The sequence below is a fragment of the Choloepus didactylus genome, chromosome 12 (assembly GCF_015220235.1).
Source record: "Choloepus didactylus isolate mChoDid1 chromosome 12, mChoDid1.pri, whole genome shotgun sequence".
Lineage (NCBI taxonomy): Eukaryota > Metazoa > Chordata > Mammalia > Pilosa > Megalonychidae > Choloepus > Choloepus didactylus.
The window spans coordinates 71,784,716-71,856,804 of NC_051318.1; the positions used below are offsets into that span (position 1 = coordinate 71,784,716).

Here is a 72,089-nt window from a genome sequence, read left to right on the forward strand (position 1 = left end):
TTTATGTGTGTGGTAATGAAAATGTCAAAATTAATTTTGGTGATGAATGCACAACTATATAATGGTACTGTAAATGATTGAATATACACTTTGTTTTGTATGACTGCATGATGTGTGAATATATCTCAGAAAAATGCAAAAAAAAAAAAAAAAAGGAAAGGGACCAAGAGATATAGATAATAACTGAATTTAATGAGTACCTTCTTATAGTGGTGTAAGCAGTGTCATGATTTTTAAAGTCTGCTACATGAATTTTGAAATTATTATAGTCATAGACCAAAACAACTTGTAAACAAAATAAAACATGTCCTGTTATATTCAGCTAATTTTTATTTAAATTAAAGAGAAACATATCTAAGTCATAGAACCACTCTTAAAAATGTTTGTAACCAAATGTCAGAATAATTAATCTCTTTTTCCTATTAATTTCATATACTTTTTGGAAAAGCTTTTAGGAAAAACTTATCCTTGGCACATAATAGAAATTATAATTAGAAGCTGAAATTTGCTTTAAAGGAAATTACAAGTTATACAACGAGTTTTTGCTTCTCTAAATTACAGAGAACATGTTTGTGCCAGTTTGGATGTATTATGTCCCCTAAAATGCCATATTCTTTGATGCAGCTGTGTGTGGGCAAATGTATTAATGTTGATTAAGTTGGAATCTTTTGATTGTTTCCATGGAGATGTGACTCAATCAACTGTGGGCAAGACCTTTGATAGTGGATAATTTCCATGGAGATGTTACCCCACCCATTCAATGTGGGTCTTAATTGAATCACTGGAGTCCTATATAAGAGTTCACAGAAAAGAAGGAGGTGCTACAGCCAAGAGAGACACTTTGAAGAGCGCCCAGGATCTGAGAGTGGAGTTGGGACACAACCTGGGATCAGCAGGTGCCAGCCACGTGCCTTCCCAGCTAACAGAGGTTTTCTGGATGCCATTGGCCTTCTTTTAATGAAGATATAATTGTGTTGATGCCTTCATTTGGACATTTTCATGGCTTTCAGACTATAATTTTGTAACCAAAGAAACCCCCTTTATAAAAGCCAATCCGTTTCTGGTGTTTTGCATAACGGCAGCATTAGCAAACCAGAACAACGTTATATACAGTTCTTCCTCTTTTATTATTTTGTTTTACCCTTGTAGATAGAATCTCTGAGGAAGGAAGAAGTCATAACTGAGACATAATACCCTTTTATCTTAAAATAATTACTTTGTATCTTACAATTGAAAAACTATTAGCATGCAAAATAATTTTTCCTTAAATCTTATTACAACATAGGAATCAAGCTCTGTGTTTATCTTAAAAATCAAATATTCCCAATATTTCTGTTTTAAATAAAAAAATCCTTCCGATAGTCTTTTATATACCATACACATCATTTTAGCTTTCTCTTGTCGATAGAGCCAGCGTGATTGTAGCTCATCTTAGAAAGTTAACTTGCCTGTTTTCTACCCACACATTAACAAAACGCATTATGCAAAACTGTTGACTATTGAGGGCTCTAACCTCTTGATTGTTTTCCCAAGCTGACCTACAGCTCACCACTAAACCCCCTGTATTTTAATAGCAGCTTATTTTCTCAATGCAAATTAATATAAAAATAAAACTATGTTTAAAATTTTTTATTTTTCAAAATCCTTTATCTGTTTCACCACTCAAAAAGGAAGCCTGCTGCTTTGACCATGATACCATCAATTAACCTCCAGTGTTACACAGTTTAAGTCTTTAAGATATTATAGTCCATCTTTTTAACTATTATCCCCCAATACACCTTCATTTGGTTTATAGTGCTATATCTCCCCTACTATGGTAATATAGTGCATATAAATGTGGTTTTATTGCTTTGATGCTTGAAATCAATGACTTGTCCTCAATGTAGGGAATTTAAAGGGGCTCAGGCTAAATTAAACCATAGAATTTTATTTGTATGTTTTCGCATCTTCCAATTGGTGGCAAGAATCAACATAATATTTGCCTATCATTATACAATGCACCACATGACGGATAGCTGCATATTATTTCATAAGCCTCTGCAAAATTCATCATACACTCAGCATAAAATAACTAATATTAATTTGTCACTATTATGTGCTTGATATTTATCTTATAATAAACTCCTTTTTCCTCAGACAACACTACCGAGAAGGTAGTCTCAATATATCTTTATTTATAACTGAGGAAATTGGTGTTTAGGGAGGTTAACTACCTTGCTCAAAGTTGTATAGCCGATAAGAGGGAGAATTTGAATATTAGTATTCTAGCCCCAGAGTGCACGAATGTAAGCACTGCTTGTTATGCAGGGTGTTCACCACCAAAGAGGCTAGTGTTACCTTGCTCTCTGCCTGCTAAGCTGTGAGCCACTGTGCAGGGCCTGCATTTATTTGGAGGATGATATCCCTGAACATTACTGAAAGGTTTCCAAATGTGTTTAAATACTACATCTTAATACATTCTAGAGCTTTCATATTTTCTCTTTCACAGCACTTAGCACCCTTTGGTCTCCTCCATTGCAAATTAGTCCCATATTTCAAATCTCTTAAAAAATGTTTCCTATATTCCCAGTATATTAACTGATTCTATCAACTCTCTTTTTAACAGATGACAAATCCAGTAAGTAATGTGAAATGATTGCTGCTGCGGCAGTACAACTAGCTCTCATATGTGCTACCTTCCAATATTGTGTTTTTGCCTTCAGAGTAAATCGGGCATCTGAGTTTTTACTCATTTACTAAAATTTGAAGCAATCACGTTTAATTTCCCTCTATTCCTTAATAGCAGTTACTTTTTTTTAAAAAAGGTGGCTTTTCAGATGATAGTCATAAAATGCAAAAAAATATGCTTTATTCTTCATTAAGAATAATGGCGAGACTTGGAAAGTTTGTAGTACTAAAAAACAATGATCTAATAATTAGTTTGGTTTAAAGACCATCTAAGTATTTGAGCATCAGTTCTCTTAACCAAACTCTTCCTGACATTTGAATATTTATTTTACTATCCTTCATCAGTCAATACTACTGAATATGTAAAGAAAATTGTTATCAAGTAGGAGCATATATGTCTATTTTGATCCAGATCTTGGACTATGTGTAAAAAAAAATTGCCTGCTTTCTTTAATTATTTTCATAAGAAATGTAATTCATCAGTTATATATTTCAATTAAAAATAAATTAGAGGATATTATTACAAGAAAAAGTAACTAGTACAAGGTGTTAACAATAGGGTGGTATATAGGGGGAAAAATGCACCTAATGCAAACTATGGATTATAGTTGACAGTAATATTTTAGTATTCTTTCATCAACTATGACAAAGGTACCACACCAATACTAAGGGGGGGAGATAAGGGATATGGGCTTTTTTTTGTTTTAGAGTAATGAAAATGTTCTAAAATTGATAGTAGGAATGAGTGTACAACTCTGTTTATACTGTGAGCCGTTTATTGTTTACTTTGAATAGAGTGTATGTTGTGTAAGTATATCTCAGTAAAACTGCTTTAAAAAAGTAACTAATACCTTGCTTAAATCTTCTTTTGAGGAAATGTATATTCCTTTATCTAATAGTTATGTCTTATATTAATCAGTGCCCATTGTTACAAATAATTGATTATTTATATTACTAGTAGATGCAAATTTCTCTGTGTAAACACATTTAAAAATTGTGGAACTATTTTGAGTGGCTTTGAGTCAACATTAATAACTTATAATCAGTTCTAAGAAAAACTACCAATTATTAAGCATATGCCATGGAATATATGCTTAAACCCAGTACTAAGTACTTTATATATTCTTGAACTACATGGTGATGTTTGTCACTGACAAAAAAATCTTTTTTATGGTATGAATGTCAGTCTCTTAATTGGGGACTGTCTCTCTATTTCATTTTTTACCACTTTTTTTCCTATTTAATAAAAATATTTAATGCTGCCAAAAATTATAAAAATACAATAGGAATGGCAGTACAATACAAAGTAGTCTTACCTATTTATTTATTTTACATCTTTCTACATTTCATACATCCATTAGAGAATGCTTGACAATACATCCAGTCAAAGGGTCTGCACAGTCTTCTGCTGAGGGTGCTTTCATTCCCTGGTGTAAGGTTTACTTTGTAAACAGACAACTGTAAGGCAAGCTACAGGCTTATCATGCCTCACTTTGGTTTCCAGAGTGGGCTTTGGGTCTTGCTTTGCACATCAATAGTTCAAAATTCATAGCTGCAGAATACTCTCAAATCATGATGTTTAGGTGTCTGTCCGTCTTTGCCTTTTTCTTTTCCGTTCAATCTCATTTGGCCTCTGCTTCATCTGCTGCATCTACTGAGCTGTGTTAGCTCTTCTGTCCTCTCAAATATGTTTCCATAGAACACTCTCACTGTTTTCTTCCACAGTATCTTGCATTTTAGAGGACAATCCTTTACATCTGTCACCTGCCAGTTTTTCTTCTTCTAAGACTATTCTGTTCCCATTGTATTTTTCAATCATTATTTTGGTTGGTGAAAGATCAAAACCAGGAGATAAATATTACTTAGAATGTTCTTTCCACTGTTTGTCTATATTTGAATCTCCCTTTATAAACTTTGCCCCTTCTAATATAGCCATATATGAGATTCTGAGTTGATCTGGGGTCTGAATAAGTCCCATCTGATATTTCTTCATTTTTGGTAAAACTTTTTTAATATTAATATCATCTCCTTTTTCCATCAAAACCAGACAAGTGTCCACCAATGAAAAGGTGCCAGACTGCCCAATTCCTGCACTACTGTGGACCACTGCAGGCCTGTGCTCAGAGTTCAAAGAGCCAGACTCTCTCACTTTAAATGAGAAATTGAGAAAGGAAGCTGGTGATTCAGGGACTCCAAAATCTGTCCAGGTAGTGTGATGAAAGTGAAATATTGTTCTGCTTCTCCACTATTGATGTTTTCTAATTGTAGTCGGTATACTGTATTATATGATTTTACATCTTCTGACAAGAGCTTCACACTGAATCGTGTTTCTTTAAACACCATCTCTTGGTCATCTTTTGTTGGCTAGTACTGTGCACATTTAACAACTTGGTTCAGCTCCACAACTTGGTTCAGCATGATGACTGCTTTGGTCTTTTGCTGCCAAATCATGAGCCAGAAATGACAACACATATTAGGAAGTAGACCCTGGGTTAGGATATAGCTCCTCTGCACCTCTTTAATATTGACCAAGCTGGTGTTGATAAAATCATTTTCAGCAATCTGCAGCTCAACACAGTTATGATCATATGGACTCACATCTTTATATCTGTTTCAGTTTCTGTTTTCTGGAAACCTAGCCACTCTATGAGGATAGTCATGGGACTCATTTTGAATTTCCTCCCAATCTCACTGCTCCAGAAAAGCTACCACTTATTTTTGATGACTTCAACATATGTAGTCCTGTAATATAAAGCTAGTTATCAAGAACAAATATCCCTTTGCTGATTTTCTTTAAAACTTCTGTGCATTTTACATACTCAATACTTCTCCATGTCTCTCCTGCAAACAGACGCAGAGGTGTAGGGGAAAAAGTTTTGTTTCAAAGAATAAAATTCAATTATCAGAGAGAGAAAAGTTCTATTATAATTGAAATGCTTAGATTCATTTGACACAGATGAAATTCAGTAGATAACTCTTTACTTCCTTCAACCATTGTAGACACAGCCAGGCTTGGATGAAGAATTGAAAATGACACACTTCGGGAAAGATTTTAAACAGATACAACATAATGTTTTAGGTGGGTTTATTCCAAGATACTGAAATACTTATGTGTTGTTTTTCTGTTGTCAAGTAGTGTACTACATGTGAATGTTACTTAGACACATAATCACTAACATTAGGCTACTAAGTTATTGTGCAGGTAAGAAAAGTTGAAATCCTTTTACTTTATTAGCAGTTGAAGTTGATGCACTTTGACTTTCAGATAATATTCTTACAGTGATCCAATGAGATTAAGCTTTGTTTGAGCCTCCAGGGAGCTACACAGATGTGATATACAAAAAGTACATGGATGCTTGGGATGCCACTTACAGACTTACAGATTGTTTAGTTGCTGGTACACTCAAAATAACCTACTAACAGTATCCCATTAAAAGGTGGGCAAAGACTACTAATAATTATACCTAAGTGTAACCCCCATAGAACCTCTTTGGTTGCTCAGTTGTGGTCTCTTCCTCTCAGCCAATTTTGCAAATAAACTCACTACCTTTCCTTGCACATGGGACATGACTTCCAGGGGGGTAAGTCTCCCTAGTAATGAGGGACAGTACTCCCAGGAATGAGCCTGGCCTTGGTGCAATGGGATTGAGACTGCTGTCTTGACTAAAAGGGGGGAAAAAGGAAACAAAAAAAAGTTTCAGTGGCTGAGAGATCTCAAATAGAGTTGAGAGGTCATTCTGGAGGTTATTCTTATGCATTATGTAGATATTCCTTTTTTGTTTCTAGTGTATTAGAATAGCTAGAAAGAAATACCTGAATCTGTTGAATGGTAATACAGTAGATTTGATTCTTGATGATAATTATATAATTATATAGCTTTTATCATGTGACCATGTGGTAGTGAAAACCTGCTGACTGACATTCCCTTTAATTAGTGTATGGGCAGATGAGGGATAAAATAATGACAAATATACAAATAATAGGTGGGGATAAGGGGTATGGGGTGGCTTGAGTGTTCTTTTTATTTTTTGTATTTCTTTTTCTTTATTTTGGAGTAATGAAAATTTTTGAAAATTGAATGTGGCAAGGAATACGCAACTATATGATGATACTGTGAGCCACTGATTATATACCTTGGATGGATTTTATGGTGTGTGAGTGTATCTCAATAAAATTGCATTAAAAAGAAATCACACTGAGATATACTGCATACCTACTAGAATGGCCAAAATAAAAGAAAAATAGTGACAATACCAAATGCTAGGGAGTATGCAGAAAAATGGAATCACCTTCATATTGCTGGTAGCAGTGTGAAATAGTGTAGCCATTCTGGAAATAAGCTTTGCAGTTTTCTTTAAAAAACTATAGGTAACTACCATAAGACCTTGAACTGGCACTATTAGGTATTTATACCAGACTTATAAAATCTTGTGTTTAAGAAACTATAGTGCAGATTACCATATCAAGGGAAGGGGGTTTTTGTTTGGGGTGATGGGAAATTTCTGGTCATGGATGGTGGTGAATGCAGCACAATATTGTAAAGGAGATTAACACCACCGAATTGTATGCTTGGGAGCAATTGAGATGGGAAAGTTAATGTTATATATATGTTTCCACAGTTAAAAAAAGGAAAGATTAAAGAGACAATAACAATTAAATGCAATATGTGATACTGGACTGGATATAATAATGAAGGGGACAATGCCCTAATGACATAATTAGGATATATGTATAATTTTGAATGTAAGAATGAAAGCTTTATAACAATGATAACTGTCTTTCTATCAAGAAATGTACATTGAAGTATAAGTCTTCAAAGAAAGTGATGTATTCAACATGATCTCAAATGTTTAGAAAATTGATAAATAGGTAGATAGATGGAGGGATTGATAGCTACATAGTTGGATGGATAAAATGATATGGCAAATGTGACGAAATGTTAAAAGATGGTGGATTGAGGACCCAGGTGGGAGGTATTTTGGAGTCCTCTGTGGGAATTTCACATTAACTTGCATCTGTCCTGTTAGTTTGAAATTATTTCAAAATAAAATTACATGTTAAAAAAAGGTGGGCAAAGAGCCTGCAGAAAGCAAAAAAGAATTGTTGTGGGAAGATGGGTTAAAGGAAAAGGCAAGAAATGTTGGGGAAGGAATTTCTACATTTACAACATCTTTATTATTTTACTCAGCTTAAAAAAGAGGTGAATGAATCCAGTAAAAAAAAAAAAATATATATATATATATATATATATATTTGACAGTATAGTATGAGGTAGAAGCAAGACCATTGCAATTGTAATCACAATTATTGTTATAGGATATTTATTAGACATTGAGAAAATGCTGGAATTTTAAATAATATGCAGTACTCTCAGGGTATCCATGTTGCTGCTCAAGCAAACTTGGGTGCATTTTGTGAAAAGGTATATCTCTCCAGTTTAACCACATCTCCAGAGAATATTTCATAATCCACCTCTAAAATAAAATCACGATTGTTAAATATTGGGTTCTTAGGAATAAAATAAGTTATATTTTGATATCTGTTCATTTGTAAGAAAATAACATCATTCACTGTTGTTTTTAATAGTGAGTCTTGGTGACTGTTCCATAGATTAAAGCTATAATTATGTGGGAGACCCAAGCAAATTGAAAACAAAAGCACCATTTGGATTCAGTCTTGCTGCTGTATGTTAGTGGAAGTTGCACAGAGTTTTACAATTTTAAGTATAAATTTAATCTCTTCTGGTTTGCCAAAGCTGCTGGAATGCAAAACACCAGAAATGGATTGGCTTTTATAATGGGGGATTATTAGTTCTCAGGCCAGGAAAATGTCACAACTAAGGCATCAGTAGGATGATACATTCTCTGAAGAAAGACTGATGACATCTGGTGTTCCTCTGCCACATGGGAAGGCACATGGCGTAGTCGGCTGGGCCTCTCCAAGGGTTAGCTTCTTGTTTCCATTGCTTTCTCCAAACATCTCTGGGCTTGTCTTAGGTTCTCTCTCAGCTCCTGTGTGTCCTTGCTTGTTTCTTCCAGGGTTTTTCTCTCTAAGCGTTTGGAGATCCTCTGAATTCTAGCAAACTCTGGATTTCATCTCTTAGCTTCTCTCCTGGTTCTGGTTTCAACAGCTGTGTCCAATATGTCTCTGGGCATTTTCTCTCTAAGTGTCTCTGAGTTCTCTTCAAAATGTCTCTGCCTTTTATGCTCTTATAGAGGATGCCAGTAAACTAATTAAGACCCACCTCATATGGGCAGGGTCCTATCTCTATGGAATTAATCTAATCAAAAGGTACAACCCACAGTTGGGTGGATCACATCTCCATGGAAACAAACTAATGAAAAGATCCCACCCACAATAGGTCTGCCCCAACAAGAGTAGTTTAAAAGAACATAGTTTTTTATGGGGTACAAAACAGATTCAAATCAGCACACTACATGTCAAGGATAGTACATGATCATCATATGAAGAATGGCACATCAAACAAAAGAACTATACTCTGTTTTTATTTGACTGCATTAAATGAAAAACTTGAAATCTCAGGTTTATATTTAAATGCTCTATGTATTATTCTTGTTCTAAATATTAACTATCATTTATTAAGTATTATTCCTTCCTTGTAAAAAGTTAATTTGTGTTTGATATGTGACTTCTTTTGGTATTTTTTTACTTCCTTTTTGATATTATTAATAAATGAATGTCAATTTCACACATCTCAGCTTTAAAAACTAACACAGTAGTTTTTGTGTGAGATTATTCATAGAATCTGTATCATGAATATTTTAAAGTAGGTTATTAGGTTTTTAAACTTGATAATTATTTGTGTTAATAATAAATGAAATATCAATTATTCTAAGTTATATAAGGCCACATTTCAGATGATGATAATACATTGTAAATGTTCTCTATTTTCTTAAATCTCTGTTTTCTTGTCTCAATTCTTTATTTCCTGAAGCACAAGCATGTTCTTTGGGCATATTGGGATTATATGAATTATGCCTTCATAGGAAGACAGGATGTTATTGTGAAGATGTAACACTTTATGATGTATAAATAGAACTCTGATTAAATCCTGGCTCTTCCCTTTAACAACTGTGTGACCTTGAGCAAGGAACTTGACTTCTCTGATCCTTAACTTCTGCTTGTGTAAAGTGGATAATAACAACTACACTACAGGATTGTTTCCAAGGAAAATGATATGGCATAATTAAAGCATCAAATAGATAGCATGTAAGTACTGAGCACTTAATAAAGATAAGTTCATTACCTCCTCCCTCCTACTTCCAATACAGCAAGTTCTCCTAAGGTAAAGCAGAGTTTGCCAGTGCCAAAGTATCAGTGTAGTGAAACTTTGGGAAGATATTATTCATTCATTTCATATTCATCATTGTGCATATGGTAAAGATTTTCTTGACAGACCTCAGAAGTCAAAGCAATTTGGTTATACATTTAAATTTCATAATTGTATTTGTTGCCCTGGGAAAATTTGATGTTATTTAACTCAGTACATCGGAACACAGCTACAAATTTAAGTATGATAATTTTCCATGAAGTCTTTGGATGTGATGCCTCAAAAAACAAAATACTTAGGCTTGCCTATTATTCTAGAGGATATTAGAGTTGGAGTAACTTTTATACATCTATTTCAAGGTGTTATTTAATTGACAGAGAATTGGGCCTTAACGAGTAAGCAAAATGTCCAAAATCACAGAATTGTTCACCTACTATGTGGCAGGCCCTATACTAGATGGCTTACAAACCCTAGAAATAAGTCAATGAAAATGCTTTTTTTAACATTCTTTTTTATTGTCTATAAGATATGAAATAAGGAAGCTCAGAGAATTCAAAGATTGTGTCCCATTTCATAATTTAATAAGGGAGCAGATCAGATTTTGAGCTCAGATCTATGTTTGCTACTAATGTCAAAAGACACATCATTACTTCCCTTTACTTTACAATTAATGAATTGCTGAATTATTTATGCCTCATTATTTGTTTCTTAGTACAGCTTTCAAATTATTACACCACAGCTACCTCAGTATGGTGTGATAACAGTAGAGTCCCCCTACTACAGTGCCTTGTTTAGAGTATTAAGCAGGCAGTCCTTGAAAAGGATAATATTGCTCTAAACTTTCTATAGAGACTTCAATCTGATTGAAAAGGCAGTGCTAAAAAATAAAACATTAAATTGCTTATGCAAAGTGTGGTGGTTTGGAGCTGTTTGTAGCCCAGAAAAACATATTAAACTTAATCCATGCCCGTGAGTGTGAACCCATTGTAAGTAGGAACTTTGGATGAGATTACTTCAGTTAAGGTGTGGTCCACAACAATCAGAATGACTCAGTCCTATTACTGGTGTCCATTATAAGTGGAATGAAATTCAGACAGAGAGAGAGAAAGCCACGGGAAGCAAGAAGTTAAAATTCATTGGAACCCAGAAGAGAATAGAGAGGCCAGGACAGGCTGCCTTGTGCAATACTTTGACAGAGGAGACAAGGACCAAGGATCACCGGCAGCCAGCCCCAGAATGCTAGTTTTCAGGAAGAAAGTATCACCTTGATGACAACTTGATTCGGACTTTCTCTTAACCCCAGAACTCCCATTGTTTAAGCCAATCCATTGCATGGAATTTGTCAAGCAGCTAAGAAAACTAAAACACAGAGAAGTACCTGTTTGTACTTAGTTCATGTGTATTTAGGTTGGTTATTGGGAAATCATTGGAAATAGACTAAAAATACTTCCCAATTAAGCTATGCCTCGGTGTTCCCACATATTCTCTTCATGTAGTTGTTCTTTACATTCTGATTAAGGGAAAAAGAGAATTAAAAAATTGATATAATCATATCAATATTATTTTTACTTTCAACTTCCCTTTAGTCTTTTATTGATTAATACAATCTTTCTTTACAGATGTATGGTGTTGCTCCCACAGTTGCCAATGAATCATAATAGTATTGGATTAGAGAGTTTCTTTTTCTGTTTTGACTAAGGCATTATTTACATATATTTCTTACTTTAGATTAAGACAATTTTCTATGAGAATGAGCTTAAACAACATTCAAGATCATAGTGGAACAGATTTTGTTTAGAAAACTCACCACTTACCTAAGATCTGTGTTTCAGAGTCATGTGTATTTTGCTTTCCTTCTGTAATGATCATTAGATTATTTGTGGGTTTTCTTAAAAGGAAAATGAGTATTCAAGTAATAGGAGTTTATTTTTTATATCAGAAACAGTATATCAAGACCACATGCCAAGTCAGCATGAGGAAAAAAAGTATCATGAAAAAGAAGCTTTCCATTTAGGACAACAATTCTTAACAGGTTTGAGAGTGCTTGTCATTCCAATAAAAACTACTCACTTTTCTCCTGATCAGTAAATCATGTCATTACTCTCTTCACAAACCTCCAAAGTCTCACCTGGAGAAAAATTAAAAATTCTTACCATGACCTATAAAGATTGCCTGTTGACAACAAGACCTTTCCTCCTAGAATCTTCTTCCTCATTCACTATGCTCCGCCCCACTAAACTTTTCAGCATTCTTTAAACTCTCCAGACACTTCCCAAGTCAGGATCTGTGCCCTTCATTTTCTTTCTTTTTGGAAAACATTTCCCAAATATTTCCACATGTTTCATCCATTTAATTTCTTTGGGTCTCTTCTTACTTTCGTTTTATCAAACAAGTCTTCCCTAACCACCCTATATAAAATCACTACATTTCTCTTTCCTGGGACAGCCTATCATCTAGCCCTCCTTGCTTTTGTTCAACTACAAGTTATATAAGCTCTGAGATATAAACATATATAGTCTATTTATTTATTCCCCACCCCCCCATCCTTGAATATAAGTTCCATGAAGGCAGGGCCTTTTTTGTTCATTGTTTATTTCTAGAATCTTGAATGCTGCTTAGCATGTATTAAGGACTCAATAATTATTTCTTAAATGAATTTATTAAATAAATTAAATGAAGGAAAAATAGCCCAGGATAATCTACTAGTAAACTATGTCAAGGTAGAGAAAAAATCTATAGTCAATGTACATGGTAATTCCTAGGAAAATATGCATGGAGGTGGCAGGAAAAGTGAACAATCTTATGTTCATAAATATCTATACAGAAATAACAGACCATGTGTAATTAAAAACATACCTGAATCTTTAAAATAAAAATATAATTTAGTTTTAATCCTGAATTTTATTATCAGCTCTTCAAAATCTGTGGTTATTGATTCATATATAGGAAAGAAAATAAAACTAAAGAGATCAGTGAAGACTAACAATGAGAAACAGTAGATTCATAGCAGTCCTGGCACACTAAGACAGTTTTAATATCCTGCAATGGGTCGACTTAAACAACCAGAATTCATTGGCTCACAGTTTGTAGGCTAGAAGTCCATAATAAAAATGTCAGCAAGGCCATACTTACACTTGGAGTTGGTAGTGTTCTGGTGATAACACAGGCTGTATCCATGGATTAATGCCCACCCTGATTCTGTTTGACCCCATCCAAAATAGGGTTTTTGAATATCCTATTCACAAATGTGTCTACACCTTAACTAATAATAACATCTTCAAAGTCATATTTACAAATGGGTTCACACCCATGGGACTGAGGATTAAAATATGAACATGTGTTTTGTCGGGATACATGATTTAATCCCCAAAACAAGAGGATAAAAAATAAATATAGGCATGAGGGTGGGGGAAGCATAGACATGGAAAAAGAGCACAAAATATTTGTGTCAATAACAAACAGAAATAATTGTTGACAGCCTACTGTAGGCCAGTTCCTTCCTTCAAAGAGATTAAAGTCCAGTTGTATTGGAGAACAGAGATTTATCTTAAGACATTAAAATAAAGAACTACCCTTAAGTGTAACTTGGAATTCATAGTATATAAAGAGACATGTATAAAGAATCCATTTCAATTAAATGAATTCAAGTTTCCAGGCTGAAATAAATTGTATGCCACAGTACTGAAAGCATATGTCTTACACATAGCAGGAGCCCAATTTACTAAATTTTGATAAGCTTTATGTAAAAATTTTCAATCATATTTGAGGAAGCATGGAGAATATAAGATTTGTTGAGTGACTGGCAAAATTCTAAATAAAAGGATTGTTAAATAGAAGGATGTTCAACATTTAGAAACAAACACAATAGTTACTACTAGGAATGAGCAGGTTTTCATTTAGAATAACTTTCCAAATAAACCACTTTTTCTTTGTAAATATAGTTATTAGACTGATAACTTGTGGATCATTGCCACACACACACATACATGCACCCACTTGCAACATAATTAACCCTTTCATACTTGCTCTTGACTCTGGGCAAGAAAGAGTAAGAGCAAGAGGGAGAGAGAGGGAGAGGGAGAGGGAGGGAGAGATAAAGATAGTATATAAAATTTGGAAGACAGATGAGATTTATTCTGTATATTTTCAAATAACAAATTTAAGGCCATGTCTAATTTCTGATAATTAGAATTGTCCAAAATGAAATAGTTTGCTTGTTATGGAGAAAGTGTCAACAATTCAAAAACAACACCGTTATTTTCTGACATTATAGACAGGTTATTGCATTAGGTTAGAGATTTGTCTGGGTGACTGTTACGGGTTGAACTGTGTCCCCCAAAAAGAAATGTTCAGGTCCTAACTCCTGGTCATATAAATATAGCCTTATTTGGAAACAGGATCTTTGAAGATGTGATTTAGTTAAGATGAGGCCAGACTGGATTAAGGTGGGTCCTAATCCAATATGACAACTGTCTTTTAAGGAAGAGGGAAATTTGAACACTCAGAGAGAAGGCCATGTGAACAGGGAGGCAGAGATTGCAGTGATTTATCTACACTCCGAGGAACGCCAGCCATTGTCAGCAAACTACCAGAAGCTGAGAAGACAGGGAAGGAGTCTCCTTTACAGGTTTCAGAGGAAGGATGGCCATGCTGACACCTTGAATTCAGACTTCTGGCCACCAGAACTGTGAGACCACACATTTATGTTGTTTTAAGCCACCAAGTCTATGGCACTTTAAAACAGCAGCCCCAGGAATCAAAACACATTGACCTACAATTGCTTTTCATCTCTATTATTTTATAATTCGGTTTTTCCAAATTGTTGAGGAACTGGAATACTAAATGCTGAGGAGTCTCTTGATACTGTTTTGATCTTAAAATCTATGAGTTTAATCTTAGTATTCTCACTTGCAACATAATTAATCCCTTCCCTTTAATGCTACCTCTCACCTTTCAGACTCTGAGGAACCTTGGAAGGTGGGAAGGAACATCTCCACTCATATCCCCAGAACCAGATCATAGAAACTTGAATCATGTCAGTGATATAAATATAGAATAATTCTGCTAATAATATATGTGGAGCACATTTTAATTTTTAATATGCCTTCACTTTTAAAAATCATACATAGCAGTGGGAATATCATATTGGAGACTATTTACTTCACAAATTAATTGTTTCTGGATTCATTTTCACCTTTTTCCTTAGCATAATAAACTATAATATATGCTCTCAGAGGGCTTACAATCTTCACACACTTTCTTTGATGAAAACAGATGAGAAAAATTGAAGTTAATTTTTGTGGTGTTTTCACACATCTACATTCTAAAACATAATGCTAAGATTTTGAAGATTGTTCAGATTATACTATGAAGCAACAATCTAAAATTCGAAATTAAAACGTCTTGGGAAGGAAAAGATCAGCAGTTTGACTTCAGTGAAACTGCCTTGAATCAAAATTGACAATTTTAAAGGTATTCAATGTAATTGTTGATCTTTGCCAAGGCCAAGCAATGCTGATCAATAACCAATAATGGTTTGAGGTTTACCCATCTTCTACTCTAGGAAATATATTTATATATGAAATGAGTATGTAAAATAGTTTGTTTCTAATATAGTCTATGTATTCATTCATTTGTTTACCTAATTTCTTTTCATATCTGCTCTATATCAACCATTGCATTAGGATTGGGGGTACAATTATGAACAATATATATGAAATATTAGAACATGTAAAGATCCAGAAACAAAAGAAAGCAAGGGACATTTGATGAAATGAAGGGCAAGGGCAACATCATGAGTTTTATAAGTCAGGCTAGAAATGTAGATATGAAAGGATTTTAATCAACAGTTTAACATAATTTTCACATTAGAAAGACCATCACATAAAATAACTCAAAATAGGAAGCTTGCACAGAACAATGATGAATGTGTCATGAGATAGTGTTTGATTATCTCAACTCTGTTAAGAGGAAATATAGAGAGCTGAGGGAAAAATGCGTGTTTATAGGGGTCAGCATGGGAGGCAGAGACTACTTAAGAGGCCAGAGTGGAAATCCAGGGTGAAGATGATGGTGTTCTGGATCAGAGAATTGAAAGTGATAGTGGAGATAAGTGAATAATTTAGAACAGTGGCACCCAGTAGAAATACGATATAAGTCATTTATGTAATTTTACCTTTTCTAATAACTACATTATAAAAGGAAAAAGAAACAATGAAATTAATTTTAATAATAACATTGTTTAACCTAAATGTAATAATTTCACATGTAATCATATAAAATGATTCTCAAGAAAATATTTTACACACTTTTTTGTAACTAAGTCTTCAAATGTCACATCTCAATTTAAACATTAAATTTTGTCAGAAATACTTCATCACTATTTAGATTTCAGAAAACTTACAGATGAAAAACTATATTCACATTCTCTAGTAGGTAATTACAACATAGTTAGAAGTTTTTCAATAACTGAAATGAATATCAGTTTAAACATTTAAATTTAAATTTAAATTAATGAAGATTATATAAAATTTAAAATTCAGTTCCTCATTTGTACTGTCCACATTTTAGGTGTTCAGTAGTCACATATGTCTAGTGGCTACTTTATTGTATAGTGCAGATATGGAAGATTTATAGGAAGGGGGAGTGGGAACACTTGGTCTTTGACTGGATATGGTACATGAGGGAGATGTGAATGGGGAAATGTGAAGCCTGGTTTTTTAACATTCACAATTTAGTTGACGGTGGAATCTTTCCATGATATAGGGAACAATGGCAGGAGGAGCATTTGGGGTGAGGTTTAGGAAGATAGAGATGGTAATAACTGAAATCATGAACATAGTTATGAAATAGAGGTAGGTGATCTTTTAATTTCAATACAAATTATAGTTTAATATACCCAAACTTTCTAGCACATTTCTGAAAACACGGTAGATATTAAACTAACAGTGTTGTTGTTGCATTGTTCCATTCTAAGACTGACAATATCCATGTGCTACTATACTTGAAAAATGTGAAATTGGTGGTTTTTTCTTTTGTTGGCTTTCCATCTGTCTACTCATTTGTCCTTTCTATTCCTCATTCCGGAATATTTTCTTTCAGTTGTTTTCTATAAAGCTGTACTTCCCAAGAATAGTAGTTTTTGTGTGTCTGTTCCCAAGGATCTTCAGAGAAATTAAATCTTAGTAGTATAGATATAACTATAAAACTTAGACATCATTATCTCCTTTAATAAACAATTTATGGGTATTTATGTACTCTTAAAGGTAGACCTAGCAAGATGAATGAACTGTCACATTGGTGAACTTAAATTGAAAGACAGGTAAAGGAATACAGGTTAAGCTGTTCATGTATCAATTCTGTGTCAGGTTTTAAACTTCATTAATTGTGATTGCTTTTAAATCATGAAAATAAGAAAAGGCAGTTAATATTTATCAGTAATTATGTGTGCAAGTCTCTTAAAAATTTTATGATGGTAAACTCTTGCAACATAAATCCATGTAATGAACATATTATGAACCTATTTCCCAGGTGAAAAAAACTGAGGCTTGGTTTAAGAGATTGCTTTCTAAGTTCATTAGGTATTTTTTGTTGGGTGATTGTTTTGTCTTAATAAGCTTTTTATTTTAGATTGCAGAAAAATTGCAAAGGTAGTACAAAGAGTTCCCATATATCCCATACCCAGTTTCCTCTATTATTCATATTTTAGTATGGTACATTTGTCACAATTAATGAATCAATTTTGATGAGTTATTTATTATTAACTAAAGTGCATACTTTATTCATATTTCCTTAGTTTATACCTAAAATTCTTTTTCTGTTCCAAAATCTCATTAAGGTTTACCATATTGTACTTAGTCATCATGTCTCCTTAGGCTACCCTTGGCTGTAACAGTTTCTTAGGCTTTCCTTGTTTTTGATGACCTTGACAATTTTGAATAGTACTGAACACGTATTTTGTAGAATGTCCCTAAATTTGTGGACATTTTGGGTTTGTTTCATGTATTTCTCATGATTAAACTTGGGTTACGTGTTTGGGGGAAGAAGATCACAGAGGTAAAGTGCCATTTTCATCTGTCATATCAAGGACATCTACTGTCCACATGAGTTGTAACTGTTAATATTGACCTTAATCACTTGGCCAAGATAATGTTTGTCAGGTTTCTCTACTTCCATATTGTAGTCTTTGGAAAGAAATCACTATGCACAGTTCATGCTTATGGAGTTAGGAATTATATTTCACCTCCTTGAGGGTGTAGTATCTAAACAAATTATTTGGCATTCATCTGCATGGGAAATTTGTCTACACTCCCCATTTATTTATTTATTCAATCATTTATATATATTGTAAATAATGTATAATTTCACATATATTTTTATTATACTTTGAGTTATAATCCAAAACTACTTTATTTATTTATTTATTTATTTATTTATTTATTTATTTATTTATTGCTCAAATTGTTAAAGTTTGACCATTGGGAGCTCTCTCAGTTGGTTCCTCTTTCATTTTGACGTATCTCTATCATTGTGTGCCTGTGTGTATGTGTGTGTGTATTTAGCATTTCATTACTTTCTAGCACTACAAGGTGCTCCAGAATTATCTTGTATATTCCCTGCCTAGTCCTAGAACCAGCTGTTTCTTCAAGGAGCTCTGGTTCCTTTATTGGGGAATGGTATTAGAAACTATCTGCAGGCTAGGTGTGCTCAGTGCTAATTAGGTATTGTACCTCTAGGTCCTCTTAGCAGAAACAGCAAGGTATATGTTTTTATACTAATTGTTTATACACATATCTATAAATATTTCTATATGTAACAATCTGTATCTGTGTGAAGCTAAATGTAAGTTTATACTGTCTAGTACAACTAGTAGGTGTCTTCAAGTCTAATCCATCTCCACACAAATCATTCTGGCTTCTTCCCCCTGCTTATCTGCAACTTCCCACTCCAACAGTGAGAAACCTACTCTCGCCATCTGTCATTCATTTAATTAATTTATTCAATTCCAGTGTACATATACAGTGGCTTCAGAGTTGTTAACCCACACCAATGGTGAAGTAGTTTATAAACAGTATGTACAGTTCCTTTCACCTTATTCTTATGGACTTCACTCACTGCCAAAGTTAAGTTGGTTAATTTTCACTCACTCTCCTCAGTGAAGCTGTTGCATGCATGTTTAAAACAATTTCTTTCTAATACAGATTCTTTGTCATATTCTGCATTCCATCCTGAGATCCTCTGAACCAGTATATAGTGATCCTTTTTGTCCCTTATAACAGTTTTTGACTTAAAGTCTTTTAGTTACTACTTGCATGATATTTTCTGTTTTATTTTCCATCCTTTCACTTTCAATGAATGTATGTCTTTTAATTTAGTGTGAGTCTCTTGTACACAGCATATAGTTGGGTCATGCTTTTTTATCCATTCTGCCAATCCCTGCTTTTTGGACTGAGGAGTTTAATCCATTTACATTTAAAGTAACTACTGATAATACAGAATTTCTTTTGTCATTTTGCTGTTTTGTGCTTTAAGTCTCATAACCTTTTGACCCTCAATTCTGTTAATGCCTACTTCCATCTTTACTTGGCTCTTTGTACTGTACCATTCTGAGTCCCTTCTGATTTCTTATTGATTATACTTTTCATGTATTTCCTTGTGATTACTATGGAGTTAAAATTTAACATCTTAAATATGTAACAATTGTATTTGATAAAACCAGTTTGACTTGAATAGCATATACATACACTGTTCCTATACCCCTCTGTCCCCCCACATTTTTTTGGTACTTGTTACAAATTATATCTTTGTACACTGTATGTTCAAAACCAGCAATTTGTCATACTTTTATGCATTTGCATTTTACACCTGTATGAAGAAAGAAGTGGAGTTACATAACAAGCAATATAATACAATAGTACTGGCATTTATAATCACTCATATGGTTACCTTTACTGGTAGTCTTTATTTCCTTATTCTGCATTGATCCATTGTCTATCACCCTTCCTTTTAGTCTGAAGAAATTCCTTTTTCATTGCTTGCAGGTCTAGTGGTGACAAATTCCCTCAGCATTTATTTATCTGGGAATTCTTAATATCTTTCTCATTTTTTGAAGAAAGCATTGCTGGATATAAAATTCTTGGCTGACAGTTGTTTTCTTTCATCACTTTAAATATTTTGTATCTCTGTTTTCTTGCCTCTGGGGCTTCTGATGAGAAATCAGCACTTAATCTTATTGGGAGTCCCTTGTATGGAAATCATTGCTTTTCTATTGCAGCTTTCAGAATTCTCTCCTTGTCCTTGGCATTGAACGATTTGATTACTATGTGTCTGGGCATGGTTCTCTTTGAGTTTATCCTGCTCGTGGTTCATCAGGCTTGTTGATGTGCAGATTCATGTCTTTTTTTAAATGCGGGAAGTTTTCTGCCATTATTTCTTTGAATATTCCTTATGCCCTGTATTAATTAGGGTTCTCTAGGGAAATAGCATCAATGAGAGATATCTATACATATAAGATTTATAAAAGTGTCTCATGCAACTATGGGTATGCACAAGTCCAAATTCCATAGGGCAGGCAGCAAACTAGCAACTCCAATGAAGATGTTTGATGAACTTCTCAGGAAACAAACTGGCAACTTCGATGAACACATTCAATGAACTCCTCAGGAAACGAACTGGCAACTTCAACGAACTCCTCAGGAAACGCTTCACTGAGCAGCCAAAGAAGAAGTGAAGGTCCTCTATCTGTCTCACTTAAAAGTCTTCAGCTGATTGATTGGATTAAATCTAGCCAACTGCATTCTCTCATTGTGGAAGACATGCCCTTCTTTGATGTCATCAGTCACAGCTGCAGCCAATTGACTAATGATTTAATAAATCAGCCTGTTGGTTTATTAACCAGCCACAAACATCCTTGCAGCAATGGTTAGGCCAGTGCTTGCTTGACCAGACAGCTGGGTACCATGGCCAGGCCAAGTTGACACATAAGCCTAACCATCACATGCTCCTCTCTCTCTTTCTTCTCCTCCTGGGGCCCCCATGTGCATATACTGTATGCTTGATGGTGTTCATAGATCTCTTAAGATCTGTTTGTACTTGTTTATTCTTTTATCTTTCTGCTTCTCTGCCTGACTCATTTCCATTGTCTTGTCTCTGAGTTTACTAATTCTTTTTCTGCTACCTCCAATCAGTGGTTGAAATTGCCTGGAGAATTTTTCATCTCAGTTACTGTGTTCTTCAACTCCATTATTTCTCTGGAGAGATTCCCTTATTGTTCGTTCATTATTTTTCACATGTCCTTTAGCTTTTTCTCTGTATTTTCCTTTGTCTCCTTGAGCATATTGAGAATCATTATTTTAAAGTCTCTGATCAGAAAGTCCAAAGTCTGAACTTCTACACTGATGATTTCTGGATTTTTATCTTGTTCCTTTGGATAGACCATTATTTCCTGTTTGTTTGTCTTGTAATCTTTTGTTGCACCCTAAACATTTTAATATTTTAAAATGTTATCTCTGGGATTTTATCCCTGAACAGTCTGTTTCTTGGTTTTGTATAGAGCTAGTGATATGTCAGAGATTTTCTTGAATGCTAGAAGCTAATCAAAACAAACAAACCAAGGCAAAAAGCACTTTTCACTCTCTTTGCAAATTGGCTCTGCCTTGGCTGGTAATCTTCTTCAGAACTTAGCCCTTCTATAAAGATCAGCCTGATCAACCCATTTGATCAACCCAGATCAAATGGGAAGTTCAGGGTCCTCTCTGTTTTCTGAGCCTGAGTAGAATCAGAGCAAGGGAGTCTGCTTCTTCTCCTAGGCTTGTGCTTACTACAGACCTTAGAAATTCCATGTTTACAGTTTACAGGGGTTTAAGTCAATGCCCCCTGTACTCCCTCTGGAATGACATCCTCCCCTTCTTGGGTGCTCTTTTGAGTAGACCTTTACTGCAGGCCATTTCAACTTAATTGTTTCTCACACTGTCCTGCTGTCTGCAAATAGCTTCTCCACCCTCATGTTCCTGATGGCACTTACATACATGTACCCCAATATGCACAAAGGGTCCACTGGAGTGCAAGCTGACTCAATGCTGAATTTGTGGAAGGGATAGAAGAGGGGTCAACAAGAGCACCAGCAGCTTCTGCTATGGCTTTTAAAGCCAGGTTAATGCAGTCATTTAACTGTTTTCCATAGTTTTGAGGAAAGTGGCTATCTTGAATATTCTTCATTGGCCTTTGCCTCAGGGGGGTTGGAATAATGACTTAGCTTAGAGCCAGCCTGCAGTGATCTGAAGTAGGTGATCAAAGGTTGAGATATGGGATCAAACCGTACACCCTAGAGTTTGGAGGGCTATTGCCGTATGTCCCAACCTGGCACTAGCAAGTTAAGCCAGGAGCTGGAGTTCCAGTCCCCACTGCTGCCAGCTATGAAGCTGGGGGTAAAGGGAATGCTAGCTGCTTCAGAGTGGGTGGAATTTACCGGTCTGTATGGCAGATTACCAGCCTCTTCCTCCTGCTGTGTATGCTGCACAGTGTTCCCCTAGGCTGAAGTTTCAAAGTTGTTGATTCAGATAGTTTCTGCTAGTTCAATAGTTGTTTTGGCAGAGCGGTTGATTCCTGGAGCTTCCTACTCCTCCATATTCCCACAATCCCCCAGTTCAATGTTGTTTTAATTTGCAACATCCTAATGACACATGATGTTGAATATCCTTTTCCATGCTTATTTGCCACTTGTACATCTTCTTTGGCAAGGTATCTTATCAGAGCTTTTGCCTATTTTTTGCTTTTTTTAAATTTTATTTTCCCTTTGTTCAAGTTTTTCGAGTTATTTGTGTATTAGGTATAAGATTTTGTTTTGCAAATGTTTCCTCTTAGTCTATGGCTCATCTTTTTTTTTTTTTTTTATTAAATTCAGTTTTATTGAAATACATTCACGCACCATACAATCATCCATGGTATACAATCCACTGTCCACAGTATGATAACATAGTTATGCGTTCATCACCACAATCTATCTCTGAACATTTTCCTTACATCAGAAAGAACCAGAACAAGAATAAAAAATAAAAGTGAAAAAAGAATACCCAAATCATCCCCCCATCCCACCCCATTTGTCCTTTAGTTTTTATCCCCATTTTTCTACTCATCCATACACTAGATAAAGGGGGTGTGATCCACAAGGTCTTCGCAATCACACTGTCACCCCTTGTAATCTACATTATTATATAATTGTCTTCAGGAGTCCAGACTGCTGGATTGGAGTTTGGTAGTTTCAGGTATTTACTTCTAGCTATTCCAATACATTAAAACCTAAGAGGTGTTATCTATATAGTGCATAAGGATGTCCACCAGAGTGACCTCTCGACTCCATTTGAAATCTCTCAGCCACTGAAACTATTTTGTCTCATTTTGCATCCCCCTTTTGGTCAAGAAGATACTCTCAGTCCCACTATGCCGGGTCCACATTCATCCCCGGGAGTCATATTCTGCATTGCCAGGGAGATTTACAACCCTGGGAGTCGGGTCCCACATAGCAGGGAGGGCAGCAAGTTCACCTGTCGAGCTGGCTCAGTTAGAGAGAGAGGGCCACATCTGAGCAACAAAGACGTACTCAGAGGGAGACTCTTAGGCACAATTACTTGCAAGTTTAGACTCTCCTTTGCAGTAACAAGCTTCATAAGGGCAAGTCCCATGATCGAGGGCTCAGCACATCAAACCGCCAGTCCCAATGTTTGTGACAACATCAACACCAGTCCAGGTGAGGATGTCCAACACATCTGCACCTTCCCCCAGATCCTTGGGGCTGGGGAGGGGGAGGCTGTAAATATATTTTTTATTATCTGTATGGCTCATCTTTATATTCTCTTAGTGTCACTTGCAGAGCAAAATATTTTAATTTTAATAAAGTTCAACTTGTAATTTTTTTTCTTATATCGATGTGCTTTTGGTGTTGAATTTAAATACTCATCACCAAACTCAGGGTCACAGATTTTTTTGCTATGTGTTTCTCTAGAAGTTTTATAATTTTTCATTTTACATTTAGATGTGTGATCCATTTTGAGTGAATATTTGCAAAAGTGTAAAGTCTGTGCCCAGTTTCTTGTTTTCTTTTATCTTTTTTATTTATTTCTTTCTTTATTGGCATATGGAGGCCAACTCCATTCAATTAAAAGACTATCAGTATTCTGTCGAATTACCTTTGTGCCATTGTCAAGAATCAGTTGGCTATATTTGTGGGGGTGTTTGTCTGAGCTCTTTATTTGGTTCCATTTTTCCATGTATGTATTTGTTCACCAATAGCACACAGCCATAAATACTATAGTTTTATGTCTTAAAAATGGGGTATTTGAGTCTTCTAATTTTGGTTTCTTCTTCGGTGTTATATTGACTAATCTAGGCATTTTGCTTTCCATTTAAGTTTAGAATCAGTTTGTTGATACCTTTAAAATACTTGCTAAGGTTTATTTGGGGATGTATTGAATGTAAGAAGAATTGACATGTTAGCAATATGTACTTTTCCAATCCATGAACACAGAATATTTTTTCATTTATGTAGTCTTTGATTTCCTCATCAATGTTTAGTTTTATGCATACTGATATTTTACATATTCTTTTTGATGTGTACTTAAATATTTCTCTTTTTTGTGCTAAGTTAAATGGTATTTTTTTATTTCAAATTCCGTTAGTTGATAGCTGGTATATAGAAAAGCAGTTGATTTCTCTAAGTTGTCTTGGAATCCTAAAGCCTTGCCATACTCTATAATTAGTTCTAAAAGGATTTTTTTTAATTTTTGTAAATTCTATTGTATTTTCCTACATAAACATTTATATTATATTAATAAACAAAACTTTATTTATTCTTTTCCAATCTGTATGCCTTCTATTTCTTTCTTCTTCTCTTATTTTAACAGCTATAGCTTCTAGAATGATGTTGAATAGATATTGTATTAGAGAATATATTTGCTTTCTTCCTGATTTTAGGAGGAAAGCATCCAATCTCTCACCATTAAGAATAAAGTTAACTTTAAGGTTTTTATAGATGTTCTTTATCAATGGTAAGTTTCTCTCTATTCCTAGTTTACTGACAGATTTTATTATGAATGATGTTGGATTTTGTTTGATGCTTTTTCTTAATCAATTAAGATCTTATGATCTTTCTGCTTCCAGCTTATTGATATGATGGATAACATTGTTTAATTTTTGAATGTTGAACCAGCCTGGCATATCTGAAAAAAAAAAATCCCAATTGATCATGTTGTTCAATTCTTTTTATTCATTGTTAGACACAAATTGCTAATGTTTGGTAGAGGATTTTTACATCTATGTTCATGAGAGATATAGACCTAAGTTCTCCTTTTTTGTAATGTCTTTAATTTTGGTTTCAAGGTAAAGCTCACCTCATAGATTGAGTTATGAAGTATTCCCGCTGTTCCTATTTTCTGGAAGAGATTGTGGAGAATTGTCATTAATGCTTCTTAAATGCCTGTTCCAATTCACCAGTGAAAAGCTCTGGGCCTGGTGCTTTGAGTTTTTTGAAAGGTTATTAATTATTAAATTCATTTCAGTAATACATGTTGGGCAACCAGGTTGTCTGTTTTATTTATCCTTGTGTGAGCTTAGGTAATTTGTGTCTTTCAATGAATTGATTTCACCTGTCATCAAACTTGTAATAGAATTTTTCATAATATTCTTTTTATCATTTTAATATTTGTGGGAATAGTAGTGATGGACCTTCTTTAATTTCCAATATTGGTTACATATGTTTTCTGTCTTTTATTCTTGGTTATATTGGCAACAGGTATACAATCTTTTTGATCTCTTCAAAAAAACCAACATTTGGTTTCATTTTCTCTATCATTGATTTAATAATTCTCTATTATTGATTTAATAATTTTATGTTTTTACTTCTGCTTGATTAACACTTAAATTGCTCTTTTTTTCTCTAGTTCTCTATAGTGGATGGTTATATTATTGATTTTAGATCTTTCTTCCTTATAATGTAAAGATTTAATGCTACAAATGTTCTTCTAAGCCCTGCTTCTGTTGCATCCCAGATTTTGGTGTTATGTTTTCAGTTTCATTTTTTTAAAATACTTTTTAATTTCTCCTAAGACTTCTTCTTTGAACCAAGTTGTGGTGGTTTGAAGCTCCTATGTACCCCAGAAAATGCCATGTTCTTCTAATCCATCCCCGTGAAGACAGACCTGTTGTGGGTGGGACCTTTGGTTAGGTTGTTTCAATTGGAATGTGACCCACTGAACTCAAGGTGGGTCTTAATCTTTTACTGGACCCCTTTATAAGAGGGCAAAAGGCAGAAACAGAGAGAGAGCAAAGAGAGAAACACCCAGACACATTTGGAGAGAGCCATTGAAACCAGAACCAGGAGAGAAAGACCAGCAGACATTGCCCTGTGCATTCCTATGTGACAGAGGAACCCTGGATGCCAGCAACCTTTCCTCAGAGAAGGTATTTTCTACTTGATGCCTTAATTTGGACACTTTCAAGGCCTTAGAGCTGCACATTTGTAACCTAATAAAACCCCATTGAAAAAGCCAACCCATTTCTGGCATATTGCATTCCAGAAGCTTTAGCAAACTGAAACACAAGGGTTGTTTAGATGTGTATTGTTTGATTTCCAGATATGCAGACATTTCTGAATATCTTTCTATTATTGGCTTCTAATTTAGCATACTTAATTATTTATATGCCTTTATATTTGGTAAGACATGTTTTATGGCTCAGAATGTGGTTTGTCTTGGTGAATGTTCTGTGTGAAGCTGCAAAGTTCACATAGACCTGCTGTTTTTGGTTGAAATAGTCTACAATTATCAGTTAGATCAAGTTGATTGATAGCACAGTTCAGGTCATCTATATCCTCAGTGATTGTTTGGCTGCTTGATCTATCAATTACTGATAGAGGGCTATTGAAGTCCTCCCAAAATAGGGAATTTGTCCATTTCTCCTTTCAGTCTCTCCTTATTTACCTCATAAATTTTGATACTTTCTTTAGGTGTCACATATATAGGATTGTAAAGTCATCTTGAAGAATTCACTCCTCCATGTTAATACCCCTCTCTATCCTTGATAATTATCCTTATTGTGAAGTCTGCTTTGTCTGAAACTAATATAGCTCCTAAAGCTTTCTTTTGATAAGTATCAGCATGTCATATCTGTCTCCATTCCTTTGCTCTTTTTTTCTTAAAATTTTTATTTTGAAATAACTTCAAACTCACTGGACAGGTGCAAAACTAATACAAAACTCATACAATGAACTCCAGCACAGAACTCCTCCCAAATATCTAATTACCGATTATAACATTTTGCAAAAATTTGTCATATCATTCTATCTCTCCATCCATGATCTCCAACTATGATCTCCGTCTATCTATCATCTATCTATAGCTGTCTATTATCAGCCTATCAATCATCTATCTAATCTATCTAATCTTTTTTATATTTATTTTAATGCAATTTTATTGAGATATATTCACATACCAGGTACTCATCCAAAATGTTCAATCAGTGGTTCACAGTGTCAACATACATTCATTACCAAAATGAATTTTTGAACATTTTTCATACTCAAAAAGATAAAAATAAGAATAAAAGTAAAAGTTTTAAAACACCCAAAACATCCCATACTGCTTCTACCCCACAATTATTTATTTATTTTCTGTTTCTGTTTTCATACTCGTCTGTCCATACACTGGATAAAGGGAGTGTCAGTTGCAAGGTTTTCACAATTACAGTCACACCTTAAGAACTATGTAGTTATACAATCATCTTAAGATTCAATGCTACTGGATTACAGTTCAACAGTTTCAGGTATTTCCTTCTGGCTATTCCAGTACACTAAAAACTACAAAGAAATATCTGTATAATCTCTCAAGCACTGAAACTCTACTTTGTTTCATTTTACTTTCCACTTTTGATCCAAGAAGTCTTTCTCAGTCCCATGATGCCAGTGCCAGGTTCATCCCCAAGAGTCATATCCTGTGTGTGCTTATTTTAATTTTTTCCTCTCTCTCTTTCTTTATCCTTACTGATAGTCTTCATTTCTATACTGTTCTCCAGACCACCTTCTCCCTCTCCTGTCTTTTCCATTCTGCCTATAGTGGTCCATGTAGAACAGGAATCTTCTTCACAAACTCTCTCAGTGACTGTTTGTCTGAAAATATTTTAAACTCTCCTTCATTTTTTTAAATTCAGTTTTATTGAGATATATACACATACCATACAATCATCCATGGTGTACAATCAACTGTTCACAGTACTGTCTTATACTTGTGCATTGATCACCCCACTCTATTTTTTAACATTTTCCTTACACCAGAAAGAATGAGAATCAAAATTAAAAATACAGGTAAAAAAAGAACACCCAAATCAATCCCCCCCATCCCACCCTATTTTTCATTTAGGTTTTGTTCCCATTTTTCTGTGCATCCATCTGTACACTTGATAAAGGGAGTGTGATCCACAGGGTTTCCACAATCACACTGTTACCCGTTGTAAGCTACAATGTTATACAATCGTCTTCAAAAGTCAAGGCTACTGGGTTGGAGTTTGATAGTTTCGGGTATTTACTTCTAGCTATTCCAATATATTAAAACCTAAAAAGTGTTATCTGTATAGTGTGTAAGAATATCCACTAGAGTGACCTCTTGACTCCATTTGAAATCTCTCAGCCACTGAAGCTTTATTTTGTTTCATTTTGCATCCCCCTTTTGGTCAAGATGTTCTCAATCCCATGATGCCAGGTCCAGATTCATCCCAGGGAGTCATATCCTGCATTGCCAGGGGAATTTACACCCCTGGGAGTCAAGTCCCACATAGTGGGGAGGGCAGTGAGATTGCCCGCCCAGGTGGCTTAGTTAGAGAGACAGGGCCACATCTGAGCAACAAAGAAGTACTCAGGGGGAGACTCTTAGGCACAATTATAAGCAGGTTTAGCCTCTCCTTGTAGCAACAAGCTTCATAGGGGCCAGCCCCAAGACAGAGGGCTCAGCACATCAAGCTGTCAGTCCCCAATGTTTGTGAGAACATCAGCAGCAATCTGAAGAAGTCCAACACTTCTGCATTCTCCCCCAGCTCTTCAGGGGGTCCCTGAATATATATTTTTATTCTCCACACAAATTACTTTAGGATGTGTTGCTATTTCATTCTAATCTATACAGACCTACCATAGCTCACTTCCTATTCAAAGTTCCATGTAATTGTAGTGTTTGAACAAACTGAATGTAGAAGTTATATTGTTTAGAAAATATAGATCCTACACCAAATAAACATCTCTTCCCTTGGTCTCACATGGAAGTTGAAATTTGAACACAGTCAGTTTCACCCTTTACCCTTTGGCCCAATTTGCTCTAGTCTTAACCAGATCTGCTTTATTCATATCTCTATTCGAAGTCTGGACTCTATTTCAGCTTTTTTTTTTTTAACAGTTGCTTTATGCATAAATATTGATATTCATATCTGCTGAGCTCTAGCTCTGAGTTTCAGGTGCAACACAGATACCCAGTGTTCCAGAGACCAATCAGGTTATACGTTAAGGGATCAACATCTCAGAATTTGGAGATAGCCATTACAATTCAGGAATACATTTGACTGCTGTAAGAGCTTACAATCTAGGGACCATTAAAATAATCATTTCCCTGTTAGGCTGTGTCCTAAGATTTAATTCTGAGTTTATACATTGTAGTTAGTCCATGTTGGTGTGGCATTATCGTGTTTGCCTTGGTTTCTGGCATACTGCACTCAACATGCTGTCTACAGGATCCATTCACCTTTTTGCGTGTCTCACAGCTTCACTTCTTCTCATAGTTGCTCAATATTCCATTGTATGCATACCCCATGGTTCACCATTCTGTTCCTCAGTCACTGTACCCTAAGGCCACCTCCCCCTATTGCAAATCATGAATACTGCCTCCATAAACACCAGTGTGCAAATGTCCATTCATGTCTCTGCTCTCAGATCTTCCAAATACATACCCCATAAAGAGGTTGTAGGACCTTATGGCCCCACATTCTTAGCTTCTTGTGGAGCCATCACAGTGACCTCCAGAAAGGCTACACCATTCTGCCTCCTCATCAACAGTAAATAGGTCCATCCCTCTCTCAATGTTTTCTCCAGCACTTTTACCTCTATTTATATTTTTTCCTACAATCTTATAGAGATATATTCACATAACAGACAATCATCCACAGTGTACAATCAGTTGTTCGTGGCATCATCACATAGTTTTACATTTATCACCACAGTCAGCACTTGAACATATTGATTATTATGAAAAACTGTTATTTTCTTTTTGGTGAATAATAAAAAAGATAATAAAAAGAAAAAAACAAATCATACAATACAATATAATATTAAGGACAAAAAACAATACCACTACCAAGAATCCCATATCCATCCCTTATATCCCCCTCTCATACACATATAACTTTAGTATATTGCCTTTGATACATTTAATGGAAGCTTCTTGGAATGTTACTGTTGACCATAGACTCCAGTTTGCTTTGATTATGTTTTTTCCAAAATACCATCCCTTTTTCAACACTCTGCATGGTTGATATTCATTTGTTCTCCCACATGTGAAACATTTTTATATTTGTACATTTACCAACAGTCATTGGCCACCCCAGTTTTTGCCAAGTTATACAGTCCCAGTCTTCATCATCTTTCTTTACCTCTGGTGTCATACATTACCCTATCCCACCTCTTACAGCTTTACTCACAGACATCTTTGTTCCATGTACTTACAATATTGTGCTACCATTACACTGTATTATGCTATCTATTTCTGGATCTGTACAATCAATCCTGCTGAACATTTTTGTAGTTCTTCAGCATCAAATGCCTGATCTCTTCTCTCTTTCTGTCTCCTGGTAGTCTGTGTTGTCAGCTATTAACTCTCAAAGTTTGCTCATGAGTGTTATTTCTTATTAGTGAGACCATACAGTATTTGTCCTTTTCTTTCTGGCTGACTTCACTCAACATAATGTCCTCAAGGTTCATCCCACATTATTATATGTTCCATGTCTTTGTTCTGTCTTACAGCTGCATAATATTCCATCATGTGTGTGTCAGTTTGAATGTATTGTGTCCCCCAAATGCCATTATCTTTGATGTAATCTTATGAGGGCAGACGTTATCAGTTTTGATTAGATTTCTTTGAGTGTTTCTTTGGAAATGAGCCCCACCCAACTGTAGGTGATAACTCTGATGAGATAATTTCCGTGGAGGCATAGCCCCACCCATTTAGGGTGGGCCTTGATCAGTGGAGCCATGTAAATGAGCTGACATAACAGAAGGAACTCAGTGCAGCTGTGAGTGACATTTTGAAGAGGAGCAAGCTTTCTAGAGAGGAATGTCCTGGGAGAAAGCTATTTTGAAACCAGAACTTTGGAGCAGACGCCAGCCACATGCCTTCCCAGCTAACAGAGGTTTTCCGGACGCCATTGGCCATCCTCCAGTGAAGGTACCCGATTGCTGATGTGTTACCTTGGACACTTTATGGCCCTAAGACTGTAACTGTGTAGCCAAATAAACCCCCGTTTTATAAAAGCCAACCCATCTCTGGTGTTTTGCATTCCACAGCATTAGCGAACTAGAACAATGTGTATATACCACAGTGTGTTTACTCATCTGTTGATGAACATTTGGACTGCTTCCATCTCTTGGCAATCAGGAATAAAGCTGCAATAAACATCAGTTTACAAAGGTCTTTTTATATCTTAGCTTTCAGTTCCTTTGAGTATATGCCTAGTAATGGAATAGCTGGGTCATATGGCAAATCTATACTTAGCTTCCTGAGGAACCTACACACTGTCCTCCAGAGTGGTTGCACCATTCTACATGTCCACCAACAATGAATAAGTGTGCCTCTTTCTCCATATCCTCTCCAGCACTTGTCACTTTCTGTTTTTTGGATAATGGGTATTCTGGTAGGTATGAGATGGTACCTCATTGTGGTTTTGATTTTTATTTCACTAATAGCCAGTGAAGTTGAGCATTTTTTCATGGTTTTGAGTCATTTGTATTTCCTCTTCAGAAAAGTGTTTGTCCATGTCTTTTGCCTATTTTTTAATTGGGTTGTTTGTCCTTCTGTTGCTGCATTGTAGGATTGCTTTTTATATTCGGGATATTAAATCCTTGTCTGATACGTGGTTTCCAAGTATTGTCTCCCATTGTGTAGGCAGCCTATTTTTCTAACAAAGTCCTGTCATGTACAAAAGTGTTTGATTTTGAGGAGATCCCATTGGTGTATTTGTTCTTTCATTGCTCGCATTTTGGGTGTAAAGTCTAGGAAACCACCTCATATCACAAGATTTTTAAGATAGTGCCCTATGTTTTCTTCAAAGAGTCTTATGGTCTTAGCGCTTATGTTTAGGTCTTTGATCCAATTAGAGTTAATTTTTGTATATGGTGTGAGGTAGGAGTCCCCTTTCATTCTTTTGGAAATGGATATCCACTTCTCCAAACGCCATTTATTGAAGAGGCTGCTTTGTCCCAGTTGCTTTGGCTTTACTGCCTTATCAAAAATCAATTTTCTGTAGTTGCGAGAGTCTATTTCTGAACACTCAATTCAGTTCCATTGGTTGGTATCTCTGTTGCTATGCCAGTACCATGCTGATTTGAGCACTGTAGCTTTGTAATATGCTTCATAGTCAGGTAATGTGAGACCTCCCATTTCGTTCCTCTTTCTCAAGATATTTTTGGCTATTCAGTGTACCTTGCCCTTCTAAATAAATTCAGTTATTGATTTTTCTATTTCTGCAAAGTAAGTTTTGGGATTTTAATTGGTATTGCATTGAATCTATAATTCAGTTTAGGTAGAATTAACATCTTAATTGTATTTAGTCTTCCGATCATGAACACGGTATGTTCTTCCATTTTCTTAGGTCCTGTTCGATTTCTTTTCGCAGTTTCTTGTAATTTTCTTTATATGTCTTTTGTGGCCTTTGCTAAGTTTATTCCTAAATATGTGATTCTTTTGGTTGCTATTATAAATGGAATTTTTTTTAATATCTTCCTGTTGTTGCACATTACTTGTGTATAAGAACACTGCAGATTTTTGTGTGTTGATCTTGTAGCCTGCCACTTTGCTGTATTCATTGGTTAGCTCTAATAACTTTGCTGTAGATTTTTCTGGATTTTCTACGTATAGAATCATGTCATCTGCAAACAGTGAAAGTTTTACTTCTTCCTCTCCAATTTGGATGCCTTTTATTTCTTTTTATCACCTGATTACTCTAGCTAGAACTTCCAGCACAATTTTGAATTACAACGGTGACAGTGGGCATCCCTGTCTTGTTCCAGATCTTAGAGGGAAAGCCTTCAGTCTCTCTCCATTGAATATGATGTTAGCTGTGGGTTTTTCACGTATTGCCTTTATCATATTGAGAAAATTCCCTTCTATTCCTGTCCTTTGAAGTGTTTTCATCAAGAAAGGATGTTGAATGTTTTTCAAATGCGTTTTCTGCATCGATCAAGATGATCATGTGTTTCTTTTGCTTTGATTTATTGACGTGGTGTATTACATTAATTGATTTTCTTATGTTGAACTAGCCTTGCATACCTGAAATAAACCCCATTTGGTCATGGTGTATAATTCTTTTAATGTGCTGCTGGATTCAATTTGTGAGTATTTTGTTGAGGATTTTTGCATCTATATTCATTAAAGAGATTGGTCTATTATTGCTGACAGGGTGGCGCAGGAATGAGACACAGACACAAAGTTAAGAATGAAGGGAGCAGGGGACCCACTGCATCTCGTGCTAAGTGGACGCCAATGCACTTTTGCTCCAGCTATTTATTTCAGAAGATCGGGTGTATATGCTAAAGGTCCTCAGGCTCAGGAGAGCCCACCAGATACCTATGTTTACATCAGGTGTATACAATCTAGGTTTACATCAGGTGTATACAATCTAGGTTTAAACGTCATCATCATAGTCACAAGACACACATCTTTACAGGGCGGGTCTGCATGGCATCTATGCAGGCCTGCGGCTCAGCGTTCTAAGCCACCACCCCAGATATTCTTCAGGCAACTTGGAAGACTTAGTTTCCCACATGTCCCCCTTTTTATTTTAGCCACTGGTCAGGTCTCTGCCACTTGGGCTCCGATCTGAGCTGGGCATGGGAAACAAAGTAGCCATGGGGGCAGGAGACCTCCCTTAAAAGGGGTGAGGGTTCAGACCCTTGCAAAGCTGGGGGGATGAGGTTCTGTGCCCTACCTCTGTTGGCCCCCAAGTTTTCTCCTGATGGCCCCTCTGCGACTGTGCCTGTCTTAGGTTGTTCCTTCCCTGAGGAATCTTACCCGTCTCTGGCTAACCAGCCATCCTCCAGGGCCATACAGGGTGATGTAAGGGAGGGGCAACGCCCCTCAAGAGGGTTAGTTTTGTCTCCTTGACAGCCTATGCCCTGTGGCCTCCATGCCCAACAATAGTTTGGACCCAGGCAGCCAAAATAAGGAGGAGGGAAAACTGAACGAACTGTTGCCTTGTTGCAGCAATGGGGGGTTAGGAATATAAGCCCAATAGGTATAATTTCCAGAATGAGCACATGCCGGAGATATATGCACAGCAACAGCAATAAGAGCCAACATTGCTGCCATCAGGTTAGAACCTGTCATAGGCAGCTTGTCTCATTGGACTTGTTTTTCAGCATCCTGACGTAATTTCTTTATCTGACCCCAAGTTGAATGTCGGGCTTCCCTAGTTCGGGGTGTTGGCCTGATCACTTTTGTCTTCAGTGTCATACCCTGGAACTGCATCACTGGTGGCTCGATGTCCCATAGGAATTTTCTTTTCTTTGTTGGGTTCATGGTACGGCTTCAGTCATCGGGCCGGTATCCAAAGTGGTGCTTGTCCGTCACCTGGGGAAACAAAAGCATAACCTCTTCCCCATGTTAATAAAGTACCCATTGTCCATTCATTAGTTAGCATGTCCTTCCACCATATAGGAGGTGCCTTCTGGAAATAATGTTTCAGTGTTGTCCTTTCAGCTGGAAAATGTCGTTCTGCGGCAGTGCCACCCAGTTTTTCATAAAAATTTAGAAAATTTAAAGTAAATAAAGCTTTTGATAATCGTTCATGGGGTGTTCCATCATCTCCTCCTTTTTGTTTTGTTAACATAATTTTTAAAGTATGATGGGCACGCTCAACAATAGCTTGTCCTTGGGGATTATAAGGAATACCAGTGGTATGATGAATGCCCCAAGTCGTAGTAAAAGTAGCAAATTTTGCAGACGTATAGGCTGGGCCATTATCGGTTTTTAAAGCACGGGGCAAGCCCATAGAGGCAAAACAGGCAAAAAGGTGAGTACGAACATGTCGAAATGTTTCACCGGTTTGTGCTGTGGCCCAAAGAAAGCCAGAGTATGTGTAGTCAGCTAAAGCAATTTGCCAAGCTAGATGTTGTTGCAAATCTTTAGCAGTTATAGGGAGCACGATTAAACAAAGGTCAAAACCATTGAGTTGTTTTGCCTTTTTTCTGGCTTGTGCAACTAAAGTAGCTAAGAAATCTAGATAAGGGGAAATGGATTTTACAGAATTGGGCAAGAAGATCCATTCTACAAGCCTATCATTTTGCAAAAGCAAGCCTGTGGGGGATTTGGGAGTGGAAAAGATAAGTAGAGATGAAGGTTGTGTAGGATCAACACGGGATATCTGAGCTTGTTGAAATTTAGCTTCCACTAATTGTAATTCCTTCTCTGCAGCTGAAGTTAAAGATCTAGGGCTGTTTAATTTAGAATCTCCACAAAGGAGAGAAAATAGGTGGACAGCTCATAGTTAGCTATACCTACTTTGGGGCGAAGCCAATTAATATCCTCTAGTAGTTTTTGTAAATCATTTAATGTGGTAACAGTATCTCTGCGGAGTTGTACTTTTTGGGGTTGAATTGTAAGTCTATTGATACTAGAACCCAAATACTGTACAGGTAAAGTACGTTGCACTTTGTCAGTAGCAATATGCAATCCTACATTCTGTAAAGCTTTTTGAACAGCATAGAACAAAGCTTCTACTTCAGTCTCCTGAGGTGCAGAGCACAAAATATCATCCATATAATGGATTATATAAGGTTTAGGAAAATTTAAATAGGCTGTAAATCAAGGTCGACATAATATTGACATATTGTAGGACTATTTAGCATACCTTGTGGTAAAACCTTCCACTGATATCGTTTAGAAGGGGTTTTATTGTTAAGGGACAAAATAGTAAAAGCAAATTTTTCCTTATCTTGATCAGCTAAAGGGATGGAAAAGAAACAGTCTTTAATATCAATGGTCACTAAAGCCCAGTTTTCAGGAATCATGCTAGGATTGGGGAGCCCAGGTTGTAAAGGTCCCATGGGCTGAATGACAGCATTAACACCTCTTAGGTCAGTTAACATTCTCCATTTTCCTGATTTTTTCTTTATTGGGAACACAGGAGAATTCCAAGGACTAAAAGACTCTTCGATATGCTGCAAAGACAATTGTTCTTGAACCAATTCATGTAAAGCCTCTAATTTTTCTTTTGTAAGCGGCCACTGCTCTACCCATACCGGTTTTGTTGTAGTCCATACTAATGGGACAGGTTGGGGAGGCAAATAAACAGTGGCCGCCACTAAAAAGGTTTATATCCTAAACCAAATTGATCACATTTTGGTGAGACTTGGGTGGGTGAAGGGGTATCTTGCAAACGTACGCCAAGCCCATGGCTAGGGACATACCCCATATTTGCCATCATGTTGTGGCTTTGAATACTGTACACTCCACTAGGAGGAGGGATATGTACAGTAGCACCCCATTGTTCAAGTAGGTCTCTGCCCCAAAGATTAAGAGGCAGAGCAGCCACATAAGGTTGTAAGGTGGCCTTCTGTCCCTCAGGGCCCAGGCAAGGCAAAATACAAACACTTTGCATAAGTCCCTGAGGGGAGCCTAGGCCCACAACAGTAATTCGAGCCTCTTGCAAAGGCCAATGTCAGGGCCAATGTTGTTGACTAATAATAGACATCTGCACCTGTATCTATAAGCCCAGTAAAGCTATGCCCATGAATTGTAAGAGTACACATAGGGCGCGGCTCCTGCAGAGCCTCTGTGAGAAAAATTCATGCCTTTTCTGTGCTACCAAAACTTCCATTTTCCCAGTTTTTAGAGGAGGAACCAACAGGTACATAAGGTAATAATAAGAGTAAAGTCCAGGTAGACCAAATAGTAACAGGTAAATCAACTCCTTGCATATGTTTTTGTTTCAATTCCTTACCTGTCCACTCCCAGTCATGCAGTTCAAGGGAGCCAAGGGTAGGGAACCAAGAGCAGTATTTATCAATGATCTGCAGCAATTCTAAAATTTGTGACTCCCCCCCCCAAACCTTGACACCGCTGGCCCGCAGCAGCTGCCTTAAGAGGGAAATATAGGAAACATATTTATTGTGTCCTTCAACATTACCCATTACCCTGCTTATAATGCTTGGGGTCGTTCTACAAGAAACGCATACAAACACAGCCGTTACCTCCACCCGAGTTCCAGCACCGCTGTACCTCCTTCGTTCAAGCAATTCTTCTGTCAGGAACCAGGTCCAGTTCTTAAGGTCCCTGTTCAGGCGCCACTTATTGCTGACAGGGTGGCACAGGAATGAGACACAGACACAAAGTTAAGAATTAAGGGAGCAGGGGGCCCACTGCATCTCGTGCTAAGTGGATGCCAATGCACTCTTGCTCCAGCTATTTATTTCAGAAGATCAGGTGTATATGCTACAGGTCCTCAGGCTCAGGAGAGCCCACCAGATACCTATGTTTACATCATGTGTATACAATCTAGGTTTAAACATCGTCATCATAGTCACAAGACACACATCTTTACAGGGCAGGCCTGCATGGCATCTATGCAGGCCTGCAGCTCAGCATTATAAGCCACCACCCCAGATATGCCTCAGGCAACATGGAAGACTTAGTTTCCCACAGTCTATAATTTTCATTTTTGCAATATCTTTGTCTGATTTTGATATTATGGTGATATTGGATTCATAGAATGAGTTGGGTAGTTTTCCGTCCTCTTCAATATTTTTGAAGAGTTTGAGCAGGATTGGTATTAATGCTTTCCTGAATGCTTGGTAGAATTCACATGTGAAGTCATCTGGTCCTGGGCTTTTCTTTTCTGGGAGCTTTTTGATGACTGGCTCAATCTCTTTCCTTGTGATTGGTTTGTTGAGGTCCTCTGTTTATTCTCAGGTCAATGTTCATTGTTTATGCTTTCCTAGGAAGTTGTCCATTTCATGTAAGTTGTCCAGTTTATTAGCGTATAGTTTCTCATAGTGTCTTCTCATTATCTCCTTTATTTCTGCAGGGTCTTTAGTTATGTCTCCTTTCCCATTTCTGATTCCATTCATTTGCCTCTTCTCTCTCTCTCTCTCTCTCTCTCTCTCTCTCTCTCTCTCTCTCCCTCTCCCTCTCCCTCTCCCTCTCCCCCTCTCTCTCTCTCTCTCTTTCTCTTTCTCTTTCTCTCTCTTTTTGTAGCCTAGCTAGGGTTCCATCAATTTTGTTGATTTTCTCTAAGGACCAGCTTCTGGTTTTGTTGATTCTCTCTATTATTTTCCTGTTCTCAGTTCATTTATGCTCTGATCTTTGTTATTTCTTTCCCTCTGTTTGCTTTGTGGTTTATTTGCTCTGCTTTCTCTAGTTCTTCCAGGTGGACAGTTGAATAATTCCTCAATTTTTGCTCTCTCTTCTTTTTTATATAGGCATTTAAGGCAATAAATTTCCCTCTCAGCACCACCTTTGCTGCATTCCATAAGTTTTGATATGTTGTGTTTTCATTGTCATTTGCCTCAAGGTATTTTCTAATTTCTCTTATGATTTCTTCCTTTACACACTGGTTTTCTAGGAGTGTCTTGTTTAGTCTGCATATATTTGTGAAATTTTCAATCTTCTGCCTGCTATTATTTCCAGCATCATTCTGTTATGATCTGAGGTAGTGTTTTTTATAATATCAATATTTTAAAATTCGTTGAGGCTTGCCTTGTGACTCAGCATGTGGTCAATCCTAGAAAATGTTCCATGAGCACTCAAGAAGAATGTGTATCCTGTTGTTGAGTGTAGTGTTCTATAAAAGTCTGTCAAGTCTAGTTCATTTATCATAAAATTCAACACCTCCATTTCCTTGTCAATCCTCTTTCTAGATGTTCTATCCATTGATGAGAGTGGTGTATTGAAGTCTCCAACTATTATTGTGGTGTTATCTACTTCTACTTTCAGTGTTCTCAGTGTCTGCCTCATGAATTTTGGGGCACTCTGGCTTGGTGCTCGAATGTTCATGATTGCTGTGTTTTCTTGATGAATTGACCCTTTTATTAATATAAAGTGTCCTTCTTTGTCTCTTTTAATTGTTTTGTTTTTGAAGTCTACTTCGTCTGATATTAATATAGCTACTCCCACTTTTTTTCTAGTTGCTATTTGCATGAAATATCTTTTTCTAACCTTTCACTTTCAGCCTATTTTTGTCCTTGTGTCTGGTGAGTTTCTTGTAGACAGCATATAGATGGGTCCTGTTTTTTAATCCATTCTGCCAGTCTGTCTTTTTATTGGGGAGTTTAATCCATTAACACTTAGTGTTATTACTGTAAGGGCAGTACTTTCTTCTATCATTTTGTCTTTTGGATTTTATATGTCATGTCTTATTTTTTCCTCTCTCTCTTTTTACCCTTCCTGATAATCCTCATTTCTACGCTCTTCTCCAAACCTCTTTCTCCTGTCTTTCCTGTCAACCTGTAGCACTCCCCTTAGTATTTCCTGTAGCACCAGTCTCGTATTCATGAACTCTCTCAGTGTCTGTTTTTATGAAAATATTTTAATCTCTTCCTTATTTTTGAAGGACAGTTTTGCTGGATATAGAATTTGTGGTTAGCAGTTCTTCTCTTAAAGTATCTTAAATATATCATACCACTGTCTTCTCACCTCCATGGTTTCTGCAGAGAAATCTGTGCATAGTCTTATTGAGCGTCCCTTGTATGTGATGGATTGCTTTTCTCTTGCTGCTTTCAGAATTCTCTCTTTTTCTTTGACTTTGAACAATCTGGTCAATAAGTGTCTTGGAGTACGTCTGTTGGGGTCTATTCTGTTTGGGGTGTGCTGTACTTCTTGAATCTCTAATTTTCTGTCTTTCATAAGAGTTGGGAAATTTTCAGTGATTATTTCTTCTATTATTCTTTCTGCCCCTTTCCCCCTCTCTTCTCCCACTGGGATACCCGTAACACTTACATTTGTGTGTTTTGTGTCATCACTCTGCTCCCTAAGACCCTGCTCATGTTTTTCCATTGTTTTCACCATCTGTTCTTTTAAGTGTGTGATTTCAGATGTCTGGTCTTCCAATTCACTGATCCTTTCTTCTGCCTGTTCAAATCTACTGTTGTATCCCTCCATTGTCTTTTTCATCTCCTCCATTATGCCCTTCACTCCCATAAGTACTCTTATTTGTTTTTTCAAGTTTATGAATTTTTCAGTGTTCATCCACTGTCTTCCTTATATCCTTCATCTCTTTTGCTATGTCTTCCCTCAGTTCATTGACTTGATTTTTGAATTGATTTAGATTTGTTTGAACGTCTCCAATTAGTTCTTCCTTCAGCTCATTTAATTGATTTAGCAATAAGTGCTTCAACTCCTGTATCTCAGTTGAACTATTAGTTTGTTCCTTTGGCTGATCCATATTTTTGTGTTTCCTAGTATGGCTCATTATCTTAAGCTGTCTAGACATCTGACTTTCTTGATTAGTTTATTCTGGAGCTTTTTTCACTCTTTTACCTAGGATTTTCTTGTTAGTTGGCTTTGTTCTCTAACCTTTGGTGTTTAGTTCAGCTTATTCTAGAACTTTAACTTAGATTCTGTTTAGTTGATCAGAGTTTTTCACCTCTTGTTTTTCTGTTTCTTGCCCTGCTTCTATGTAGCCTTTTTGTGTGGTGATCTCCTCAGATATTGTCAGTCCCAGTCAGGTTTACCTAGACCAGAGAGGCCCAGGTCTCAGGAGGAGGGTATGGAGTTTCCTTGAAAATGAGACCCTCCTGTAAGGCCTTTTGACTCTGTGCTTCTCTTATGCTGTCCAGCAGGTGTTGCTTGCCAACCCACAGTTCCCCACCAGTGTAAGGAGGTGGGGAGCCTTTAGTTCTCCAGGTGACCCTAACCCAGTCTGGGATGTGGCTGACTGAAGCTAGTTAATGAATTCCAAACCCTGGGATCTGAGTTCCCAAAAGGGCTGGGAAGTTGTGGTGTTTAGTGAATTTTCTCCACCACTAGACTTATTGCTTTTTCTCTCAGAGCTGTCTTAGCTCTGCTCTTGCCTCGACCCAAATTGCAAGTCTTTGAGGCTTTCTGTAGTTGGCATTTTAGAGTAATTGTTTTAAAAAAAGAGAAAAAAAGTTAAAAAAAAAAAAAAAAGGAGGGGCCCGGTATGGACTATTTATAGTCTTTGCATATCTAATGCGCTATTGAAATCCTAAAAGGCCAGGAGTTGAGGGCAATTAAGGAGCAATCAAGAAAGCAGAGAAGCTTGCTTTTCAGACAAGGGCTCTCCCTCCCTGGATTTGCATATGGGTGTGATTCTGTTTGAGCCCCGCCCTTCTCTGTATTATGTTCACCTGACTCCAAAAAGTCTCTGTTTTTATTTTATTTTTTTTATTTTTATTTTATTTTATTTTATTTTATTTTATTTTATTTATTTATTTTATTTATTCATTTTTTTTTTTTGCTGTTTTGCTAGCCCTATCTCCTCTCCCCTGGGCTGATCCCAGATTTTCCTGTGTCTGCTCTCAGTTTATCTATGGTTGCAGCTTTCATTCTCCCTCCTGGTTCCCAGCATGGACAGCCCCTCCTCCCTCAGTATTGTGCCTGGCAGGGAGGGTCATGGGCCCCCTGGCTGTGAGAACTTACAGATTTAGAAGATCTCAGCTATTCCACATGTCCATGAGTGTTGTGTGAAGTTTGTCCAATTTCAAATTCCTTTGTGGTATATGGTCCATGCAGTTCCTGGCTTTCTACCAACTGCCCTGGAGGAGTCACTACAACCTAGACCTCACCACTCTGCCATCTTGCCCTGCTTACTCTCCATTTTCAAGCACAGTTTTGCCAGATATAGAATTCTTGGTTGGCAGTTTTTCTCTTTCAGTTTCTTAAATATATCATACTGCTGCCTTCTCACCTTCATGGTTTCTGCTAGAAATCCACACATAGTCCTATTGAGCTTGCCTTGTGTGTGATGGATCACTTTTCTCTTGCTGCTTTCAGAATTCTCTATTTGTCTTTGACATTGAACAATCTGATTAGTAAGTATCTTGGAGTACATCTATTCCAGTCTATTCTGTTTGGGGTACACTGTGCTTCTTGGATCTGTATATTTATGTCTTTCATAAGAGATGGGAAATTTTCAGTGGTGATTTCGTCCATTATTCTTTCTAACTGTTTTCCTTTCTCTTTTCCTTCTGAGACACCCATGACATGTAATCCATGTACTTCATGTTGCCATTCAATTCCCTGAGACCCTGCTTGTATTTTTCCATTATTTTCCCTGTCTTTTGTGTGTAGGATTTCAAATGTCCTATCATCTAGTTCACTAATCCTCTTCTGCCTCTTCAAATCTGTTGTATATCTCCATTGTGTTTTCATCTCTTCTGTTGTGCCTTTCATTCCCATAAGTTCTGCCATTTTTTTCCAAACTTTTGACTTCTTCCTTATGTTTGCCCAATGTCTTCTTTATATCTTTCATTTCTTTTGCCATATCTTCCCTGAACTCATTGGTTTGATTTTTGAATTGATTTAGCATGTTTGAACATCCTTAATTAGTTGTTACAACACCTTTATCTTGCTTGAAATGTTAGTTTCTTCCTTTGACTGGGACTTCATTTTTTTCTTAGTGTGACTCATATTTTTTGTTGGTGTCTAGGCATCTGGTTTCCTTGATTACTTTATTCTAGAGGTCATTTTCACTCTTTTACCTAGGGTTTTCTCTTTTGTTGGCTTTGTTCTCTGTTCTTTTGCATTCAGTTCAACATATTCTAGACCTCTTGCATAGCTTCTGTTTAACTGATGAGAATTTTTCAGCTCTTGTTATTCTTGTTCTTGCCCTGCCTATATAGAACCATTTTTGTTTTGTTTTGTTTTATTTTGAGGAGGGCCTACCTGGATATGATTGATCCCAAACAGATTTTCCGAGACCAGACAGGCCCAGGGTCTCAGGAACAGGATGTAATCAGTATCAACTTTCCCTGAGGATGAGACCCAAAAGATGTTCAGACTTTTCTGTGAGGTCTCTAGACTCTGTGCTTTTCCTATCCTGCCTAGCATGTGGCATTTGTCAGCCTGCAGTTCCCCACTGGCATAAAGAGGTGCCATGCCTTTGTCTTAGCAGACCCTGTCCTTGCCAGGGGCATGGTTAAGGCAAGCTTAAGCTGTTTCTGGTTTGTTTGTTTGTTTTTCCCCAGCTCCTGAGGTCTGGTTTCTGAAGAAAGATCACTGCTTGAACTGGACCCCACCCCCCCTTTTCTTGGGGAAGAGAAGCCCTTTAAGGAATTATCTCCTTCACTTTACTCCTTACTTTTTCTCTTAGACCTATGTTAACTCCAGCCTTGTCTGGGTCAATGCTGACAATTGAAAATGCCTGAGGCTTTCTCTAATGAGATACTTAGAATGGTTAAAAAAGAGAGAGAAAAGAAAAATAATCCCCTTTTCAGAGCCAGTCCTCAGCCCCCCAGTTTTGCCAGTCAAGAGCTGGGGTTCGTACATAGGTCTTTGTGTCTCTTTTCTTGGGGCACAGCCCTTTTCCAGGGCCTGGCCAACTCCAAAAGCCTCTGTTTTTATTTAGTACTTTCTTCCCCATCAGCCCTGCCTCCTCTCTGCCAAGGGAGAACTAAGGGTCCCTTTCCTGCTTGCTCCAGTTGTATCTGTGCTTGTAGCTTGTATTTAGTAGTCCAAATTTGTTAATGAAAACCAAAATTGGAGCCTGTTTGAGCTACCTTCCCTTGCTCCCAGCAGAGACCATTCTTTTTCCCACAGTGGAGTGTTCAAACTCAGCCTGCCGTGCCAGTGGGGAAGGGCACCAGCTCCACAGTTTGGGACACTTTACTTACAGTTCTATACTATGGTCTCCACCCTTTCACCCTTTCCAGATTGAATATGATATGTGTGTGGTCATGGATGTCCTCCATTAAATTGTTCCAGACTATTTACTACTAGTTCTTCCTGGCTGTTTACTAGCTTCTGTAGAGGACTAAGTAAATTCCACACCTCCCTGTGCTGCCATCTTGCCCCTCCCTCTCCATCCCTTTATTTTTAACTTTGCTCTTTTTACTCAGAGTGTTTCTCATGAAAAATATATTGTTGTATCTTTTTTTTTTTTAATCCATTCTGGCAATCTCTATCTTTTAATTGGTGTTTGGGGGGCCTTCATCTTTAAATAATTGTTGTATATCGATATTAGTATCTGCCATGCTTGCAATGTATTTTTCCTCATTTCTTTTTTCTCCTCTTATTCTGCCTATTCCAATTTTAATTGAGCACTTTACATGATTTCATTTCCTCTCCTCTTAGCGTATCAACTATCCTTTTTTTAAAGAATAGTGGTATCCCTAGGGTTTATCATGTACATTGTAAATAAAATGTACTTTAACACTTTTCTACTTTATGTCTCCTTCAGACACTTTTAAGAGTAGTCCTAATTCATTTTTCCCATCTTTGGTGTGCTATGTCACCCCAATACATTGTTACCATTATTACATTGAATGGTTGTCCTTCAGATCAAATAAGAATTTAAAAAAAATTAATGCATTTTACCATATTCATTCCTTTTCTATATTTGTCCTCTTTTTATGTCAACACAAGTTTCTAATAAGGTTTTCCTTTTCACAAGTTTCTAATAAAGTTTTCCTTTTCATATTTCTCTCAGAGCAGATTTCTGACAGTGAACTCCCTTAGTTTTTGTTTGTCTAAGGTTGTTTTCATTTCTTCTTTATTTTGAAGGGTACTTTTTCTGGATATAGAATTCCATGTTGGTGAATTTTTTTCTTTCAACATTTGCAATATTTCATTCCTCTCTCTTCCTACTGACATAGCTTCTAACAATAAGTTCTCTATAGTTCTTATCCTTGTTCCTTTATAGATAAATTATCTTTTTTCTATCTCTGGTGCTTTTTTTTCAGGATTTTTTTTTCTTTTATACAGTTTGAATATAACATGGCTAGATTTTATTTGTGTATTTATTTGTTTGCTTGTTTATTTTTGGTATTTAGCCTGCTTGATGTTCTCTGAGATTTCTGGATCTGTGGTTCTGTATCTGTAATTAATTTTGGAAAGTTTCAACCATTATGTTTTAGTTTTCTAGAGCTTAGAAAATGCAATATACCAGAAATGTTATGGCTTTTAACAATGGGGATTTATTGGCTTACATGTTACAGTTCTTAGGTCATGAAGGTGTCCAACACAAGGCATCAACAGGATGATACCTGGACTCTGAAGACAGGCTGCTGGCATCTGGGACACCTCTGTCACATTGGCATCTGCTGGTCCTTCTTTCCCAGGTTTCATTGCTTTTGGCTTCTGGTTTCAGTGGCTTCCTCTCTGTTTTCTCTAGGTCCTTTCTTAACTTCCCCAGGTTTTTTTTCCAACACTTCTCTGGAGCTCTTTTTCTGTCTTTTATCCTCTTATAAAGGACTCCACTAAGAGGATTAAGACCCACCTTGAATGAGTTGGGTCACATCTCAATTGAAATAACCTAATCCAAAGGGTTCCACCCTTAAGAATTCTACACCCACAGGAATGGATTAAAGGAACATGATCTTTTCTGGGGTACATAAGAACTTCAAACTTCCACACATTATTGCTTCAATTATGTACTCTTTTCTTTTTCTTCTCCTTCTGGCATTTCAATTATACAAATGTTACGTATTTGGGAATTGTCCATTGTTCTTGTATGTTCTGTGTATCCCCCCCCCATCTTTTTTCTCTTTTCATTTCAATAGAAGTTTCTACTGATCTCTTTAAGCTCACTGATTCTATCCTTAGCTATAACCTTCATAAATATTTTCCAAGAAGTATGCTTTTTGCCTGCTTACTCCCTGCTCCTTTTATGGTTGTAGGCTCCCGACATATTTTCTTGAAGCCATGATCCCCACTGACTATTTTTTAATATATTTTTTATTGTGAACTATAAAAATGCAGAACAGTGATAACTTTCAAAGTACAATTTAACAAGTAGAGAGCAAGTTTAAAAGAATATTATGGGTTACCATTCCACAATTTCAGTTATTTCCTTATTGTGAAATACAACGTATAAACAGAAAGTGATAACATTCAAAGTATAATTTAACAAGTAATTATATAGGTAATTTCAAAGAGGGTTATGGGTTACAATTCTGCAGGTTCAGTTATTTCCTTACTATGAAAAATAGCATATATACCAAAAGGTGATAACTTTCAGAGTACAATTTAATGAGTAGCTATAGAGCAAATTTCAAAGAATGTTACGGGTTTCAGTTCCACCACTTCAGTTATTTCCTTCTAGCTATTCTAATACCCTAGCATCTAAAAAAATATATTTATATAAAGATTCAGTATTTGTAATCCTTTGTTAAATTCTATCTTGTCTGTTGCTACACCTTCCTCTCATTTAATCATTTTCTTGATCTTCAGAAATGTCTAGGCAGTGACCACCTGACTATATATATATATATATATATGTATATATATATATATAGTCTTTTCATGAGATAAACAGGATACAAGACTCTTACAAAGCCTTTCCTCTGGAGAGTACATCTTTTTGTTGGGAATTCTCTTGGTGTATGTCACTATGATCACTTCTTCCAGGGAAATGAGGGGATCTTTCTCAGTTCTTTTCCCTGAGAGCCTGGTGGGATTCCATGAGGTTCCATGGGGTTCTCAGTTTCACACTAGTCCAAATGCAGCTTCCTAAAACTACCATTTATATGCTCCTACTTGTCAGACTCCAGTGGCTTCTGCTCCAAGTAAGCAGATCTTGACTGTGTCTCCCTGGATGCATCTGTCTATCTAGATTTCATGAAGGCCATTTACCCTGTGACCTCAACTTTCTGATGGTTCCACAAAGGGCAATTTGTTTTTCAGTTTCAGCTTTTCCTTGTTGACATATGGGAGTGATACCTTCCAAACTCTTCATGTTTTAGAAACCAGTAGTCCAATTCATTCAGTTTTTAATTGCTCTCTATTCAATTTGGCATTGTCCTGAGATTGCCCCTCCCAATATTGGCATTTGAGTGTGTCTGTTTTCATAGATATTCTTCATTTAGAACTTCCCCTTTCTTTATAATATATCTCTCTCAGCATTTCATATCTATTTCCAAACCATGCACTTTCTAAAGCTTAGCATTCTGTTTCCTTTAATTCCAACTAATATATGCTGGGAAATTTGCTCATATACCTCAGATTCCTGTCTCTGTTGAAATTTCTTGTTCTTCTATTTCAAGTCTCACTACCTAGAACTCTCCCTTACCAGTAACCTAAGCAAGCACCTAATTTATTCAAGTGATCATTTCATCATTAATTAAATCTGAACTCAACTGGTTCAATAAGATCACAGTTTTGCACACACACACACACACACACACACACACACACACACACACACTATCTATCTATCTGTCTGGCTTTTAAGCAATATAACAATATTATGAAAACATTGTTTTCTTATTACACAATTCTAGCCTCCATAAACTAGAAATATGATCCCAAGCCTAATAATAAATTGCATAAATTGACTACTATATAAGATGGATGAATACTCAATTTTTACTTTCAATCTCTTAAAGATTACAATTACTATTTGAGCCAGTTTCACTTAAAATTTAAGAAATATCTTATTCTGTTATCTTAAAGGGACAATTTATTATTGATTTGACTTTTTTACATGAAATTATTAGGATAAATTTTTCTGACCCTAATCCATGAACTAGACAGGACCACAACTGATAATAACTTGCTGCCTCTTCAAATTATATATTCTTTGAATAACTTTCAACATTTCCTTATGGTTTGTGAGTTCTATGCCAGTGAGAGATGTTTTCCTCTTTCCCCTCTTCTCACTAGGTATGGTTGTATATGATTTGGAAGTAGGAATGATGTCCATTTCACAGTTTGTGTAAAGCACTCTGTGTGGTGAGCTAACATTATTTTGCTCATTTATTGTAGTTGTTCCATAGTTTGGACACCCTAAGCAGCTGCCTAGCTGACTCACCTTTCCTCTCAGTTGCTCTAGGTTGATGCTCAGTAAATCTATCTGGAAGTCAAATTAATGAGCTAATTAAAATAAAGTTCTTTACAATAAAAATTAAAGCATGGTTATTTCTTACTTTTAAACATTGAGGATAGTTGACATTTACCACTATTTCAGTGTTTCATGCATATGTAGTTGTGTTTCACTGCCTATGTATATGGGCTTTATAAATGTGTGACCTCTGGTAAGTACTGCAGGAAGCATTAATTTTCTACCTAACACTGTTTTTAAAATTCTTTGCCCTCAAATCATTATTAGAATTCAGATTTTAAGATAAATTTTAACAGCTATTTTCGATTTGTTGATTTACTATAATGATAATTGTTACATGATAATGAATGACTGAGAACAAGCAGATATAAACATGGTTTCTTAGTCCATAGCTCCTAACTTTGAACATATTTTGGTGAAACTGAAAACACAAGACCTGCTTTCACTTTCAATAGAATAACTTACTATTATCTGTTTAAATCCACAGGCAGCATCAAAATTAAGCAACAGATGGGCAGCCTATGGAAACATTCTGAGCTCTGGAACTAGTAAGTCACCCCTAGTTCTGGGTTATTGGCAACTAAAACATGTCAAGAAAGTTAAATTCAACTTGCTATTAAATGCCAAATGGCTGTTTATTTATAATCTTACCTGCCTGTTCTGCTGCAACTAACAAGAAGGATAGAACTTCCATTTGATTTTAATTCTGAAGAATTTGGTTTTGCATAATTTAGTATTTAGTTAAATATATGATAAATGAATGTTCTAGATGAAGAGAATGGCTTCTATTTTCTGACAAAAGATTGAATGATAAATTTTTGAAAAAGGGACTAGAAAGATTGTGGGTCTAAATATTACTGTTATACAAAAGAAGGAACAAAGGACTAGTAGGTAATAATTGCTGCCCCATGTTTATTCAATTAATTAAGGACGGCGTCTGATACCCAGGTGTCCTGAATACTCTTTGTTTTTTTCACTATACCCCATTGCCTCCCTATAAAGTCAGATTTTAAGTCAAATCTACCTTACAATCCAAATAAATTAAAAAAAAAAACAAAAAAACTGCCAAGGGTTTATGTTAAATGTTCCAAATACAAATATAGAGAACTATTCCGAAAGTAATTATTTTTTACTGGTTTGTCCTACAATTAACAAAAGATTATTAATTCCTTTTGGTTTTTTCTATGTTCCATATAAGCATCTTTCATGATTAATGAATATTTGTAATGCAAATGACATATTCAAAGCTATGCACAGTTACTTGATATTGATTGAAATTTTAACATTATTCAAAGTGTGAAAAACAAGACATGGTAACCTACTGCCCTTAGAAACTGGGATAAGCTGATATATGGAGACTTTGCTCCACCCAGCAGTTGAGGAACAAAAGCAAAGCATTTAAAATGGTTGGAAGAAGAATGTTGGATACAGCTTCACATATTTTATCTTCCTCAACTGCACTAAATTTTCTCCTCTCTAGTGATGATCTTTCAAGTAGTACCAGGATACCCTCAGCCCAAATAAGGAGAGGATCAAACTCTTCTAACAACTCAGAATCTGATTCTGTAGAATACCACAGTATTTTCTTATTTTTTAAATCAATCATTCTGTAATTTTGTCTTCATATGATAAACAGTCAATACAACTTAATTATTTGTCCCAGTGAATCATTTTAATCTGCCAAAATCATTGTATAGGGCCAAGGAAGATAGGTTCCCTCACCACTTCATGCTCCTAATTTTGGTCACCAGTGCTGACACTTACTTAGCCTGTGCTCCATCAATTTGGATAGCTGCCTGAGGTCTGGTCTGGAGAACAGTTATTGTAATCCTTACTTTGACAGTCACCAACTGTATGTTTAATATTATTCACTTGAACTATTTGAATTTCAACTTTGTTGTCTATAAAATGATCTTTCAAATACATTTAAAGCCTGATGTTTTACTATTCTATCAGCTTACATTTCAATTTGTAGTCCTGGAGAAAATCTTCCATTGATCAACCAAACTATATGCCACTTCTCATTTCTAAAATTTGTGACCAAGATTTTGTCTTTGATTGATGAAAGTACCAAATATTGGCATTATTTATAGTGATGAAAGGGCATTAACTAGGGAACATGTCTCAAAGAAGTTACTGGGGGCCAAAAAATAGAGAACTGATTTTTAACCCTTCTGAGAAATTGAAACTTATTCAAATTTTAGCTAAATTTTTGTCAACTACAAATATCCCTTCTGCAAATCCATTAAATTTAATCATAGATACCTAGAAAGGGAAAATAAAACATTCCCTTTTCTGACTTTAATCGCTTAATTTGGCGTGATGCATTTATTGTAATTTGGTTGTGTAATTTAGAGCCTCAAAATAAATGAAACGTAGACTACACTTTCAACAGATAATAACACCTCATTAAAATATAGGAGCAATTAGTTTTCATAAATTTTTTGTTCTTTTTCTTGCTTTTTTTTATTTTTGAATTTTGTCATTCATCTTTGGTTTTGCTTCAAGGGGCACGCATGTTGGCTCTTGTTACATCCAGTTTATCATTTTGGCCATATGCATTGCAGGAGTTGTCATTGCTAATTTGATAATATTTTTGAGACTTCATCAACAGGTTGTGAGAGTACGGCTCATTTTGATGCCAAACATGGGATTCCTATCAATGTTTAACCAGTTATGGTTAAGGGTGTAGACTTCCTGGACTGACTTCCTGGACTGAAGGCCATATCTGGCACTTCAGTTTTTTTAAAATCTGTAATATGGTCTAGTAACAATACCTATTTTACAAGTTGTTGTGGGGATTAAGTGAGCAATTATATAAATTTAGCAGTAAAATTTCAAAAAGTGTACTCTCATTATTATAATAAGAAACAGTTATGGCTTATCTTGCAATGAATGCTTAAAGACTTCAAAAATGAACTATCAATAAAAAGTAGCAAAGCTACTTAAGTGAAATAGTATAAAAGTATTTTAAACTACTACCCATTAGCCTTTCCTGATATTCTACAGACCTGAGGTTTTATGTTGAGTACATCATCTTGTATTTATGTACAGAATCCCAAAGAAAAGTATTCATTTTTCCTAGAGAAAAGTAGTAAAGACTTTCTTGGATAGTACATTGCTTAATTTGGGCACTAGCATTTCCTGCTGGACATGGACAGCCCCGAGTCCCTCCCAAGGGGCATTGGGTGGCTCTGGATTTTAATATGGCCTGGCTGTGGGCTCATGTGCATGCCAAGGTTTCTGCCTGGGCTTTCTTACAGGCTTTCCCAAATGTGGAGCCAAAGGGCAAGGATTGGGCTGGAACCTGAAAGCCCTGAGAGATAAAACATCAAAAATGGAGTCAGACTCTATTACAAATTTGCACCAATAGTTTTCGGTACTTTATTTAGAAAAAGAAAATGAAGACATGAAAGGGTCCTAGGCAACCAGAAGTAGAGGAGAAGCAAATATTAACTTGTCATAGAGAGTGTAGGATGTTTCTTCAGTATGTGGCTATATAATAACCATATGAGATGTGGCTCCACTCAAGCTTAAAAAGGAAATGTAAATGACAAGATATTTTTCACCTAGCAGATTGGCAAAGAAAAAATTCATCAAACAAATAGTACCATGAGGTCCTATGTTGGTAGTATGAGATGGAGTATAAGCAGTTTGATAAATAGATAAAAATATTGAGCTTTTCTCTATCATAGCAGTAACCAGATATTAATGAAAATGAAAAAGATATCCTATTAACAATAACAACATAAACTAAAATATACATTTAACAGGAAGTATATATTCTATTTAAAATAACTTTAAAAATCTTAATAGCATACAGGGAAAAAATATCCTGGAAAATGGAGGGACTTTTCATATTGTTGGATAAGAAGATTTCATATAATGAAAATATAATGACTCTCAGAATTAATATAAATATGTAAGTATATTTTTATTAAATTCTTCTAACGCTATTACAATGAAATTCAATTCAAAATATTACAAAATTTATTACAATTGAAGTGTAAGTAAAGTCAAGGTAATCTCTAGTTTGGTATTCTATCATATAAAAATAAATTATTAAATATATAGTCAAAGCTACATAGCATTGATTACATTTTGGGGAAAATAGCTTGAAAGCAGCATGAATATTCTTTGTAGAGGAATGGATTAAGAGTACTTTATCCACACTGCAATATTATGCAGATGTCTAAAAGAAAGACTTAGAACCTTTGTGTATGTGCATTTGAAGTGAGAAAAATTGTTTCAAAGAATTATTTATAATATTATCTTATATTTTGTGAAAGCAAATAACTACAAAATACATATATAGGAGAGAAACCAAGATGGCGGCTAGGTGAGACAGGGCTAAGGAACACCTCCGTGGAAAACACTAGATAAGGACCAGAGAGTGACCCAGAATACTGGTTACAGCGATGTTCCAGCTGGACGAGATCTGCTAGTTTCCAGGGGCTATATACTTGGTGAAACTGAGAGTCTGCATTCTGAAACGAGTGAGTAAGCTGGCTGGAAGTCCCGCAGCCGCACGGCGATCTGGGGAAGCCAGGATTTCGCATCTGGAGACAAACGGGCTCTTTTAATTAAAAAAAAGAAAAAAAAAAAAGTGTAAAGGGGAAAAGCCAGGAGCGGCTGCAGATGCGATCGGCTGCAAGTGCGATCGTGGGAAACACGCAGTAAAACACAGCAAGAGGGGTCTGGGCCGGCCTCTCGGTGTCTGGCCTGGAAGATAGCCCACTGCAGATATTCCTGGGGCCGGGGGAACAGAGCGGAGAGCCAGAAGCCGAAAGAATCCCCGTGGCTAGCATCTTGCTCCCGGGAGGGCTGGATAAACTCCTTCCTGGGGCCGTGCCCACAGCCCAGAGCCCTACCAGTTGTCCCGGAGCTGGGAAGGAGGAACTGTGCGAGGAGGGGGGTGTGGAGACACCCCATTTTGACATTTTTGCGTACGGCTGAAAGTGAGCCGGCTCGGCCTGGAGGCCCGGGGCTTCCCTTGAGGGACGGCGTGCGCTGACGACATAGCACAGCATTACCTCAGCAGAGGTCCTGGAGGATCGCGGCTGGGTGGGGGTACCTTCTCGGAGATCCCAGAGACACTACTCCAAGTCTGGTGGTTTGTGGGACATTGACAGAGAGGGGCTGGGGCTGAAATGAAATGAAGGCTTGGACTCCTGCGGCAGCCTTGAATCTCCAGGAACTGGGGGGATTTGAATATTGAGGCTGTCCTTCCTCCCTGGCCACCCATACAAGCGACCTGCATTCAGGGCAGACAGCTCCAGCAACATACCCAGGCTGAGTTCTCCGGCTGGACCCCACAAGAATCGTTTCCCCATATAACGTGGGGACAAGGTGGAGAACTGACTTGAGAGGTATAGGTGACTCACAGACTCCATCTGCTGGTTAGTTAGAGAAAGTGTATGTCACCAAACATTGTTTCTGAAAAATTAGATAGTTTTTTTTTTTTTTTTTTGCAAATTAAAAGAACCCTGTCGAGCAGAGCAAATGCCAAGAGGCCAAAAACAACAGAAAATCTCAATACATATGATAAAACCAGATGATATGGAGAATCCAACTCCAAACACACAAATCAAGTTTTCAGAAGAAACGAAGTTCCTCACAGAATTAATAAAAGAAATACAATTGAGGGACGAAAGCATGGCAAAGGATTTAAAGGACATCAAGAAGACCATGGCCCAGAATATAAGCTACATAAAGAAGACCCTAGAAGAGCATAAAGAAGATATTGCAAGGCTAAATAAAAAAATAGAAGATCTTATGGAAATAAAAGAAACTGTTGGCCAAATTAAAAAGACTCTGGATATTCACAATACAAGACTAGAGGAAGCTGAACAACATCTCAGTGTCCTAGAAGTCCACAGAACAGAAAATGAAAGAACAAAAGAAAGAATGGAGAAAAAAATTGAAAAAATCAAAATGGATCTCAGGGAAATGATAGGTAAAATAAAACGTCCAAACTTAAGACTCACTGGTGTCCCAGAAGGGGAAGAAAAGGGTAAAGGTCTAGAAAGAGTATTCAAAGAAATTGTTGGGGAAAACTTCCCCAACCTTCTACACAATAAAAATACACAAAGCATAAATGCCCAGCGAACTCCAAATAGAATAAATCCAAATAAACCCACTCCAAGACATATTCTGATCAGACTATCAAATACTGAAGAGAAGGACAAGTTCTGAAAGCAGCAAGAGAAAAGCAATTCACCACATACAAAGGAAACAACATAAGACTAAGTTGCGACTACTCAGTGGCCACCATGGAGGCGAGAAGGCAGTGGCATGACATATTTAAAATACTGAGAGAGAAAAATTTCCAACCAAGAATACTTTATCCAGCAAAACTCTCCTTCAAATTGGAGGGAGAGCTTAAATGTTTCACAGACAAACAAATCCTGAGAGACTTTGTCAATAAAAGACCTGCCCTACTTCAGATTCTAAAGGGAACCCTACCAACAGAGAAACAACAGAAAGAAGAAAGAGATGTAGATAATTTTAACAGAAATATATAGTACCTTACATCCCAAAGCACCAGGACACTCATTTTTCTCTAGTGATCACGGATCTTCCTCCAGAAGGGACCATAAGCTGGGACATAAAACAAGCCTCAAGAAATTAAAAAAAAAAAAAAAAAAAAATTGAATATTCTCAAAACACATTCTCCAACAACCACAATGGAATACAAATAGAAGTCAATAATTTTTGAACTGTATCTCCACTATTTACTTCCTACATGATATAAATTACACAAACCCTAATGACAAATCAGTGGTTTTGAACTCAATGTAAAATACGTAATTTTAGACAACTATATAAAGGTAGGGGAATGGAGGAGTATAGGAACATAGTTTATGTGTCCTATTGAAGTAGAGGTGGTATCAAAGAAAAACAAGATTGTTATGGATATAAGTGGTTAATTTTAACCCCCACAGCAAACACAAGGAAACTATCAGAGAATGTAACCATAGAGATGAATTGTAGAGTTTGGGTTAAGAGAAATGAGGGACAGTGCAATGGGGAGTTAAGAAATGAGGGTGGAGTTGCTGTTTCAGGTGAAGGGAAATTTCTAGTAATGGATGGTGGGAAAGAGCATTACAACATTCTAAAGGGGATTAATCCCACTAATGGAAGGCTAGGGAGGGGGTGGAATGGGAAGATTTAGGCTGTATATATATTCCCACAACTAAAAAAAAAAAGACAGTCTAAATAGATGATTGAATGCCAAGGATGAACTTGGATAGAATTAGAGGACAGGTGGCTCAAAGGGACACAGTTGAGACATAAGGTAGAGGAAATATAGAATGTAAGCTTTGTATCATTGTTGAACCTGTTGTACTTCTTAGCTGCAGTTAATGGGATTGAATAAAAGAATGTTCTTGTTCATGGGAACTGTATATGTTAATTATAGTGTATGTTCAAGGATGTGTGCAGCTAGCTCTCATATGTTCAGAAGACAGAGCAATAGATGATGGATGACAGATAGGGAGGGAGGGAGGGAGGGAGGGAAATAAAGCGATGTGACAGCATGTTAAGATTGGTGGATTGAGCTGTCGGGGGAGAGGGGCCAGGGTATGATGGAATTCTTTGTATGGGGTTAGTATTGTTTTTGCAACTGTTCCTATAACTTTGAATTCATTTCAAAATAAAAAAAAAGATAGTAAAAAAATACATATGTAATTATAGTTGTATGAACATGGAAGAATGCATGAAATGGTACACAGTAGGCTAAAAATGTTGATTATTCAAAGAGAGTGGAAATGGTGGGAGACACCAAGGAAATTTTTCTATGTTTATGTTGGATTTATGAAATGACAATTGATAAAGGGGAAGAAAACATATGTGTAGTAAAATGTTCTAGAATGAAAAATGCCAAACTTAAATCTGTGAACACCTCTGGGAAGAAGTTTAATAGTGTGGGTTTGGGTGTCGGAAATAAAGCAGTACCTGTAAGGGAATAAACGCTCTCTCGGTTCTGGAGGAGAAAAGAATTTATTTACGATCTTGCAAGATAGGGCGTCCAGCCAAACACATGAAAGGCTGGCGCGCCAGAGGAAGAGAATGGCAATCTTTAAATCTCCTACTCCTAATTCGCAAGTCCCTCCCCTGTTTCCCCATTGACTGGGTACTACAGAGGTTACAGCCTATTCGAGAACACTAACTAATTCATCTTTTGAGATTTTAATTTGTACAGCCAATCCCAGAGAGCCAACTAGCTCATTATTGAGATTTTGAACTGATTAGCCAATCCCAGAGAGCCAACTAGCTCATTATTGAGATTTTGAACTGATCAGCCTATCCCCCTCAAATTTTTATTTTTTTGCTGTGAGTTCCCGCCTCTGATATTACCTCATATCTCTTTACATTCCAGTAACTATGGTTACCCTTCCATATATGGAGCAGGCACATTCTCTCTTCTCTTTGTATGGGGCTTGTTTAAACTGGTTTTGCCTCCATTTCCCTTATTCCATGCTGTCTCTGTGTGAAAACGAAACTTATTCCTTTCCCACATTGGGTAAGGAAAGATGAGATAGGAAAAAATTGACTTTCATGTAATATGCTTCTGCATTATTTAAGGTTTCAGAGGTATATTCATAATGTATAAATACACTCAAGATACATGTGGACTTTACAAATATTGCAATTATCAGATGCATATTACAGGAGGTGGGGCAAGATGGCAGAGTGGTGAGGAGCAGAATTTCGTCTCTCCCCTAGAGCAGCTGTCAATTACCCAAGAACTATATGAAACAGTGTTTTCGGGGTCTCCAGTAACCAGTCACACATTGGACACAAGTTTGGAATTGGAGGAAAAGCTGAGATCACAGCGAACATTGTAAGTTCCCCGGACCAGGAGTCTGGCGCCCCTCTCCACCCAGACCTCACAGACTGTCTTGCTGCCAGCTCCCTGAAAGGGGGGAAAAAAAAAACCAAAAAACAGCAATCTGCTGAGGGCAAGAAGGGAGGCTCAACCCCGCCTCAGCTGCAGAATTAATTAACAAATTAATTAACTAACTTTGGGAGCTGGGGTGCTAAAGAAGGGCTGGACTCTGAGAAGTGGGGGCACGTAAAAGCGAGCACCCATTCCCAGACTCCAAAAAAGCCATTTTTTTCCCCCTACATTTTGTCCCTTCTGGCTTCTGGCTTCTCACTGATCCCTTATCTTTTTGCATTTCAGTAGCCCCCGGCAGGGGCGGAACTGAAGCTGTTGGAGAGTAATTATCAGACAATACCCCAAAGCATATCTTTAAATTCTCTATTCTGACACTGACAAAACTTCCAGGCTGGGGAAAGACTTTTAAAAGAGACTCTTTTTTTTTTTTTTTTCCTTTTTTCTTTTTCTTGATTTCTTTTCTACTTTTTTTTTTTTTTTTTCTTTTTAATCTAAAAGTAATATATGTGGTTATTTTCTATCAGAAAGCCCAGGTTGAGGGACTAGGCTGGGCTTGGGGGAGACAGAGTACCCACAGTGTCTTTGAATTCCGTATTCACTACTGAAGGGCTCCACCCCCGTCTTTAATTGGCAACTCAGGCTGACCAAGGAATCTACCTGGAGAGGCCCCAAAGAGGAGAGAGGAGAAGGGAATAGTGCCCCTGAGAGACAACTGGAGTTCTGAGGACTGGGAGAGTGGGGGGAGGTCCAGCTCAACTGGCAGTCCTCCTTCTGGGAATTCAGACCCCAGGGGCTGGAATTCAGATTCCAGCTTCAGTCAGCCACGCCCCTGACAGGATCAGAGTCACCAGGAGAACTGAAGGCTCCATACCTCCTTACACTGGTGGGGGAGCTGTGGGCTGGACAGCGCCACCTGCTGGACAGGAGAGGAAAAGCACCAATTCTAAAGGCCTCATAGGAGGGTCTCATTCTCAGGAAAACTCCATACCCTCCGAATGAGACCTGGGCCTCACTAGACTGGGAAAATCTGACTAGGGTCGACCATATCTGAGGAGACCCACTCACAAAAAGGTTACATAGAGGCAGAGCAAGAAACAGAAAAAACAAGAAGGGAAAAATTCTGATCAACTAAATAGAACCTAAGTTAGAGGTCTAGAATAAGTTGAACTGAATAACAGAGGCCAGAGAACAAAGCCAACCAACAAGAAAACCACTAGGTAAAAGACAGAAAACAAGCTCCAAAATAAACTAATCAAGAAAATCAGATGCCTAGACCACTTAAGATAACAAGCCATACCAGGAAACATGAAAACATGGACCAGCCAAAGGAACAAACTAATAGCTCAGCTGAGACACAGGAGTGGAGGCAACTAATGCTAAATAAATTTGATGAAATGAAGGAAGATATAGCAAAAGAGCTGAAGGATATAAAGAAGACACTGGCTGACCATAAAGAAGAATTCATAAACTTAAAAAAACAAATGGGAATGAAGGCCACAATGGAGGAGATGAAAAACACAATGGAGGGACACAACAGTAGATTTGAACAGGCAGAAGAAAGGATCAGTGAACTGGAAGACAGGTCATTCGAATTCATACACACAAAAGAACAGATGGTGAAAAAAATGGAAAAATATGAGCAGGGTCTTAGGGAGCTGAGTGACAACATGAAACGCACAAATATATGTGTTATGGGTATCCCAGAAGGAGAAGAGAGGGGAAAAGGGGCAGAAAGAGTAATAGAAGACATATTCACTGAAAATTTCCCAACTCTTATAAAAGACAGAAAATTAGAGATTCAGGAAGTACAACATACCCCAAATAGAATAGATCCCAATAGACCTACTCCAAGACACTTGCTGGTCAGATTGTCCAATGTCAAAGACAAAGAGGATTCTGAAAGCAGCAAGAGAAAAGCAATCCATCACATACAAGGGAAGGTCAATAAGACTATGTACAGATTTCTCTGCAGAAACCATGGAGGCAAGAAGACAGTGGCATGATATATTTAAGATACTGAAAGAGAAAAACTGCCAACCAAGAATTCTATATCCAGCAAAACTTTCCTTCAAAAATGAGGGAGAGATTAAAACATTTTCAGACAAACAGACACTGAGAGAGTTTGTGAATAAGAGACTGGCAGTACAAGAAATACTAAAGGCACTACACGAAATACTAAAGGGAGTGCTACAGGCTGATAGGAAAAGACAGGAGAGAGAGAGTTGGAGAAGAGTGCAGAAATGAAGATTATCAGGAAAGGTAAAAGGAGAGGAAAAAATAAGATATGACATATAAATTCCAAAAAACAAAATGATAGTAGAAAGTACTGCCCTTACAGTAATAACACTAAATGTAAATGGATTAAACTCCCCAATAAAAAGACACAGACTGGCAGAATGGATTAAAAAACAGGACCCATCTATATGCTGTCTACAAGAAACTCACTTTAGACACAAGGACAAACATAGACTGAAAGTGAAAGGTTGGAAAAAGATATTTCATGCAAACAACAACCAGAAAAAAGCAGGAGTAGCTATATTAATATCAGACAAGTTAGACTTCAAAGATGCATATTACATTAATCAATAATCATACAAAAAGAATTTTAAGAAGACAATAATCTGAAATTATATATTTTTAACTCACTGTATTACATATCTGAACAAGTTATTGTAAAATCTTTAGTGAACAGATTTATTCCAGTTTAGTTTGGGCAGTTGTTTAGAAGTCTGCAAAGCCCTGAGATCTACTGGGGCAATAGTCCAATGGTTGATTAAACAGGAACCCTGTTTTGTTTGAAAGAATACATAAAACTATGGTAGGAAATAAAATTCTGAGTAGAAATACAAAATCATATATTGCATCTTAAAGTTTCTTAGAACTCGAACATTTAAAAAATACCTACCGTTATGACCCTCAGATAAAAAACATTGTTGATCTGTGTTTAATGAAATCAGGGCTTATATAGGTAAAAATATTGTGATACATAAATTTAATGTAAATACTTATTCCTGCTATATGCTCTCAAATTTATGAAACTATCATGTAATTGGATAAATGTTAATATGTGGTTTACGTTTTATAAAATCTATTCTGTATTGTTTTGTTTTCCTTTTATTGGTATATATATATACAAAATTAAGATCTGAGGTTCCACATTTACCTCAATATACATTTTAAGAAACCTCTTAAAATTTAGCTAATACCTTTGGTGAATAGAAAGTTTCCATTATTTTAGCCTGAACAGCATATCCTTAGATCTCTGATCTTCTAATCACTGATTACCATCCTTTGCAATAGCTACCCATTTAGCTATTGGTCTTCTTTGTTTGTGTTAAAAATGAAACAAAGAAACTTATCAAAATGGAGGTAAGTTGGTGGTGGGACAATTTCCATTAAATGAACAGATGTGGTGTAACTACCCAAAGGGTTTGCGCTGTTTTTGTTTTCGTTTGTTTTTTTAATATTCAGCCTGTTGACAGTTACACTTTCCTCATGATTATAAAAATATAATTTATCATCATGAAAGCCCTTAAATAATTTCAATCTGTAATTGTCAAAAGAAGGGATTAAGCAAGAACTCCCTTTTTGTTACAGAAGGATAAACTAATATAAATGAAACAATTATGGTTTGAAGCTCAAACTGAAGGAAACAATTCACTTTATCTTTTTATAATAGTACTACAGACTCTTAGATTGTAGAATCAAAACTAAGCCTATCTATCACCTTTGTTTCATTGCCCACATGGTATTAGAAAGATATAAAATAAAGGTTAAATTGGCAGTTTTTATGAAATAAATCAGAGCAATTTATACAGCAGCCTCAGAATCACTTTATAAACAGTATTCCATTTTATCGTTCTCCCAAATTTTCTCTTGAAAAATCTGTTATAGCATAATTTGCTTCTATTTTTGTCCTGTGTATTTATTTCATCTTGTCAAATAGGCGAAGGTTTAGGAATTTGAATTGAGGAAAGACATTTTCAGTTTCTGGTTGCTGCAACTTTTCATGAAATGTTGCTGCTTTTAATTTCCAATGACACTTTAAAAGTTACTTGCCTGGCTTGCACATTTGAAGCAACATCTCATTAGATAAACTGCCAGTACTAATATTCTCTATTTATTTGCTATAAATTTTCACATAAGTGAAAATTGGTTTTTGTGTTTAAAGATGTAGCAGATGAAACAAAATGAACAGGAAGGGCATCAGATATAAAATTTAGTATTTATTACAAATTCAGAAGATATTGACTATAATATTGATAATTTTGAGTTTTTTTTTTCTCATAGCATAATTGTAATATTGTTCTTCAAAAATTCCTTAATTTGAGTTATACCTTTAATATGAATGGAAATATAAAATCTCTCCCTCTGAAATACAAGTTGACCTGGAAGATATAAAGTATTTTCCATATACCCATGCCTCCCTTTACATTTGCCCCATTTCTGTATCTTGTTTACTTGTAAGTTATACAGAAAATCATGTGAAATTAAAAGAAATTAGATGATCACTACTTTTTAATGCATTTTTAGTTTTATAGTGATTGCATGTGATTCAAATCTGTCATTTGCTTAGAAATTAAACAATTGAAAATGTGGAAAAAGGGAAGGATTTTTTTTATAATGTTTTATATATATGTGTGTGTAATGTAAGATGTAGGTCTAGTCCTGAAGAACTTTTAAACATCTTTATTTTAGAATTCACAAAGGAAGAAGATAGATTTCTAGGTATTTTTAAAAATCACACTTTTCCTTTATCAACATGTAACCTACAGGTCCAGGGAATTGAAAAAAACCCTTCACTGTTCATTAAAATGACTGTATCAGTTCTTCTTTAAGAATTAATTAGTAAAATACACAAGTGCATCCTGATATGAAAAGGACTCACATGTCATCATAATTAAATCCCCAAACTATTTTTTTAATTTTACAGTCTACAGGTAGCATATATTTAGAAACATACCCCATGTATGTCTAAACAGCATTGTCTAATTGTGAATTGTACTAAAAGATCATTTGTTTACATCAAATAGATACTTTTATTTTCTTTTTTAAAAAATTCTAAGCTAGAAAGCAATAATACTTACAAATGTTCACACTGGCTTTTGAGCAGATAAAAAATATTTCAAAAATATTATCTAGTTATAAAGAAAAAGGATATAAGAAACCTCCATGCATTTACTCAGTTAAAAAAAAATTACCATTCTTTTTAAAGTTCTCTTTGTTCCCTTCCCATTCTCTTCCTTCATTGAGGAAATCTACCTTTCAAATTTTTCCTGTATAATCCCCTTGTTTTCATCATGTTTCCTACAGTTTTCCTCCCTAAATGTATCATTTCTTTTTGTTGCCTTTTTATAATTTATATAAATGCAGTTTTTTTCTACAACTTTCTCTATTCTCTCATTGCTACAATCATGAAATTCAACTGATGTTCCATATTGCTATCATTAGTTTATTTTTACCATTATTCTGAACTGTATTTGTAGAATAATTTTTGTTAAATCAGTCACTCTCCTCTAATTTATTCGTTCTTCTATTCATGGATGTTGGGCTGTTTCTATTGTTTGTTTTTCTTCCCCTTTTTCCTGTAGGCTATATAGGCAGGCGTGAAATGACCACAGATATACTGTAGAAAACTCTATCTGTTCCTTCCTTCCTTCTTTCCTTCCTTCCTTCTTCCCTTCCTCGCTTCCTTCCTCCCTTCCTTCCTCCCTTCCTCCTTTCCTCCCTTCCTCCCTTCCTCCCTTCTTTCTTTCTCTCTGTCATCCATCTATTCTTTACTGGATGACCATACTGAAATAATTTTCTAAAATAATTATAACAGATTGTACACAAAGTAAACCTCTACAAGTATTTCAGTTGTTTCTACTTTCTACCAACACTTGATATTTTCATGCTTTTATATTTGCCTGAGGTGTAGGTATGAAATTTTTTCTATGATTTTATTTTGCATAAATCCTTGAATATTATTGTGAATGATGATGATTTATTATAACCAAAGCACATTCAGTTTTTCTCTTCTCTGATGTGCCTTTCTGACCATTTTTAACAGCTCTTTGTTATGTTTGTTTTTACTTTTATTTCCTTTTACATTTCTTTTGTTTTACCTATAGAAGTCCATTATGCAGTCTAGATACTAATTCTCTACTGGTTGTATGTATTACAATTATTGTTTTCCACTTTCTAAGTTGTCTTTTCAATGTATAGAAAGATTTTATATGTATAAGTCAGTTTTAGTTAGAATTATTTTTTAGAAATTTGTCTTTTTACCAAGGTTCTAAATTTATTACAAGAAGTTGACTATAATATCTTCTTGTTCTTTTTTCAAAAATTCTGTAGCATTTCACTTATTTCCTTTTTCATTCTTTTAAAAATATTTATGATTTCTCTCTTGGAATCTTAATCACATCTCTGATTCTTTGCTTTCTTGATTCTGCTGGCACTCATTCACAGTGCCTTGTTTCCTGAAGTGTGTGTGGGTGTGGGTGTGGGTGTGGGTGTTTACTGACTGCACAGTCATAGGTTTTGGAATTATACATGTGGAAATGATCTGAAAAGCTTGGTGGTGTTGCGGTCCACCAGGTTAGATTTTCATGGACACTTTGGGACACCACTAGCCTGCTTGAGTGTTTTCATACCACCAATATAGTATGAATTCAGGCTGCAAACCCTGATATAATTACTTGTGAGAAGAGTTATGGGTTACATATTATGAAACTTGGTAAACTATACTGTGTAGTCATTTCCTGATTAAATGTGTATTAAATATGTCTGTAGAGCTTTGTACATAATAACTACCCTAAATATGGTCATCAAAAGTTCTTAGCCAGAACTTGTCATTAGATATTATTGAACATTGCTAGAACATAATTTAATTTGTTCTTGGGTCTACATAGTCAAAGTGAATTGAGAAATTTTTCTCTTGCCCAAATGCAACCCAAGTCCTCAAATTCAGTTTTACCCACAAATTTATTTAACATAACAATTACTGTCACACCCAAATCACATGATATTCACACCAATACCTTCTTCAGATAACTTTTTACTATCATATTAGCAAAAATGCAGGAGGAAGGAGACTGTGTTGTTATTTGATCATGCCTAAAAGAAGTTTATCCTGGCTAAAAATGAAAGGCATTTCTCTTGTCACATAATGAGAAAAATACTAAAATCCTTCTTTTAATATATGAGTGTGTTAGATGGGACTATTTAAGGTTATTATATAACATTAATATAATGTTATGAGTTATGACTCATAGAATTGGACCATATACTAGAAATAGCATTACATATTTTTATGGTTTGTGTATTTTTTCTTATGTGGTATTTTCATTCTTTTATTGCCTGAAGCAAACCTAGTTTTAGCTTCTTCTATTTTCCTTTGGATACCATACACAAAGACAATTTCAATGTAGAACACTGTTTAAAAACATTCTGGAAGGTCATTAGCAGTCACTATGGCAGGACATAATATGAGATATTGAAGGTAATTTTTAACCTTTTCATCTTTTAAATTGTAGCTTGTCCTGTTAAAAACATTCACTCTTTCTTCTTTCCCCATTAGAGTTTCTTGTTTTTATTAAAAACAAGAATATATACTCTATCGAGCAATTCAGATATCCTCACTCTGCGCATTCAGTACCTGACAGGAGAAAGTGATATTATCACAAATGGTGACTGCTTATGTTCATTTATTATGCAAAATGACCCAGATGATCAGTTTCTTGTTGAAAATTGTAAAGGGAGAGAAGGTTCAGAATGTCATAAAAGTGGGGAAAAAAGTATTTTCATGAATTCATTGACCTTTCCATTAATATCATAACAGAACATAATCAGTAAGGCTTTTAAATTAGCAAGGTAGCTCAGTACAGAGGGATAACTTGAAAATCTCAAGGGTTTTTGTTGCCAGAACAAGACCCTGACACTAAAAGTAAAAGGGTAAATGAGAATTATGTTTAGTGATGACCTTTAGATCCCACAGCTGCTTATCACATATCTTGTCTTTTTTGTCTTACTGTTGCACTTCAGCTTATTAAAATTAATTGTATTCTATTTTAGAAGTTAAGAATTTTTAGTTCACAACTTTGCTGAATGAACAGTAACATTTTTTCATGCTATCTTCTTGATGTATTGTGACAAGAATTCCAATTATGTGATTTATATGAATATATTATTAAGTGAAAGAGATACTGTAAGAAAACAAAAATTAGAAATAAAATAAAAAAGAATTGAAAAAGTCTTAAGTTCCAATAAGCAAGAAATTTTAGAGTAAGGAAAGGAGATTAAATGCACTAGGCTGATATAGGCTTATAGACAAATATATTTTGTACAATGAGCATTTAAATGAATTTTTATAAATCCAAATTTATATTCTATTGCTAAATATGCTACATGCCCAGAAGAAGTCTTGGTCCTTGCCAATTGACAATATTATTGGGAATAACTTAGTAGTTTATCTCTTTGTTTCTCTATCGACAAGCAAGTACATAGTCATTGGTAAATATATATTATCGAACCTCCTGTATAAATGAATAGTGCATTTCATCCTATAATAAAGGAAATGGTTACTTTATCTGTCTTGTCAGTGAGGTTTTGATATTGAACATTGTCTTAATGTAAGATGCAAACATATTTCTGTATTTGTACAAGCTTTATATCAGGTAGACTGATGAAGAGATGTTTATAAAGGTAAAATGTATCCATTAGTATATGGCAAATATTGGTCTGAGTTGTTTTCCTTTCTCTTTCATATATCAATGTGTGTGGTATATGTGTATAAATAGTATACATATATAGTGTGTGTATATATATACACATACTGTACACTGTATGTATATATACATATATATACAGCACACACTGTATGCTCCCAAATATACTGTATACATTTATTTAGTTCTCTCAGTATCTACATGAGGGGAGTATGCATATATAGTGTGTGTATGTATATATATAGCACACACTGTATGCTCCCAAATATACTGTATACATTTATTTAGATCTCTCAATATCTACATGAGGTAAGTATCATTATTATCCTTACTTTACAACTGAATAAAATTGTAAAAGAAGAATAAGTAGATTTCCCAGGGAAAAATGATTACTTAGGTGGCCCATATAATTTTCCTTTCAAGCCAGAACACTTTTGAAAGTGAAAGTGGCTCATAATAGAAAAAGGAGTGCAGCAAAAATAATCAGGAACTGTCCTCGGTAATCAAGATGCATAGTCACCCTAAAATAAGCATATGGAAGAACTGGATTTCCAACTCCAACATTCTGACCCATAGTCTGCACTTAAACCTCTATCTACACTACTTCCAAACTGGCCTAATTAATTTATGTGTTAAACATTGTGTTCTGTTTTGTTTTTTAACCTAAAGACCAGCATTTATCTACTCAGCACATTTATTGAGGGGCACATGATTTGCAGAAACTGTGTTCAATGCTAGAGCTGCATCTTTCAGCAAAAACAAAGTAATTGAATTTAAATTCTCTTAGACATGATGACAGTAAACAAGAAAATACAAAAGTACTAAACAAGACAAGGTGACATAGGTTATTTTTTATCTGGAATAACATGGGGTCAATATTAAGGTAGGATAGTAAAACCAACTCTAAAAGGAACATTTACTCTGAGGTTGGAAACATGGAGAATGAATTGTGAAATATATCATGGAAATAATTAATAGGGAAAAAGGAATAGCATGTGCAGAGGCCCAGAGCAACCGAGAATTCAGTGTGTTTAAGGAACTGAAAGATAATGTAACTGGAAACAAGTGAGTGAAACATACTTGATTTCATTTGAAACATAGGGAGATGCTTTAAGAACATGGAAAGATATTTTGTTTTATTCTAAGCATATAGGAAAACTATTGACAAATTTTAATTCTTTCATTCAAATAATATTTATTGAATATTTGTTGTGTTTCTGTCACAGTGCTTAAGCTATGGGAAGGGTTGAGAATGCTTGGGAGGGAAGAGAGTAAAATACTCTAATAAAATATTCAGGGTAGGCCCACTGAGATGAGATTTGACTAAAGACTTAAAGTTGGGAAATTGGAGAGCTGGTAAGCTATAGTGATTTGTGAAGGATAATATAGGCAGCAGGAAAAGTCAGTGCATAACTGTGAAGACCAAAGAAGTCTGCAATTCTCTAAGAGAGTGGAAAGAGGTAGTAGCAGAATAAAAGGTCAGGGATCACTGGAGAAGGGAGAAAGAGAAAAGTGGATCATGTAAGACTTTGTAAACAATTAGAAGAGCTTAGTCTTTTATTTGGTTGACATGGAGATCTATTAGCAAGTTTAGAATAGAGAAGTAAATTATATAACTTACATTTTAAAAATATTACTTTGACTACTGGAAAAAGGAGCCGGTTGAGACATGGAGACAACTTAGGAAGCTAGTGCAGCAATCTACTTAAGAATCTAATTTAAGTAAGGGTGGTTAGAAGCAGTCCAATTTTTAATCACACTTGAAGATTAACTCAACAGTATTTTGCTGCAAATTAGATGTAGAGAATGACAGAAAGGAGTCTAGGCATTTAGCTTAAAAACTGAGAGGACTGAGTTCCCATTAAGTTAGTTGTAGAAGACTATGTCTCATTGGTGTGTCATTATGCTCACGATCAGGGATGTTGAATTTGAGGTATTTATTAGATACTGCAGGAAAATATTACTTATGATATATCTATTACATATATATCAGGTAAATGTTAAATAAGTAGATAGACATATGAGTTCAGAAGAGAGCTTTTGAGTAATACGCAAATTTGAGAATTGATAACATACAGATGTTATTGACAGCTATACAATAAATGAGATATATCACTAAGGGAGTGTGATTTTGGTTAGAGAAGAAAAGAATAACCTGGGCACTCCAGTTGGAAGAAGGAGAAAATAACAAAGAAGTATGGCCAGTGAGGTAAGAATATAATCAAAAGAAAGTGGAATCATAGATGGAAAGTGAATACAGTGTATCGCCAAGGATGTCATAAGCACCTTGGTGGTTGTAATAGTCAGGATTCTTCAGAGAAACAGAACCAACAGGATATAAATATTATGAGATTTATTGTTGGAATTGGCTCCTACAACCATAGGGATTGGTAAGTCTGAATTCCATGGGGCAGGCTGCAAGTTGGGAACTCTGATGAAGGTTTTGATTAGTCCCAGGAGAAGCTCTCTGGCTAAAATACAGATGGAAAAGTTTCTTTCTGACTGCTTAAATCATCAGTTCTCTCTTTATGGCCTTCAGCTGATTGGATGAAACTTCTCTCATTACTGAAGGTAATCTCCTTTGTTGATTGTAGATGTAATCACCCATAGATACAATCAATTGAATAATGATTTAAATCCACAAAAAAAACCTCACAGTAACAATCAGGCCAGTGCTTGCTTGACCAAACAACCGGACACCATAACCTAGACAATTTGACACATGAATTTAACCATCACCACAGCCATGACAAGAACCCTTTTTATGGAGTAGTCAGCATGAAAATCTAATTGGAGTGTGAAAATTTAATTGGAGGGGAGGAATTTGAGATGCAGAGTAATATTTTCAAGGAGGAGCAAAAAAAAAAAAAAAAAAAAAATGGAGATGTAGCAGATGGGAAAAGTCAGATCAAGAAAAAATGTTTTGTTTAGGACTGTTTACCTTTATAAATATGAAAGAACTAACAACAAGTTTCTATAATAGAAAATATCCCACTGAGAGAGAAAATTTGATAATAAGATTGAGGGGTGAATTGCTGGAACAGTGTTTTAGCTAAAGGAAAGAAAGCGGGGTTTGGTGCAAAGACCAGGGGCCTGATTAGCTTTAGAGTGAGTAACAGGTGGAGGGGCAAATTATAGAGGTACTTATTCCTTGTTGCTGGGTAGATCTGATGTGATTTGGGGGAAATTCTGCTCAGCTACCTTCAGTTTTCACAGAGAACCAAGGTCATTAATAAGAATGAGATTGTGGAGAAAATATAAGCGAAAGTAGGAAATTGACTCTTAAGAGATCAGGAGAGTGAATGGCTTAAAGAAATATGTATGATTGTAAGCAGCGTTAAGAGTCTCTTTGAAGTACAATTATAAAAATATGCTATCATCAGATGGAGTGGTATACGGCAATCCTGTATTTTACGCATGATTGTTCTGTAAATCCACAACTTCTCTAATAAAAAATTAAAAGAATTTTTTGACATTTATGATCATGACTATAAAATGATCACAATCAGCATGATTGTGTGTCTTTCTCCATCCATATTCAGCTGCATAAGTGAAGGCATGGAGTAAGTGGAAAGATGGATTTAGTTCTTTGGTAGTTTTGGGAAGAGACTGCAAAAAAGCAAGGGAGTAGTAAGAAAGTAGAGGGTATATGAATGGTGGTGATTCTATTGTTCATGGAATTTAATCTGGATAAACAGGAAAGAGAGACCATCAGAGAAATTAAAGTAAAAAAGGTCCCAGAGGGTTGAGAATATTTTTGAAAAATTAAATGGAATGGTCTAGAAAGTTAGAGTGTAGTGGCAGAAAATGATATAAATGAAATTAGAATGAGGAAGGATAGGATTTAATGGGTAATGACCGGTAACCAAATATGCTTCTGAGAGTGGCTAAGGTAAGGTGAAGAATGAGATAAATAGAGGAGAGGATTTCAAGACACTGAAAGACCAGGTATCAGAAAAATCATCTACTGTGAAATCACTGAGGAAAGTCACCAGAGTAGTGTTAAAGAGTCTATGAATCAGAAGTTAAAAACTTTAAGAAATGAGAGAGAGAGTCATTTCAGGGGTTTATAGTTGACAAGAACGAAAGGCAGTGGTGGACAGACTCAGACAACATTGGATTCACAGCTGAATTTTTAGGAGGAGGGAAATTGAAAAGAAGAGTTAGGAGGATACCAGCATCATTTTTAGGCCCAGTATATTGAAACTGTGGGAACAAAGAACATTCATCTCTTGATAAGGCTGCAGGGAAATCAGTGTCTTCTGTTAGAGTAAGATGAGGCTTCAGAGAAAAGATTGAGGATCTGGAGATTTTGCTCTAGGGGGCAGAGTGAAAGGATTTCAAGAGTGACAGATGAAGGGCAATAGGAGGTAGGAAGAGGCTTAGAGTGCAGGAGATGCAAGGTGACTGGGATCCTGCAGTTTCAAATGTGGTCTGATAAAAATTTAGTCATGATGGATTTGAGTCACATGAAAGTGGTAAGGCTATGAGTATTGGAGGATATAGAAGGTCAGGGGCTTTCTCCTGACTTCTGTCAGTGGAGACTAGGAATCCTGAGGATACATGGTCTTAGTATCAGTATTCAAGGTTCTCTTTTGATGCATAAGGTAGGAGAGGTGGTCTGTCACTAGTGCGCATGCACACCATGAGAAATGTGTGAAGAAATCAAGTGTTATGTCAAACCTGCTGGCATTCTTTTGACCCTGTTAGTGGAGGGAATTATGAAGTGTAAGGGGCATGGTTTTAATCCTAGTATTAGAAGTGTGATATTATCTGATTTATTTTTTGTCAAAGCTCAATCTGACCATCCTGCAGAGGACAGATTTAAACCAAGAGAGGAAGAGGGAAACGGAGGAGATCATTGCATTTGTCCAAATAAGATATGGTGGATGAGAGTGCTAAAATGAAAATGGAAAATAACAGATTGATGGTATATAAGGGATTCCTCCCTTTGCACAGTAGTGTGGGCCTTAAAAATGGCCATGCAAGCTGAAACTGTGCAAAGCCAATCAATGAAAAAATGTAATTGTTCTGTGACTTGTAAAAATGTTTCTCAAAGCATTAAAAACTCTCTTATTGTCAGTTATAAGTATAAAGGAAAATAAATCAAATGACAAAACTAACATTTATTAAGTGTATTGAAATTTAAAACAATAGAAACACTGAAAATTAAATTGTTTCATTTATTTGTAAAAAGAACATTGAATGGTTTAAAAAGTGCTTGCCTTCTCATTGTACAATTTATGATATGGAGCAAGCATATTTTCTATATTTTGGAAAATTATCATACTCCCTTTGGATCGTATCTAACATTTTATTCTCTCACTTTCATGAAATATCTCTGAGCATTCCTTTTATGTGAAGTGTTTGCCAGCATTACCTCTTTGGGGCAGTTTCATCACACCACTTTCCTCATTTATGTTGATAAATTCAGTTTCACTAAGTCCGTCTCATTGCACATCTAGACTCTCTCAGCAGTGTCAACACTCCACAGTCAGTCATATCTTTTGTAATTCCATTTACATCCCATTTGATTTTACTTTTAGTGTTATCACTTTTCATTTCTTGGCTGCACTTTGATCATTTTGGTGAATTCCCATTTTCAATTATCCAGTTTTGTAAATATGTCACATGGGTCTATCACTGAGAGACAAAGAGGTACCACATCTGCACACTTTGCTGTCTGTGAGTGAACTGAGTAACAAATGTGCAATACCTAGTCACAGACAGCCTTTGAGAGAAGAGACATGATTAGTCACTGATCTTGATGCACTTCTTTTATTTATATATTGATCTGTGGTCAGAAGAGCTAGAAGCAAAATTTGTACTTTATGTAATTACAGTTAATATTCCATGATAACTGAATTTCATAGCATATCAGAATTGTGCAATCTGGGGAATGTCTGTGTATGTGTGCATATGTGTGTGTATTTTATTGTTATTAAAACCAGCAGCATAACTGAACTCTATCTACAAAAGCACATGAAATCCAGAATCATGGTAAAGAATAGGGAAGTATGTGCACATTTGCATATTATTTGCATATTGAAACACCTTAAAAAATTTATATTCACAGGCACATTTAACCTTTACTGTTTTCTTGCTTACTGACATAGATCAGTCTCTTAAAATATCTTTATGCATGCCATCTCCAAATTGTATTCTCATAATGGCTAAAAATGATTGGCCCACATACCTGGAAATCCAGAGGTATTGTGGGCTTCACAAGTGATTTAATTCTGTTCCTCCAAATCTATTTCTTTGTGGTGCT

At 36.1% G+C, this 72,089-nt stretch overlaps 1 pseudogene; it reads right to left on the bottom strand.

Annotated features, from left to right (window-relative positions):
* Positions 1-4,525: 4,525 nt before the first annotated feature.
* LOC119506879 lies at positions 4,526-42,004 on the bottom strand (annotated as a pseudogene).
* Positions 42,005-72,089: the final 30,085 nt, after the last annotated feature.